At 39.1% G+C, this 67334-nt stretch overlaps 1 protein-coding gene across 2 annotated transcripts; it reads right to left on the bottom strand.

Moving 5' to 3' along the window:
• Nucleotides 1-9840: 9840 nt before the first annotated feature.
• STAMBPL1 (STAM binding protein like 1) lies at nucleotides 9841-60441 on the bottom strand. Of its 2 annotated transcripts, XM_004439983.3 has the most exons (11): nucleotides 60046-60441; nucleotides 33635-33717; nucleotides 26772-26989; nucleotides 24084-24159; nucleotides 22179-22274; nucleotides 19723-20080; nucleotides 18512-18636; nucleotides 16374-16511; nucleotides 11914-12026; nucleotides 10886-10985; nucleotides 9841-10163 (listed from the first exon to the last, which is right to left on the bottom strand). In XM_004439983.3, exons 2-11 carry the CDS (start codon nucleotides 33662-33664, stop codon nucleotides 10107-10109), a joined length of 1311 nt encoding a protein of 436 aa, XP_004440040.2. In that variant the 5' UTR covers nucleotides 33665-33717; nucleotides 60046-60441; the 3' UTR covers nucleotides 9841-10106. The 2 variants fall into 2 exon arrangements, with proteins under 2 accessions (XP_004440040.2, XP_087288352.1); XM_087432226.1 differs by lacking the exon at nucleotides 60046-60441 and having other exon boundaries at nucleotides 26772-26945.
• Between the last annotated feature and the right edge of the window lie 6893 nt (nucleotides 60442-67334).

The following is a 67334-nucleotide window of genomic DNA, read 5'->3' as shown; positions in this document are numbered from 1 at the left end:
TCTATTTCTTTCCCTCCACATTTAGTATTGAACCTTATCCCTCTGGCCTTTCATTGGATCGATTATTTGCCCCCTGTTTTAGATCTCTGCATAAGCTACAACTTGAAACTCCTTGAGGAATGGCCTAAAATTATTTAACTTCAGTCTTCCTGTACAAAATGGCATCACCTATACAGGCAAAATATATTAAGCACGTGAATCATATCCTTCAAATTTATAATTAGCCCTTGTTCTTAAAAAAGGAAAAAGGTTGTGATTTCAGATGGACGTTCTGATGTGGTCTCCTCCCCTATGAATGCATAAGCCATTGAGTTTATGCAATCTTCCTCACCAAAAAAAAAGGGAAAAATTAAAAATAATATATTGCTCTGGAAAAAACTTTGATAAGTACAAAATTTTATTGCTGAAAGGAGGGCTGGCCCCGTGGCTTAGCGGTTAAGTGTGCGCGCTCCGCTGCTGGCAGCCCGGTTCCGATCCCAGGCGCGCACCGACGCACCGCTTCTCCGGCCATGCTGGGGCTGCGTCCCACATACAGCAACTAGAAGGATGTGCAGCTATGACATACAACTATCTACTGGGGCTTTGGGGGGAAAAAACAATTATTGCTGAAAGGAACCTGCTAAATCAGTTAATTCACACACCTCATTTCTGTAGTTAAGGAAACTTTGCCTGAAGTCAGGAATAGAGCAAATATCTTCTAATTGCTTGTTTTGTTTTCCTTGTTGATCAGCTTTTATACTAGGGGGAAACATAATGGAGGTTATTTTTTGAACAATCTGTAAATGCTTTTTCTCCTGGAAAAACTGCAGAGAGGAATTTTAAACATCCTCTTCAGACTTAAGAATACAGATTCACCACTCATTCCATTGGTCCCTCAAGGACCCTCCCCGACAATGACTAATTTGAATAAACAATTTTAATTTTTCACCGTCAACTCTTGTTTACTGATGCAGATGTACAGGTAATCTTCCTTGATAGAGGTAAAACAACAACAATAACAGGCAGCAATACTCTTCCTCTACCCTCCCTCCCCCAGGGTCCTTCTCTGTTTTTCTGTTCTCTCTCCCTCATCCTCTGCATCTCCCAACCCACTTGGAATTCTGGGAAGCCATAGTGACAGATCTTAAGAGTGTAACTAGTTTCCTTTCTAAACAATGTTCTCTTCCCCAGATATTCTTCATCTTTTCCATTTCTCTAGCTCTTCACCGATTATTCAAACATATACATGAATATGGATTTATTAAATTCTTTTAATTATAAAGCATTATAAAATTAAAAGCATAATTATAAAACATTATTAACATCAAAATATATTGCTTTAATTTAAAAAACCCTTTCTTTCAGGAAGTTTGTTCTTCCATAAGTTGGAATCTGATACCTAGTGTGACTTAATCAATTGGCAATTCTTTTTGAAAACTATCCTCTTAATGAGTAATTCCTTAAATCTATGTGAAGGCATTTTAACACCAGGTCAGAGGGAATATAATAACAGCTATTCACTTCTCATCTGAGTGGTACTCTTTAATATAATAACTATAGAATCTCAGGAGATGTACAGCAGAGTTTCCATATGGCACTGCAAATGGACCAAAAATTAGCTCTTTTGGCTCTTGCCTTGCTATGGACTGAATATTTGTGTCCCCTCCAAAATTCGAATGTTGCAGCCTAATCCCCAGTGTGATGGTATTTGGAGGCGGGGCCTGTGGGAGGGGATGAGGTCGTGAGAGTGGAGCCCTGATGACGGGGTTTGTTCCCTTATAAGAAGAGACACGAGACAGATGATCTCTCACTCCGCCATGTGAAGACACAGCAAGAAGGCAGCAGTCTGCAAACCAGAAAGATGGCCCTCACCCAAAACACAACCATGCAGACTCCCTGCTCTCTGACTTCCAACCTCCAGAACTGTGAGAAATAAGTGTTTGTTATTTAAGCCACCCAGTTTATGGTATTTTTGTCATAGCAGCCCCAACTGACTAAGACATACCTTTTGATAATTAAAAATAAAAAAATCTTCTTTGGCACCAGTATGATGTATCTCTAAGAACCATTAAATAATGTTTTTGTCAGCTGTCCCCAAGGGAAATATATTTTTGCCTCATGAAGAGCCAAGACACTAGAAAAGGAAACAAGTTTCTTGAAGGAACAGAGAAGAGTTCTTTGCATACTTGTTGTCTTCACAATAAATAACAAGCTAAATTCTTCTAAGAAGAAGGAGCTGAAAGTTTACTTTTCTTCCTTTATCATTGCCAAATACATGACATTTCTCAAGCATCCTCTTCACAGAAGACATTCTCTTGTTAGATAATTCTGCAAGACATGCCAGAGGAGAAACATCTGCTTTCCACATTTGGGACCACTGTAGCTGGTTTTGCAATGGAAAGCTCAATCTAAGGCCACCTGTTGTAATCACACAGTCTCCAGCACGACCCATGTGGCTGCAGCGTGGAATGAATTGGGGGGAAAAATACTGAACCAATTCTAGGATGTAGCTTTAACGCATGTTATATCTCAAAAAAAAAAAAAAAAAAGAAAAGCCAATTTTTCCACAAGCAAGATTCTACAAAAAGAAACCAGGAACAATTTCAGTAGCTGAGCATAATCCACAGACGTCCTGGTTTGCTCTTCCGTAATTGACAAGGTCTACAGAAAAGAGAATAAATTCTGCATGATTGGTGGTTACCAGAGAGGAAGGGGGGAGGGAGGAGGGCAAAAGGGATAATTCGCACATGTGTGTGGTGATGGGTTGTAATTAGTATTTGTGTGGTGAACATGATGTAATCTATGCAGAAATAGAGGTATAATGATGTACACCTGAAATTTATACAATGTTATAAACCAATGTTACTGCAATAAACAAAAAATTAAAAAAAATTAAAAATTAAAAAAAAAAAAAAGAACTGCATTTCCATTCAGTCTATGGGAAAAAAGAAAACAACAACTTCAGTAAATATTTATCGAGAACTGTATTTGTTTGCTAGGGCTGCCATAACATAATACCACAGACTGGGTGGCTTTAACAACAGAAATTTATTTTCTCGTAGTTCTGGAGGCTGGAAGTCAGAGACCAAGGTGTTGGCAGGTTTGGGTTCTTCTGAGGCCTCTTTCCTTGTAGACGGCCATCTTCTCCCTGTGTCTTCACATGGTCTTCTCTCTATGTGTCCTAATCTCTTCTTCTTGTAAAGACACCAGTCATATTGGATTAGAGCCCAGTCTAGTGGTCTCAGTTTAACTTAACTCTTTTAAAGTTCTATCTCCAAATACAGTCGCGTTCTGAGGTACGGGGGGTTAGAACTTGAACATATGAATTTTGGGGGAACACAATTCAGCCCATAACAAGTACATATGAGGGGTCAGGCACTGAGTACAAACAGACTAGCATTAAAAACCAGAGGAGGCTCAGTCTTCATTGGTTCATTTTCCACAGAAACACTAATCTGAAAAGAAATGAACTATCTTAGGCTTAGAAGGAAGGAAGTGGCACAAGGGGCTCTGGAATTGATTCATATTCAAAAGAGGGAGCTGCCCTGCCTGCTGTGAATGAGATCTTCCAAAGGAAGCTCATTCAGCGAACACCAGTGGTCATGCACTCACCCACACATGCACACACTCACACTCACATGGGCCTCCAGGGTGGCTTGAATGGACTCTACCTCCTGGCCAGCCCATCCCTCAACGGTGTGGCTACATTTCCAATGTCCTTCTTTCAGACAGAGCCTCAGGCTCATTCTGCCAGGCAAGGGTATGTCACTGGTTTGCTGCCTCCATGAGTCCTTCAGCTCTGTGACAAGGTCTGTCTGGGAAATCTGGTTAATCGGGTTTGTACTTGGCAATAAGAAAATCACATCCCCTTCGAGAACAACTTCTCAAACCTCACCTCAGGCCTGAGATTTTGCTTCCCCTTGCAAGGAATCTCCTTTAGGGGATACAATATATCTTTTTAATGAAAAATGGGTTGTCTTCTAATTTGCTATTCAGAAGGCATATAATTGGCTTTACATACTCATAGCCGCTCTTTCTATTCTTTCCAGAAATTTAAGAAGCTAAATCTTCCAGGCTTTCAACTGAGTCCTTTCTCTTTGTAGGCACCATTCAATAGCCATAGTTTTTCATCAGATACCTCTCATTTTACATCCTGTTGGTCCACTATGGTATCTTTCATTTCTATGCTGAGAATATCACTCATTTCTCAACTATCCCTAGGCCCAACTGTTGTTTTCACTTGGATAACTTATATAATCTTTTCCTTTGATTACATATGTCAGAATATCAGTGTCCTTAAGTGCTAAGAAGTTGAGGACAGTATCACTCAGGGAAAAGTGGGTTGTCTGTGGAGCCAGCCTTGCAAAGTTAATTTGCCTTTAGCTGGTGGTGGCTGTAGAACTAAGTCCCCATGCACAGGGCAGGCCAAGCTCTACTTCTAGAGTCTGGAATCTGAACTTCCCAAGCCTACAAGTTGTCATAAGGCAGAAACAAGCCACTGAGCTGCCCACTGAGGTGCTTCATGAATGAGAACGGGAGCAGACTCTGGGTGGCATGATATCAGTATTGGAAAATAGATAAGTAGAGGAGGAAGGTTATTTCGTCTAAGCACAGAGAACAGGGAATACGCCTCCTTGGAATACAGAAATCATTGAACTAAAAAGTGGACGCTAGTACATGCAAACAAGGTCATTTTGGCAACTCAGATATAACGCCAGGAGGAAAGCAAAGTCTGGGAAAGCTGTGGTTGGCATACAAGACATTGGAAAGAGAGGTTAGATTGAGTTAGCTTGATCTTGTCAGGGAAAAAACTGGAGATTCAGGGAAAGATGGCTGGAGAAGGAAACTTAAATGTTGGAAAGAAAGGAGAGCAGAAACCTAGGCTAGAACAAGGTAAGACCCTGAAGGATGTATAGGGAGATTGAGAGATGATCAGAAGACTATCAATCAAGGAAAGGATGGCCAGCTCAGGATTTCCTGAGATCCCTGGGAACGATTTCTGCTGAGAGTAAGGATGTGCCTGGAGAAGCAGTCTTCAGTGTCCTGAAGAATATTTACATATTCTCAAAGTATCTCCCCATTAATTACCTATTAATTATAAAGGGGAATTGTCACTTTATACAAGAGAAATCTGATGACTCCGCCTTCACCAGTAATCTAGGTAAACATCACCAATATTGGGAAAAACCATTTTTGTGGCATTTCTGTCACAACTGCATAACTAGAATCTAATCATGAAGGCACATGAGCCTACCATAAATTAAGACACATTCTACAAAATAAATGCCCTGTATTCTTCAAAAATATCAAACTAAAGAAAAAAAAGAAAAGTTGACGAACCGTTCCAGATGAAAGAAGACTAAAGGGATATGACAACTAAACGGATGTGTGATTCCAGATGGATTCTGGCCAGAAAGAACAAAAGCAACAAAAGACATGATTGGGATAACTGATCATGGACTATGAATTAGATAATAGTATGTATTAATTTTAAATTCCTGATTTTGATAATTTTACTGTGATTAAGAGAGTTTTTGTTAGATGTATTAGAATGTATTAGAAAATACATTCTGAAGTATTTAGCGGTAAGGAGATTCAATATATCCAGCCAGTTTACTCAAATGGTTTAGGGGGAAAAAAAAAAAAATATATATATATATATATATACAGAGAGAGAGATTGTACAGTAAGTGGAGCAAGATGTAAACAATGTGTGATCTGGCGATCTGAGAATAGGATAAAGGATAGTTTCTCATACAATTCTTCCAACTTTTCTACACATTTGAAATTATACTGGAATAGAAGGTTACCACTCCCCGTCAAATGTTCTGAGTAGTCAAGAGAATTCTGAGTATTCCAAGAAACGGGGTAAAGTGTTCTGCATCCCAATTCCAATGGGGAATTTCCCCCCACACCACCAAGCAATACTCTTGACACCAGCTGGGTGTCCTACAATTCAACTCTATTTTGACACCATCAGCCTGGAGATAGCATCAGATCCCAAGGGTTAAGGGCTCAGTCCCACAAGACTCCAACCAATTCAGATGGGAATCGCAAGCCCAGGTTGTTACCTGTGCTTCCGACCAACTGGCTATAAATCAGAGGTTCCCACGACCCCCTCCTAGGGTTCCATCAATTTGCTAGAGTGGCTCACAAGACTCAGGAAACCAGTTTACTCACTAGATTACTGCTTTATTGCAAAGGACATTAAAGGATATGAATCAACAGCCAGATGAAGAGATACACAGGGCAACTTCCCAAACAAACGAGCGCCTGTCCTTGTGGAGTCTGAGGTCCAGCAAGGTGGCATGTGGAAGCTCTCCGAACCCCCTTCCTTTGGGTTTTTATGGAGGCTTTATTACATAGGCATGGTTGATTAAATCATTGGACATTGGTGATTGATTCAACCTCCAGTCTCTCTCCCCTCGCCGGAAATGAGAGGGTGGAACTGAAAATTCCAACCCTCTAATTACATGGCTGCTTCCCCTGGCAACCAGCTCCCTTTCTTAGATGCCTTCCAAAAGTCACTTCATTAACATAAACCCAGTTGTGGTGGAAAGGGGCTTGTTACAAACAACACGACACCCATTTCACCTTTACAGTTCTGAAGGACTTGCAGGAACTGAAGACAAGAGACCAAATATTATGACAAAAGATGTTCCCACTCAGGAAATTCCAAGAAGCAAGATGTAAACAATGGGTGATCTGGCAATCTGAGACCAATTATATGTGAGAAATATATTTTGGTCTTCTGAATGACCAAATATATTTTTCCTGTAAATCACAAAAACCAGGACGTTAGCTTGGATAAGAGCTGGAAACAAGGGTGAAGTGAGACCACGAATACCCAGGTAGGCCTGACACTTCAAGCCAGGCAAGGTGGGCCCCCATCCTGGAAATTGTGCTGCCTACTAGCTTCTTTTTTTTTTTTTTTTGTAAGGAAGATCAGCCCCGAGCTAACATCCATGCCAATCCTCCTCTTTTTGCTGAGTAAGACTGGCCCTGAGCTAACATCTATTGCCAATCCTCCTCCTTTTTTTTTTTTTCCCTCTTATTCTCCCCAAAGCCCCAGTAGATAGTTGTACGTCATAGCTGCACATCCTTCTAGTTGCTGTATGTGGGACGCGGCCTCAGCATGGCCGGACGAGTGGTGCGTCGGTGCGCGGCCAGGATCCAAACCCCGGGCCGCCAGCAGTGGAGCGCGCGCACTTAACCGCTAAGCCATGGTGCCAGCCCCCCTACTAGCTTTTTATATTCTGGTTTCCACACTGTCATAAAGCATTGTCTTGTATGTGGCGGAGCTGGAACTTGGACCCAGGTGCTCTGACTGCAGAAGATAAGACTGCTGTCCTGCTTCTATGCATGTCGGCACCATCTTCCTGATCTAGAGAGTAATACACCTCCCTATTAATAAAATAGAAACATATGCTACAAATTGTTCCCAGAGAAGCTATGTTAATTCTGATAAAGTTAATTCATGTCGGGCCGCAGAAAATGGAGGCTGCCCCAGTGGCTCGGCCCACATCACAAATCAAACCTAAGTCAGCCTGCACTTACGGAAAACACCTGTCAAGGAAAACTAACATGCACCAATCACAATCCTCCAACTCAGTTTTAGCTCACCTTACACTACAAACAGGACTAGTGAGCCTTATAAGGAAATCCCCCATCTCCTAGCCAATCACGCCATTTCCACGTTGCCTCTTCTAATGCTCTATAAAATTCCCTCTTGCCCAAGCATCCCTGAGGAAGAGTGCTCACTGCTTCTGAGGCCCTGTAATGCCCCAGTCCACGAATTGTTTTCCCTTGAAAAACAGGACATCAAACTTGTTACTAAATTGTTTTATTTTTGTCATTTGACAATTCCTAGTCAATCTTTTGTTGTTTGTAAGTTGCCAATTTGTCTCCATCTCTCAGAATTGTTACTGGACTCAGTGCCTGCGTTCCAGCTTTTACAAAGGCTCCTTTGAAACCTGGGCAGATCAGCCAACTTGCTGGGCTACGAGGCTGGTTTCTCTATTGCCTTCCTGTGCTCACCTCACTGGGAATGTCCAGGGTGACATAGCATGCATCTGACTTCTTAGGGACTTCCTACACATCTCAGCCATTAATCCCTTTGAAAGCACCCACTATACAGTCATTGGAAATGTTCCAATGTTTCTGTCAACTCAATATCCATTTGTTTTTCCTTATTGATTAACATTTAAATTGTCTACAGAGAAATTAAACAATCAGTTAGGCAAGTCCAGGGTTCATCATGATCTGCTTCTGGCTGAACATGATGTTCAGTTGATGACGAGATAGTCTGAAGCCCCATCCCTGTTTCACGTGCCTCACTGTCAGTATTGTGTAGATGCTCAGAGAGAAGGCATCCACGTCCTTCTAGCTGCAATGGTTGGACTTTGCTCCTTCAAAAATATCACTTCCATTCTTCTCTTCTTATATTTGCAGCAAAATTTTCTCCACAATGTTTCCATCCTCAGGTTTTTCCTGCCAATTCAACCTGCCAACATAGTCCATATGTCTCCCATTTCTTCTATTTAATCTGTACCTTTTGATCCAAGTAAATGCTTTTATTTTCTAGGTACTAGTTACAAACCCCTTTCCAAGCCTTAATAATACCATAACGTTATATTTATGTTATTCTATTCAGTTTAAACATATTTTTCTTCCTATTACCTGCGCATTGATTTATATATAGATACTTTTAATTATGACTGCTCTTTCCAAATTCTTTCTCCCCACCCACCCCCACAGGGTACTGTTTATTCATTGTAGCTCAAAAGCCTTGGGCCAATGTTAAAGAGTCTTTTAAGAGCCGCCCCGTGGCTTAGCTGTTAATTGCGTGCAGTCCGATTGATGCTGGCGGCCCAGGTTCGGATCCCGGGCACGCACCGACGCACCGCTTGTCAGGCCATGCTGTGGCGGCGTCCCATATCAACTGGAGGAAGATCGGCACAGGTGTTAGCTCAGGGCCAGTCTTCCCCAGTAAAAAGGGGAGGATTGGCATGGATGTTAGCTCAGGGCTGATCTTCCTCACAAAAAAAAAAAAAAAAGAGTCTCTTAAGGTAGCAATTTAAGTAGTAATAGCGACAGGCATCTCCCTGGCCCTTCCACCTCAAATCGTGCCTGTCACCACGTGTTCCTGCATCCTCGGAGACTTCCTAATCCTCCCCTGGTGTGTCTCAACACCTCCAAATGGCCACAACCAACACCCTTTCGACAAGTCATGGAGTGTAAGGAAAGGCAGCACCTACTGGAAAAGAAATGATCTCTGCGCAGGGAGCAACTCAGCAAATGCATGACCTTTCTTCCCCCTGCTTGGCCTGGACTGGCCTCAGAAAGTCTCAGGCCCCAATTGCTTCCAAATTATTTTCTTATTTATTCTTTTTGGCTGAAAATTATCAGTGTTTCCCATGCCTCATTTCTTCTCCCTATCACCCCTTTACACTTTTATCTGAGTCTTTTTTTACTCCTCTCTCGAGGGTCTCTGCTTTTAGTCCTCTAAATCAAGTTAATGAATCGTCTGCTGCCCCAAGCCCTCTGACACCTGATCCCAGAGTAGAAGCTCACTGTTCTGGTATCCTGCACTCTGAGACATCTCTGAGCCTGGGATTTGATGACACTGAAAACACAGGATGGGCTCTCCCATCTGCAGCCATATTTCTTCTCACACGTGGAAACTGTTCACCTTCTTCTACCACCCACAGGGAAAGTTGCAGAAACAGGTGGCCTGTCTTGGAGACCACCTGATACTCAGAATTTCTTATTTGGAATTATGTTTTACAGGAATGAAAAAAAATACAGTGAAACATCTAAAGCTCTGAAAATGTACGCAGAGGACTCGATAAATACCAGATGTGTTGTTTGCAGCACAATTTATTATCTCATCATAGTATTTGGGCACAACAATAAGCATTGATTTAACACCATTGTGACCTCTCTTGAGACAGAGCAACTCAAAAAGAAAACTTCAAAATGTGCAAGAGCAATAAATATCAAACTTTCTGATCTAAAATGTATAAATATAAAATATCAGTCATTTCTGGGAACATCTTAAGGAAATCTGGCAACCACATATCCACGGGTAGGTGTCTGGTGTTGACGGTTCTAATCTTCGGAACATATCACCTCAGATCCAGCACTGTTATTTTTATGTCTTTTACCAACACATGTTTGCATATCTAGAAAAGAAAATATTGGCTGTACATCATAATGTTTAACGTGATTCTCTTTAGGAAGAAGGTATGAATTTCCTAATTTAAAAAGGTTCCTTATTTAACAAATATTTCCAATCGGAACAAATACAATCATGTTTATTCATTTTCAACAAGAAAATATTTACAGAGGTTGCCAAGTAATTTTCATTTTAAATAAATTCTAACTTCAAAATACTGTTTCTCTGATGTTACAGCCAGAGAACTACCAAGCAAGCGGTAAGTGAGAAAAGATGTAGCCAAATGTTTCTTTCGGGCTATACAAAGCCAGTCAAGAAGTACGATTACAGTTTTCATTGAACTGTTCTTAAAAAATTAGTTTAACCACATCAAGCATACATAATTCATGAGACATTTAATATCATTTTCTTTAATAACTGTCTGCTTACTTGGAGTCTGAAGAAAACTATTTAAGTATCACACAGATACTTAAATGGAAAGGTAACTTTATGCATAATCAACTCTGCTACAGAAATACCGGCATTCCCTTGTAAATGAAATAATAGCGAGAAGAAATCAGAAGACAATAGAAAGACCGATTAATGTTCTGGATAAGAAAACTCCAAACTAAGCAGCACAGTGTTTTAGCGTTTATCCCATATTATACTGTTATTATCTCTCCCCTTAAAAAATAAAAGAGGAAGTGAAAAATAAATATCTGCAAAAAATAACCAACACTGTCTACTCACACTGAACAGCCTGGGGTCCTTGGTGTGTGGATGAAAGCCCTTCTTTTTACAAGTGGAAACCTCTAGCATGCCAGCACTGGTGAGCCTGAAGATGCCAGTGCTAAATTTCAGGGTGAAAAAAAGGTACAAAAATTTAAGGATCATTTGGACTTTCCAGACACTTTATTAGAATAGTGCAAGCATACATGTTCCTCAAATGGGATCGAGAAAGAAACCACAAACTAGGAACTCCACAGTGATTTTTTAGCCAATCTTTCAATGACTAGCCTAGAAGAGAGAAACCCAGAGGAGCCAATGCTACCTCCAAGTACCTGCAGGATGCTAATGGGGAAAAGGCAGCTGAGGAAAAGCCACAGAGGAGTTGTGTGTGAGACGGCAGGAAAAGTTGAGACCCCGTGGGAGGAAATGACAGGTTTTTTCTAATCATGCTAACACTGTTTATAGCAATAGCAAATATCTATCGAGTGCTGGCCAGTGGTGCCAGGCACTATGCTAAGCCCTTTACACAGATTCTCATCCAGTTTCACCCTCACATCAATCCGTGATGGGCAGGTATCAGGGATGAAGAGGCTGATGCTCATAGTGGTCAGGTATCCTGCTAAACACACCACTGGAGGGTGGAGCTGGGATTCCAAGGTCAGTTCGTCTGACTCTTTTGCTTGTAATCATGCTACAATAATCACTGTCTTCCAAACCTGGAAAGGTTTTGGAGGTAATTAAGCTAAGGTGGAAATTTTCTCACAACAGGAAATAACACGGTAGAACTAAGATCTCAAACGGCAAACTGGAATAATATCCAGTTTACCCACTTCAAGGTCATGCTAACTAAAGAAAAAGAACCCATAATTCTACCAAAAAGCAAAAGACAGCAGAGCTACAGGTATATGGGAGTCGGCTGTCACCAATCTCTTTTTCCCAAGGGCATGGTGTGTCTGCCTATCTACGTGCCACAACCTGGTGTGTGGACACACTTGAACCCAGCAGCCCCAGACAAAGCCTTACCTGGGCCCCTCCATAGTCTCACTTACTCTTTATGCTTTGGTGAACAAACAATGGCAATGGCCTCTGGCAACATGAGCTGATAGGAACAGTGAGTGTGAAGATCAACACTGGATAAGAATGCAGTTTGGGTCGGATGCGTCTAAAGAAAAGAGGACAGTCTTACTGGGGTAGCTGAGTTTTACCCAAGGCCACAGCCCATTGTAAGAGAAAACTCTAGTTATTTGCTTTTTATTTCTCACCACCATTAATTAAATACAGATTTTTAAAAATGTCTTGCTGACATAATCCTTCTCTTTGCACATCTTTGGAATAACTATGACTTTGAGAAGAGGCTTTCGGGAGTGTTCATGTACTTTCTGCTTTTAGGGAAAGACTGAACTGGAAATTTGCCAGGGGCTTTAAACAGATTTGCATTTAATCATCACAACTCATCAAGGAGATACTTACATTATTATTTCAATTTTATATACAAGGATTCTGAGGCTCCTTTAAGTAACTTGCCCATGGTCACACAGCTAGTAAGGAGCAGAGCTGTGATTGGAAACCCAGAGAAACTTTACACAAAACCATGGACACAAAAGCAAAGTTTTCACTAAATTTACCACATGTTGCTATATATCCTTTCATGGATTGCCATTCCCTAGATATGGGAGACTAGAACTCTCTAAGTTGTTGAAGGTGTTTGGGACTCATCTTGCACAGCAAGTAAATGCCCACATGATGAGAAGTAAGGGGAGATTATAAATTAAAAGAAGTATCTTCCAGGTTTTTGGCTGTATACAAACTTGTGTTAATGAGCGACAAATCAGTGGTTCATACTTGAATACTAAAAATATATGCACCCATAATGATTTTAAAATTCACAGTAAACCCCAGTTACCCTTGGAAAAGGAATGCGACCATTTTAATCATGAAACCAAGGTCCTTGGTATGCACTATTTGGGTCCTGGCTCCATCTCTCACTAGCTGTATGATACTTCAAAGATTCCTTAACCTCCTCATGCCCATTTCATCAACTGTAATATAGGGATAATCATTTTCTTCATGGGATTGTTATGAAAATTAAATGAGACAATCCATGTGCAATTCTTACAGCAGTGCCTAGCACATAGAAGGGAATCAGAATCATTAGCTGTTATTATTACTGCTGCTATTGTTATTTTAATGTTGTCATTGTTAACTAAAGAGCATAGGCCCACAGAAATAGCTTCATGCCTTTACACTTAACTATGGGGCTGTTGAAGAAATGCAAGATTTTAAAACTCCTTTCTACTTTATTTAACAGAATGAAGGTAAAATCCAATGATTTCTATTTACAGAAAGATACATGTTCTGCAATAAAAAATAACTCTTGGTCTGCAAAGACTTAGATCAACTGAGGAATCATTTTTTAGGATCAAAATTAGGATCAACGGTACCCCAATTTTTAAAACCCAAATCTTTAGCAAGGGTATGAGGGGGAGGTCTGACTCCCTGTTTTCTGATTCAGGGAAAACCTTCCATTAGTACATACAGCCTTCTTTGCCTTGGTGAGAAGGCAGGAAGTGTTTAATGGAACTCGAGCGCTGTGGAGACAGCGGGCAGTTGTCAAACAGGCAAACCTCTCTGCCTGTTAATTTATTTCCAGACTGAATACACACCACAAGACATTCTGAGTCCTTCATTTCTGCCAAGGGGAATCACTTCTAGTCTGATAAAGACAGCTTTCCCCTGGGAGAATGGTGCTCCCATGCCACCCCTCACTCTGTGAAACTAAAAATGATGATGATGACGATGATGATGATGGAACAATAGCAGTAGATGCCATTTATTGCAACTGAATAATGTGTCAGGCACTGAACTAATCACTTTCCATGAGTTATCTCATTTAAATCTTAAAACAACAAGGTAAGTGCTATTTTTTATCCCCATTTTACAGATGAGGTAACTGAGCTAAGCAGAAGAGTAAATAACGTGCTGAAGGTCATAGAGCTAGTTAAGCTGGGAAGTCTAAATTCAAATCCAGATCTGTCTGATTCTGATTCAGCCCTTCTTTCTTATGACTAATTTACATCTGAAAAAAGTTAGCTTTGGAATTTGTTGCTATTATTTGCCAATAAAAATCATCACAAAAGTCATTACAACCATTGAGGTTTAGAAATATAACATTTTAGTGTTTTCATTGAATCACAACAATTTGATATGATGAAATAAATTAAACAAAAAGGTAAGTCCTAGAATTCTAGAATTATGCCAAATTCATTATTTGAACAACTTAACTTCATTATTGCATACATTATATAAACGGGTCATAAGGGAAAAACTTATTTCTAATTTGGGAAATGTTTTTAAGATAAACTAACATTGCCTTTTCAACGTAAGTAATTTAATGGACTGTGATTCTTTCTTGGTTCCTGTTAGAATTTCTTTGCTACAATTTGTTTTACTTTAATGCATTCTCATTATAGAAAATCACAGTGAACTAAACAATGTCTTTAAAATTCAGCTATTTCTAAGTAAACAGTAAGGCATATTACTCACTGTTAAGTAAAACAAGTAGACATAAGGAAAGATTTGAAAACTTTTCATTACAAGTAATTTCTGGCATTTGAGAGGTGGTTTATACTTTTCAAAGGGCTTTTACACCTGGTATCGTGTTTAAGGCTCACATAAATCCAATGAGGGAGAGAAGGCATTCATTAGCCCCACTTGGTCAATGAGGAAACCTAAAAACAAGAAGGTTAGGAGTCCTAACTACGGGCACACAGCAACTTACAGGTGGAGCTGGGACTAAAGTTTCTGCTACCCTTCTAAATTACATAATACTGTGGAAGATCAAAATTGACCACCCTGAAATATATCTCTTTACTTTGATTAAATTCTCTGATGGACATTTGACCTCCCCCACTAACTGCCTAAAGGAATTTAACTCTGGGTATGGACAGACTGGCAGAGTCTTCGCTAAACCCATTCTTTTCAAAGTTCTGTTTACCAAATATTTACATTTGTAAAGGTATCTCCCTCTGTGTAGTGGGAAGGAGAGGGGATGACCTTATCTGTGAAAACTCTTATCAGGACGGAAGAAGAAGACTTAAATCTACATACTCTTGATTACTATAATTCCTGCCTCTCCAGGCCACATTCTCTATAGGTGGCCCTGCAAAGCATTGTCTGACAAACATTTACATTTCCCTCTTCATGTAAATTGTCTTCTTCCCCTCTGAAATCCCAAAACACCACCCACCCCCAACATCCTCCTTTGTCTTTAGCTGAAGATATTATTTAAGATGAGAATCTCTGCCATTGTGTTGAGAAACTCAGTGTCCCTGGTTTCTCCCATGTATACATGTTATTAAACTTGGTATTATTTTCTTCTGCTAACCTGTCTTGTTAATTGTTTGGCCAGCCATAAGAACCTTAAGGGAAAGGGCAGAGGGGGATTCTCCCCCTTCCCCCACAACACCAAGTGCCTGGTGATTTTGTGTGGGCGGTATAGATGTGTCCTATCCCTACTCAATACTTCTCTATAAAGCAAGTAAAATAAAAATGGTCACTTATCACTCTTCAGGGGCTCTTGGAGGTCCCCAGGATGTGCCCTGGAAATCTGGACCAGCATCCCATGTCAGTGGGATGACTTGTCCCTACTCCAGGCCCAGATGTGTGAGACTGAATGGAAAAATGTCCCCGAGATAGATTAAACCATGGATAGGAAAAGCAGAGTAACATCACCAATAAAAATAGCTACAATTTTCTGAGTCCCTAGAAAAACATGCTAAGAAATTCACCGAGATTATCTCACTTAAAACTCACCATCACATGAAGTCCATTATTACGATCCCTATTTTATGGATGATAAAGCTGATGCCCAGACTGCTTAAATAACTTGCCAACATTCCTAGAGTGAATTCTTAGTACAGGTGAGATTTAAACTCATGTCTTTTGATTGGAAGCCCTTTCCTGCCCTATGATAGCCTGCCTGATGATGGAACCCAAGGTTTTTGGCCCCATCCTTTTGGCCCTACTCCATGGCTGTCTATACAATGATACATACATCGTTGGCCTGTAGGGGAGTTGTAGTGGAGTGTATGGTCCCTATTTGATATGTACAAACACCTGTTTAAAGGAAACTTTTTCAGATATTTTCTTAAAATAATATACTTTAGATCCACAGCAAAGGGAAAGAAAACATTAACTGTCTAGTCAAACAAGCTAAAAATCTAACGAGGCCTCCATTAAACTATGTACCTAACAAGTCACCTAATTTCCAAATGTTTCTCTCTCTTTTAACTTCAGATGGCAGAGAAAAGCATAATACAGCTCTCTCCAAATCCAGATTTGACAGATTTAGACATGGCCTAACAGTGAAGAAAATGTTTTAATAGGATGACATTTATTGCACTTAAAAAAATTTAAAAATAAGAAATGATTTAAATTAAGTCAAATTTCCTCAAGGAGGAAAACAGCGCACAACAAAAAAATAAACCAAGACCCAAAAGGTCAAACGTACATGGATCCATCCCAGAGTGAGGAGATCGTGTTGATCCTGAACACTGAATAATTCTTCTACATTCTCTACGTCGCAATAGTCTGGTCCCGCAGACTGCTTTGGCACGATTACGTGAGTAACAGCAAATTCATTATGCGTCTAAAAAACAATTAGCAAAAAAGAATAACCAGCATCTGACAGAAAAAAAACGAAAAACATAAACACCCTGAACAGGCAGTGCAACGTTTTGCTACAAGACTAGAGAATGCCGCACCACTTGCATCATCGTCCTCCCACCTGGTCACAATTCAAAAACAAAGTCCCAAACTTGAAAATGGATTATTTGCCAAAAATTTGAGCCAGTTGTCTGGAGCTTGAGACCCATTTTCACAACAGCAAATGTACCATAATTAGGAATTAGCATCTCAGGCTGCTCCATGGAATTTTAGTTAATAAATAATGTCTTGATACATTATATCTGTAATGGAAAAATCAGAACAAAACAATAGCAACTTTATTTGGAGGGGAAGACACTAGTTAAATAATTTTTTAGTTTTACTGAAGAACATTTCTAAGGTTTGTTGATGGTCTTGGTTTTATTTTATTAATTATATTTAATTTCCCTTCAAGATTTAGGACTTTCTTCTATTGGGGGGACTCACTGGGATTTTCCATAATTAAGGTAATGTTTTGGATTTGCAAGTAGATAAAGAGAAAGGAAAAACAAATTAGGCCCCTCAGCTAAAACATAAGCGTGGAAAGGAAGAGGGTTGGGAAGTATTGGTGGAATCCTCAGGTATGAGATGTTTGTGCTGTGAGTGGCTGTCCATCCTTCCACAGCATCATCTTCTCCAGACTTAGGGCTTTCCGGCAAACTGGGCACTCTTCCTTCAGCCTTGATTACAACTCTTTCCTCCATCCCACTTCCTCCATTCATGGCTGACTTTATGTATCCTTCAGGCCTAGTGTAATCATCACTTTTCAGGGAAGCCCTTCTTGACCCTCCCAGAAAAGGTTTCCCAGTTACACCTTCCCATGATACCCTGCATTCCATTGAGAGCACCCGGCCTTATTTAAAATTAATCATCTGTCTGGTTCTTCACAAGCATCGTGCAAGCATCACGTGGCAGGGACTGTGGCTGTTACAGGCTACTGAATGCCAACATCTAGCACAGTGCCTGGCACATACAGGTACTCAGTAAATGTTTGTCTGATGAATGAATGAATCACTCAATCAATCAATCAAACTAAGTATTACACATGGTCTTGGGGATGAAGCATCCATAGCACACTGCCCCCTGAAGGGCAACTAATGTGACTGTGGGGAGGAGATGGCAGGTCATTCTCCTGTGCTTGTCATCTGTGCTTCCTCTCTCCTGGAGGAAAAGTGCTGATGCCACACTGGAATATAATAGGAGAATGGGTGTTGAATGAAATACATTATTCAATTAAACTACAGTTTCCAAGGTAAATGTTCGGGACTGAAAATGTGCCTAGACCCAGATATATAAACTGATACCCAGAAGAGACTATGAAAGGGCCCTTCCAAAGAAACTTTATTCCTCTTTCTTGCAAGGAGGATTAAATGTATTTTCTCTCTTTTATCTCTTCCTATTTTGACATTGTCTTTCATCACATATTTCTGATAAAATCTTCCATACTTAAACATGACCTGTGTTATAAGATTTCAGTTTCTTGAAACTACTACCTTAAACTAAAGAAAACAACAAAACCTTAGTTTTATTTCACATGTATCTGAAAAAGGGTGGCAAGATGATACCTGTCACTGATAAAAACAGGCAGAATTAATTATATGAATATATATGAAACTAACAATTGCAATGGAAATTTGATTTAGAAAATGAGATGGTTTTGGAAATCTGAAGACCTGTAATCCACCATTTTCTAAACAAAGATTTAATATATGGTTTGATTAATTCTTTACAATAAGCTTCTATAGTATCCTTGAAATTTTATAATCCATTTTCTAGAAAGATAATTCCATTAATAATGGCAGTAGTTTTGTAAGTTAATCTATGTGAAGATAACTTCATAATATTTACAACTTTTAGGATGCTTTTATTCTGCTCTGCTTATTTCAAGAAAGCCATTACTATTGAAGGTATCCTGTGCAGAGAGATATGAAACAAGGATCATACCAGTTTTCCACAAAGTATTCCACAAGTTTCTATTCCTCTTACTGTATTAGATTCTGCCAGCTGCAGAAATCTGTGGCAAAGATCTCTTGATAAAACCACACATCGAAGTCCTTCAACCACTAAATCTAAGAAACAGAAAAGAGAGCAAAAGCTATAAAACAAACCTTACATCCCATCCTTCAAAGCTGTTTTTTGGCAAGCAACTGCAGGTCAATATAAATATGAAAAATAAAATTATCAGGTGCTCCACTTTCCATATTTTCTTTTAAAACTCCTGAAAGTAAACATTAACTAGAAGGAAGGTAAAATTACACTCTGCATATAAATTATTTTATAAACAAGAGGGAAGGTGCAAGCACTTTTACGTTTTTGTGCCCTAGATCAACTATTTCATGTATTTCTTCTGGCACAAAGCAAATACCCTCCTAAGTGCATAGGCTGCAAAGACTACGTCTCACGGCTTCTAAGACAGAGGATAAATATTCTTTATTGTGTTTCCCATTTGGTACTTATATCTTTATGAAAGTTGGTGATCATTAAGTAAAAGCACTATGTTCTCAGAAATAATTAGCAGTAGACTAATTTATGAAATGGCTGCCTATCATAATTATCAAAAAATAAATGCAAACACAAACTCCATCTGACAGTGTCTGCCGGGAAGAATTTCCCATTGGTTTTGGAAGCTCGCCAGCACTGATGTAGCAGCACGAAGCAGCGCTGATTGTTGGCAGAAACACATAATCCACTTGGAGGTTAACTACTAGTGTGTACGAGATCCTCCTGGGCAGGGATATGCTAAACATTTACATTTAAATTTTTGAGCAAAGGTCTGGACAAACAATTTTCTCAACATCTTCTTTCCTCTCCAGTATAAGTGTTTACGTTTAAGAGTCATGTGTTTCTTGGTTAAAAGACACGAAAGAAAAAAATGTTTGGGATTCTTCTCTTTTAAAATCTCTGTACCATGACTAAATACAGCCTCTTTTATTACAGTCTGTGCTCTTCCAGGGGCAAATCATGTTTCCTGAATTTTAAGGTTACATAGAGTAAAGCCAGACGGTACTGAAAGACTAGCTCTGTCATTCACACCACATCATGTAGGGGTCTTACCACAATTGATAATGAAGTGAGGAGGACCCTCCCAGATGTTACAGAAATGTGGTTCCATTAGAAGAGATTTAATGTCTTGCAGGGAGCATTTCATCACTTACTCTGAACAGCACTTAGAGTAGCAGCTGGCTTTAAAGCCCTGTTTACAGGAGGAGAGTGGCTAGCGTAATTGGTTGCATCACTTTTATTAGGTTGATCTGCAAACACATTCAGCAGGGAATTGTTCTGGTGTGTGGAAAAGCAGGACAAAGCACTCCCATCAATCTGCTCCGACAGCGCTGGGGTTTCCTGGCTGCGCATCTGACCTCGGGCTAATTCTTGTTTCTTGAGCTGATCTTCAAAAAACAGAAACTGCTCTGATTCTAGCTGCTGCTGGCGCATCTGAGCGATTCGCTTCCTTTCCGCCTCTATCCATCTCTGGTGCTCCAGTTTTTTGAGAATTTCAGCTCTGTATTTGTTCTAAAAAAATGCGGTTGCCAGAATAAAAGGTTAGCTTCCAAGGCAAAAACATCAAACTGGGATTAGATGCTTTCAATCTTCTAGCACACAAAGAGACACGGCTAGATACTGCGATATGCCCACAGGGACACTCATGCGACAGTAAGGAAAATACACAACACCATGGCAAAAGCCCCTTAATCTGATTAAGGCAGCAGTGCTACATCCCCTCATATTTTGCCAGACAGGCCATGACAATCAAGTTCCCTCCATTCCTCTGTGCTTTTAATATTGGAAAATCAAGGTCCATATGGAACAAAATATCTCAGAAATGGTTATGTCACCCTAGACCGCCCTGTCCAGTAGCCCCACATGGCTATTTAAATTTAAATCAATTAAAATTAAATAAAATTAGGAATTCAGTTCCTCAGTCATTCTAGACACATTTTAAGGACCCACTGGCCACATGTGGCTGTGGCTCCTATACCAAAGAGCATCAAATAGAACATTTCCATCATCATAGGAAGTTCTCTTAGACAGTGCTGCCCTAGAACCTTTTGCATTTGACTCTAGAACTCATACTACTGGAACTTCATGGAGAAGGGGGAATCACTAAGAAACGGTTCTCAAAATACGGTCCTATCATTTCTATCAGAACAAACCAGGAGTTTTGTTAAAAATGAAGATTCTCAAGCTCTGCAGTCTTAATGAAAATATCCGGGCATTATTAGATCAGAGAATAAAAATTTTTAATAAGCTCCCCAAATGATTTTGATAAAAACTAGACTTCGGGAGCTACTCTAGGGTAGAGGTGGGGCTGAGGACACAGCTTACAGCGGCACTTCGATATGTACACGAATCGCCTTGAGTCTTGTTATAGGGCAGACTTGGATTCAGCAGGTCTGGGGTGGGGCCTGAGATTCTGCATTCTAATAAGCTCCCAGATAATCCTGGTGCTGCCTGTAGCCAAGGGCTTACCGGTGTGTCTGTTCATCTCTTCTAGGCATCAAGCTGCCACTCTATTCCCCCAGGGATTTCTACATGTCACAAACATGGGATATTATCGTGGACTGCGAAGTAACTGGTATCACCCAAGGCAAACCATGCAACAGCTGCTGAGGCCGTTCCTCTCAGGGAGATCCAGAGGGGACGACCATACACACTGCTAAGTGTGGAAAGGAGACTTAACTGGGCTTTTTTCTCCCTTACTGTTGCTTTGTCTGAGCCTCCAAGATCATTTTTATCTTCCATAGTTCAAATCAAATCTTCAATATCCACACTTGAGGGAAACTTCTGATTTCAACATTCCCTCTGTCACTTACGTCAAAATTTCTCACTCACATCTGACTTCTAGCTATGCCCATGGAAAGCAGAGAGGTTCTCTGACCATGTTCAGAGTTAATGAGATTAAACTGAAGCGAGAGTCAGTAAAGATGACAACTTCCAAAGCACGTAAACACACAATCAAACAAAAAAAGCAAAACAACCTTTACAATAATGCTATAAATGTTGAGAATTCAAATTTTGAACTTGAGGTCCTATAGACTGAATTGGTCGATTTCTTCTTTCAATGTCTTTCGGTCTCTTAGACATCATTATCATTTTCACTCTTTATTTAATAACAGTCCAGAAACCACCACCCATTGGTGATACGATTACATTTCACTCATATGGGTAGCTATTATTCCATCTTGAAGTAATAACTATCACAATATTTAAGAATTTAATTCACATTTCCAAAGGCTACATAATTAGATACATCAGAAACCATATACTGCTCTCCCTACCTCCTACTGTCTTCATTCATCAGCAAAGAGCAGTCATCTGGCTCAAGGTTACACTGGCAAGAGTTGGTCAAAAAGCTCTATTTAAATCACTGTAGGAAATCTATTTTCTAATTCGTCACTTTATTAGACATTGTAGGGAAATAAAAATACCACATCTTTGGTGGAAGTGCTTAACCTGGACAGTAACATGAATTTTTAATTGGTTTTACCTCACTGCATCTTTAATTTTTAATTTAAATGCATAAGACATTTGAAAAATTCATATGAAAATGAAATTTAAAAAATATGTGCACAAAAAACAGACATGAAATAAATGTACCAGTTGAACTTACTTTGCTTTGCAAATATTCTTGGTATTCTACGTTATATTTCTTTAAAAGCTCCTTTTTCAATTCATCTGTCCTTGGGAATGCAATCTCCTTCAGTTTCTTTTAAAAATATATATACATATTGATTAGTGGGATTTTCAGTATAGTCTTTCAAATCATCAGCTGAGAAAGAAAAACAGCTGGTATGTGTATTAGAAATCAAGACACAAGTAACCAAAGATGATGGTGGAAAAATAAATCTCTCTTTTCTAGGGCTCTGAAATATAACTTCTTATTTAGAGAAGGGAAAAAATTATCCCCTTTGTAAGACCTTTATTGACTCCACTGGTGAGATAAGCATTTTGTTTAGGCAGGTACCCCATTTTTAGGTAGTGGGTTTGTAACTGCACATTCCACAGTATGTAAGTGATAAGGCATCATAGCTAGAAGGAACATCGGAGAACATGCCAGGCAGGGACTCCTAGACCTGACAGACTGTAAAAAGCACTGAGGCACTTTTTATAAAAATATAGATTCCAAGGGCTAATCCCAGATCTACTGAATCAACATATTTAGGGAAGGGGTTGGGGAATCTGGATCTCAAACAACTTCCCAGTGATTCTTCATGGCTGGAAAATCTGAGATAGTCCAAACACCATACCCCTTTTTAGAGATGAGGAAACAAAGCCCTAAAAAGATTAAAAGGCTTGTCCTGTATTGTATAACTAGCTAGTGACCCAATTAGGACTAGAACCCAAGTCTCCTGACTCTAGCCAGGCTCTTCCACTAAAATTTCTGTTTTCTTAATCTTTTGTCATTCATTCATTCACCCTTGCATGCATGCATGCATGCATCCATCCATCCATCTATCCATCCATTTATTCAACAGGCATAAACAAAGAAAATGTATATGCCTTTGGAGAATCTTTTCCTACAAGTAAAAATAAGAATAACCCTAAATTAGAGTAAAAGAGTCACCTTGGCAGCCGGGGACCTTTGGTTTCTGTACAGAACTCACTGAGGTTGAATGAACAAGAGAATTGAGGGGAAATGATACACAAAGACATGATAATAAAGGACACTTCTGATTAAGTGTGTAGAGAAATAAAAAAATGTAGATGATCATTTCACAAAATGAGTTCTGCTTATAGGCAGCCTCAGGCCTGATGTAACTGGTAAGACAGCCTTTACTTCATTATATGGTTAAATATCTTTTGAAAGTTGTTTAAAATTTCATGCTGTGATTGGCTTTGTATATACTGTTTTATCTTCCTTCATATAAGATTAACCCAAACTATTTAAGACAAATAAATGGGAAATATTTTTAAAATTTTATTTAAAAGGATATATTCTCAGCTAAAGATATTTTATAACTATGTATGTTGCAAATGTTGATAATGTATCAATACATTTGAACAATCTTCCTTTTCCTTGAGAATATTTCAGGCCACCCCCTAAACACTTTATTATCTATTAGGTTGGTATCATAAGAAGAAAAATAACTAGAGCTTTGAGGCTGTCTTAATAATCAACATTGATTTTCAAATAGTTTTTGGGTTTAGGACTATATGGAATAATCCAAACAGCCAAAATGACTGTCTCACATATAAGTATGGGGAAATAGATAACCATTCCCTCAATATCTGGGAGGATTCGTGAAATAATTCCTTCTTCATGCCATAAGGTGATTAAGCACATTCTTGACCTTTCTCCCCCCCCCCCCCCCCCCCAGTTTCAATTAGACGTCGCACATTGGCTTAGTAAGGATGATTAAAGGTTTGGAGAAGAGATTGAAACATCATGGCTAATGGAATGAATTTTTTGTGCTTAAACTCTCAAGAGGATGAAACAGAGGAGTATAGGAAGGAGGGTGAATCAATAATGGATACTTGTGGAGCATCTGATCCCACAGAATCGATCCTACAGTACCTTCATAATATCCTGCTTTTCGGGTACCGCACATTGCTGGTATTCTCGATGGCTGGGAAGCTTTTCTACGAACAAACTAGAGAAAGGGAAAACACGTTCTTAGCATTATATCACAGAAAAAATTCAATGATGGGTTGTAATATAAGAATGAGCCTCCTTTTCAAAAGGGTGTGTTTAATAATTTATTTAACCTATATTCTTTCATCTGCCTTTCCATCACAGGCTGGTACGAGCATAATTTTGGCATTACAGGGTAGTGAAGCTCAGCAAACTAAGCACGGAGGTTAAAAGGTTAAGGTCAGGATGCTCCCTAAATAGATCACGTCGCTTTGGTCTTTCCAGGTCCTGGGAGCTTAACCCCACCAGAGCACCATCTTACTTGCTTCCTGCCTGCAACACAGAGGATCATGTAAAAATGTAAGAGTTTGGAAAGATTGATGTAACCCCTTCTTATCATTGAAAAAGATGCAAAAGACCACTGATGAATCAGTAGTGCCCTGGTATACATATCAAAAACTCTTTACTGAAAATTCATAACTAAGAGAGGAGAAATGACAGCCAGAATCCCTAGTGGATTAGGAAGTATTAATTAGGAGATAATTATTTTTCATCACCTTTTTGAGGAACAAGGGACAGCAGAAGTGAAGGGAAATGCCTACAGCAAACCAGATGCATCGCTTCCAAGTAAAGTGAAGATATTGCTTCCACGAGAGCTGGGAATTCTAGGATTTTTTTCCTTATTGATGTACCCTGAGCCTGTGCAATATTGTCCACCTCATAATAAGTGCTCAATAGATATTTGTTAAATGAGTGAATAGCCCTTCCCTGATAGATCATGATGGGCTGTAAATACTATTTTTTTTTTTTTTTTTTTTTTGCTGGGAAAGATTCGCCCTGAGCTAATATCTGTTGCCAGTCTTCCTTTCTTTTTTTTTTTCCCCCTCCCCAAAGCTCCAGTACATAGTTGTATATTCTAGTTGTAAATCTTTCTAGTTCTTCTATATGAGCTGCCACCACAGCATGGCTACTGACAGACAAGTGGTTTGGTTCCGTGCCCGGGAACCGAACCAGGCCACGGAAGCGGAGTGTGCCAAATTTTAACCACTAGTCCATCAGGGCTGGCTCCGTAAATACTATTTTTTGATCAACTAATATGCGATACCTTATAATTATTGATGTTCTGATGTTTACAAATCACATATACATTCATCATCTCACCTACAGGGTACATTGGAATGGTATCCTAACTCTCATTTCTCAAACTAGAAAATTAAGGCTTAAAGAGGCTACGTAAGTTGTTAGTTACCTAAGGTTTTATAAATAGAATAAAGTCACAGACACTTAGAGTTGAGGAGACATCAGAGATTTTCACCCATAAGTCTTTCATTTGTAGATGAGGAACTGAGGTCCGTGGAGAAAAAGTCAATTACAAACAATCATACTGATAATGACAGAAGAGAATTCAAACATTCTGATTACTCAGTAACTCAGCGAGTATGGTGGCCTTTCCCTTCTACACTTACGATTCCATGGGAGTGAGAGCAAAACACAAGCAGAAGGTGAAAAAGAAATATTATCAATTGGTAACTTATAGTTCAGAAACTAAAATAGAAAATGTGTCCTATCAATGACAATTGATATTCTCCAATTTCATACTTATTGCTTAATTTTCTAGAAACAAGTGATTTTCCCAGGTAGGATGAATGTTGCCAAGCAATCTCTTAATTTCCAAGAAGTTAATTTACGTGAAAAAAATGCAGAGCAATTTGTATACCATGCAAACTGCTTTTAATTTTGCCCTTGGTAGAATCATGGGATGCAGGTTTTAAGTTTACTTTTTCAACTTCTCAAAGGTCTTTGGGTTAAGTCCCCAACTGAACTAGTGAAGTTAATCAACACACGACTTTCAATTAAAACAAAAATAAGGGGTTTACCTCAGATTAAATAATTATCGGTAACAGGAGATCCTCCCAAACAGTAAGATGGCAAATTGGCAAGGAAAATTCAAATCCCATTTCTGTTAACTCTTAAACTAGGATATGTTATTAATAAATATCTCTCTAATGTGGAGTATATTTTCACATGGCTGTTTTGATGTAGCCCCTTTCACTCACTATTTTGAAAGCTCTTTCATATATAGCATTTCTACACAGCTAAACAAGTTCTTTTTTAAAAAAAATGCTAACTACAATGTGAAACTGACTGCTATACGCTATCCCTGAATCAGATCCTTCAACGATTCCCAACTTGTACCCCAGTCTCAGCCCATCAAATCAAATTTAAAAAATGCTCATGGCATGTTCCACGTGCTGTAGATGAGAGCAGGAGCCTCATAAAGCTTACATTCCTGTCATGGGAGAATGGCATGAAGCAAGAAATTTTATTTGTGAAGACTGTTAAAAGGACATTTCGGTTACTGTACTGGCCTGTTGAGAGGTTATCTGATATCCCTGATCCTCACCCCATCCCTGACCTTCTTCCCACCACTCCTAAGCCTCAGAGATGGTGTGGGGATGCCTCTGAGTACATACTTGGTAATTTAAAAACCTAGACACTTGATCCTTTTGGACATTGTAAAATCGGTCTGAATATGAAAACATTCCTGGCATCCAAACCGTTTTACTAAAATATCATGTAAATATTTTCCCAATTTTCTCATTTCGAAGACCTCCAAAACAAAAGACTTACGTTATGAATTTATTATAAAGAACAAAGGCGTTTTCCAAGTTCCCTTCTTGCAAATACACAGAGGCCATCCTCTCCATCTCCACTCCGGATCTAAAGTAGCGGCGCGGAGTGATATCTTCACTGACGGCGATGTTACAGCCCAGCTTGCTCAGCGCCCGGACTCGCTCTTCCGGGCTGAGGGAAACATCGGTATGGTCAGGCATAGCCGCTAACTTTTTCTGCGAAGTAAAATGTGAATCTCTGTTTATAATAAGAAATGAATATGACTGAAATTATGAATGTATTTTCTGTACTAAATACCTGATACCAATACCTAAGGACAGCTTTTCACAAAAATTAATGATATGGAAAAAGTGAAGTCTTTTTTGCTTAAACATGTGATCTGTACGCCGAAGAGACGCAAATCTCTCAGGGTAAACATACATTTTGATTGGAGTAAGATCTCTTTTGGGTTTCACGATACAATTACGTGGCAGTTCCCGCGTATGCAAATACTGTAGGTCACTTTAGGTAAAACATCATTGACCCTTATGTCCTCGCGGATGTTTCCATCCTGAGCGATGTGAAGCTGACCAAGAGAAGGATTACTGCTAGGGAAGGGCTCATGTCGTTCTACTCTGCACGGTCTCCAAGAGATAGCTTGGATTCAACGTTACTATAAGGATTCAGTTCTATTCCAGATCATATCTAGTTTAATAAGAAGCTTTCAAGGCCTCCCTGCATTTTCAGCAAGTGAATAAAACTCTACCAATTAGTCCTGGAGAAGCCTTTTCAAGTATACGGACACCTTCCCCCCACCTCCCCTTTTTTTTGTAACATAAAACACTCTTAGACCTCCACATAATAAAAACTACACTGTTAATTAGTCCTTGACTGAAAAAATGATAATAATTACTAAGAAAAAGTCAGTGATATTAATTAATACGTTTCTATTTTATTAATAAAAACAGCGTCTGTACACATTTGGAAAAACACAGAACATATACATTCAGGATAATTATTCAATTATTCAATAAAAAGTCAGTGCTTCAAAAAGGCAAAAAGGGCAACAGATTTTTTTTTCTGTTGAAGGCCATACAGCAAATATTTTAGGCTTTGTGGGCCATACAGTCTTGGTTGCAGCTATTCACCTCTGCTGGCGTGAAAGCATCCATAAACAATATGTAAACAAATGATCCTCCCTGTGTTCCAAAAATTTTTATTTACAAAATCAAGCAGTTGAATTTGGCCCTCAGACCATAGTTTGCTGACTCTTGGTTTAGACCAGTGCTTCTCAAAGTGTGGTCCCTGGACCAGTGGCATCAGCATCAACTGAGGATCTCTTAAAAATACAAATTCCTAACAGTCCCCACCTCAGATCTACAGACCAGAATCTCTGTGGGTGGGCTTGGAGTTTTAACTAGTTTCTCAGAGGCACTTATGCATGTTATAGTTTGAGGAGCACTGCTTGTTTTTTGTTTGTTTTTTCTTTTTTGGCGAGGAAGATCAGCCCTGAGCTAACATCTGATGCCAGTCCTCCTCTTTTTTGCTGAGGAAAATTGGCCCTGGGCTAACATCCATGCCCATCATCCTCTACTTTATATGGGACGCGGCCACAGCATGGCTTGACAAGTGGTGCGTCAGTGCGTGCCCAGGATCTGAACCTGCGAACCCCGGGCTGCCGAAGCAGAGCATGAGCACTTAACTGCTGTGCCACTGGGCCAGCCCTGAGGAGCACTGCTTTAGACCACTCTACCATCCTCTCATGCTCCAAGAATGGTGCTAGCCCAGAGCAAATTTAGCCTCCCAAGTCACCCTCAGTCAGTGAGGGTAGACTGCAAGGCTGACTACAATGTGGGTGGAGCATTTGATTAAGGTCTGTAGAAAGTTAAAAAAGAAATCAAGGTAGACACAGTTTTAGTCTGGCCATGAATTACTGAACCAACCTTCAGGGGCAGAGTGCAGTGAATTAGATATCTGCAGTTTTTCCAATGCCATCTGGTCTACTTTGGTAGCAATTTTATAGTAGATAGAACCGTAGAGACCTGGCATAATTCTTGCTTCTTAAGATTTAATATATAACCAGAGAGCCATAAACATGTTTCTCAAGGCCCCACTGAGTCAGAAGCAGGCCACGCCTCTTGCACCTTCTACTACCCTTTTGACCTGGCCTACAGCAATTGGGTGAGTCCTCCTCCCTCTTTCTTTCTCCCCAGGGAAGCTCTAAGCTCCAGGATTCTTCACCTTGAAGGTCTCCAGCTATCCCTCCTGTGACTGGGTGGGTAAGCCAATTCAATTTGGAGCAGAAGGGATAAGAAGATTTATCAATCTCGCACGTTCTCCAGGTCCAAGTTATGAGGTATAAAGGGTATACTTCATTTTGTTTTATTGAGGTAACATTGGTTTATAACATTATATGAATTTCTGGTGTACATCATTACATGTCAATTTCTGTGTAGATTACATCATGTTTACCACCCAAAGACTAATTACAATCCATCACCATACACATGTGCCCAGTCACCCCTTTCATCCTCCTCGCTCCCACCTTCCCCTCTGCTAATCACCAATCTAATCTCCGTATCTAAGTGTTTGTTTGTTGTTATTGCTGTTGTTGTTATCTTCTATTTATGAGTGAGATCATATGGTATTTGACTTTCTCCCTCTGACTTGTTTCTCTTAGCATGATACCCTCAAGTCCATCCATGTTGTCACAAATGGCAAGATTGCATCTTTTTTTATGGCTGAGTAGTATTCCATTGTGTGTATGTACCACATCTTCTTTACCCATTTGTCCTTTGATGGGCACTTAGGTTGTTTCCAAGTCTTTGCTATTGTGAATAATGCCACAATGAACATAAGGGTGCATACGTTTTTACATAGTCGTGTTTTCATGTTTTTTGGATAAATACCCAGCAGTGGAATAGCTGGATCGTATGGTAGTTTTATTCTTTATTTTTTAAGAAATCTCCATACTGTTTTCCATAGTGGCTGCACAAGTTTGCATTCCCACCAGTGGTGTATGAGAGTTCCCTTCTCTCCACATCCTCTCCAACACTTGTTGTTTCTTGTCTTGTTAATTATAGCCATTCTGATGGGCATGAGTTGATATCTCATTGTAGTTTTGATTTGCATTTCCCTGATAGTTAATGACGTTGAATATCTTTTCATGTGCCTGTTGGCCATCTGTATATCTTCTTTGGAAAAATGTCTGTTCACATCTTTTGCCCATTTTTTAATTGGGTTGTTTGCTTTTTGTTGTTCAGATGTATGAGTTCTTCATATATTTTGGATATTAACCCCTTATCAGATATATGGTTTGCAAATATCTTTTCCCAATTGTTAGGTTGCCTTTTCATTTTGTTGATGGTTTCCTTTGCTGTGCAGAAGATTTTAGTTTGATGTAGCCCCATTTGTTTATTTTTTCTATTGTTTCCTTTGCCTGGGCAGACATGGTATTTGAAAATACGCTGCTAAGACAGATGTAGAAGAGTGTACTGCCTGTGTTTTCTTCTAGAAGTTTTATGATTTCATGTCTTACATTCAAATCTTTAATCAATTTTGAGATAGTTTTTGTGTATGGTGTAAGATAATGGTCTACTTTCATTCTTTTGCATGTGGCTGTCCAGTTTTCCCAACACCATTTATTGAAGAGACTTTCCTCTCTCCATTGTGTGTTCTTAGCTGTTCATAGATGTGTGGGTTTATTTCTGGGCTCTTGATTCTGTCCCATTGACCTATGTGTCTGTTTTTGAGGACACACTTGATTTTGATCCTCACCTGGCATCTTAAATCTATTTTCACTTGGTCCAGAATTCTGACATCAGAGAGATGTAACTGGCAGCAACTCTAACATTCAGATCCTTCCTAAGCGACGTCATGTTAAATGAAAGCACTCTTCCTTCTATTCAAACCCTGTTGTGCTGCTCTTCTAATTCTCTGAAAGACTTTCTAATTTCAGAGAAGCTGTTGGAGACTTTCCCACATCAGAAGCAGGAATTGGAGCTTGTGAACTCTGAGCCTCCGGCCTGAGGACACACCGTCTTTTCCAACTGAGAAGTCTCAGACACCACACAATACATCCACTTTTCCCCAATCACACTCACCTGTAGATCTCAACAGCTCTAAGCGAAAATATTGTTATTCGCCCACAGATACATACTTCAATGACATCAGAAAATGATTGGGAAAAAAAATCTATGGAAATTAGGACATTTTCTGAAGGGGGCTTCCAGCCTCCTGTATGCACAAAAGTAATCTGTCCATTTTTTTGGATTAAAGACTTGAATATAAGACCTGAAACCATGAAACTTCTACAAGAAAACATAGGAAGTATGCTCTTCGATATCAGTCTTAGCAATATATTTTCAAGCACCATGTCTGACCGGGCAAGAGAAACAATAGAAAAAATAAACAAATGGGGCTACATCAAACTAAAATCTTCTGCACAGCAAAGGAAACCATCAACAAAATGAAAAGACAACCTAACAATTGGGAGAAGATATTTGCAAACCATGTATCTAATAAGGGGTTATTCTCCAAAATATACAAAGAACACATACAGCCCAACAACAAAAAAACTAACAACCCAATTGAAAAATAGGCAAAAGACCTGAACAGACATTTCTCCAAAGAAGATATACAGATGGCCAACAGGCACGTGAAAAGATGTTCAACGTCATTAACTATCAGGGAAATGCAAATCAAAACTACAATGAGATATCAACTCATGCCCATCAGAATGGCTATAATTAACAAGACAAGAAACAACAAGTGTTGGAGAGGATGTGGAGAGAAGGGAACTCTCATACACTGCTAGTGGGAGTGCAAACTGGTGCAGCCACTATGGAGAACAGTATGGAGATTCCTCAAAAAATTAAGGATAGAACTACAATACAATCCAGCTATTCCACTGCTGGGTATTTATCCAAAGAACATGAAAACATGAATACGGAAAGATACATGCACCCCTATGTTCGTTGCAGCATTATTCACAATAGTCAAGACTTGGAAGCAACCTAAGTGCCCATCAAGGGACGAATGGATGAAGAAGATGTTGCATATATACACAACGGAATACTACTCAGCCATAAGAAACGATGAAATCCAGTCATTTGTGACAACGTGGATAGACATTGAGGGTATTATGCTAAGCGAAATAAGTCAGAGGGAGAAGTTCAAATACCGTATGATCTCACTCATAAGTAGAAGATAAAAACAACAACAAACAAACACATAGAGACAGAGATTGGATTGGTGGTTACCAGAGGGGAAGGGGGGCAGGGAGGAGGGCAAAAGGGATGATTAGGCACGTGTGTGGTGATGGATTGTAATTAGTATTTGGGTGGTAATATGATGATGTAATCTATGCAGAAATAGAAGTATAATGACGTACACATGAAATTTATGCAATGTTATAAACCAATGTTACCTCAATAAAAAAAATTAATTTGTCCATTTTTTATTGCGATACAGTCCACCCTGAATTATAGTTATTTGTATACAAGTGTTTTCAATTCCTTATTAACTCCTGAGAGAAAAGAATCACCTTCCATTCATCCCTGTTCCCTAGGATGTAGTATATTCCCTGCAACACAGATGATAGTCAATAAATGTACCAAATAAAGGAGAAAAGGGAGCAATAAGATTACAATTCTTCATCAGTCTATAATGTTTCATTTGCATGTGAGGTTCTTAGATGAAAATACAAAATTTCCAGATGAAAAAGTCTTAGTGTTGCTTTTTACATTGACATGTCCATTAAAATTTTAATTATTCTTAAATAATGTTCTAGGAAAACACAGAGGACACTCCATAAGAATGATTCTTTCCTCTACAGAGGTGGAAATGGGGCAGCCTTTATTATCCCACAGTTATTATCCCAACAACATGGGCTCAGAAAGTGAAAAAGTTCCTACAATTCTCTGCTCTTCAAACACACTCTCATAGCAATTGAGCTTCTGTGAAGAACTTTCTTGGTAGAGAGAGAACATTGAGTCATAACCTATTTCAGAGCGAGAACCAGGCCCTCTATTTCTTTATGTTCTGGTGCTGAGCTCTCTGTGTAGAGGGTATTCAGTACACTGTTGCTCTTAGGGTTACCCACAGGGTTGCAGTGAGTGGGTTGGGGAGGGCTGTCAGGAGGAGGGTAATGGCAATGACAGCTTCCATTTCTCAAGCCCCCATGACAGGCTGTGAATGTTAAAAATATTGTTTCCAATTGTCATAAGGAACATAGTACACAAACAGGGCCAAGGGGATTATAAATGTGGCTATATTCACACTCAGAGACTGATCTGGGACACAGAATAAGCCCATGTGATCCCAAGGCATCTGTTATTTCCTCTCCAGCACATTTCTTTTTCTGAGATGACACTAGAGAAAGTGTGCCCCATATTGGGCTGAAAGGGAGAAAGTGAGAAGAACAAGAGTTTCAAGTATGCAGACATTTCCACAGGATCCCAAAGCGACATTTGGTGTTAAATATAAAATGTTTTCCTTGGTCATCATCACACAAGGTAAGCCTCCAATTTTTATCTATATAGACGCTGAGGCATAAAGAAGTTGAAGCACCTGCCACAATGTCAACTCTGAAATTCTTCTCTCTGGTGTTCTGCTAAAGGATTACACTCCTGGAATCTAGCCAGATAAATTAAAGTTTGACTCTTTGTGTAAAAAAAATTACAAAAAAAAAATTATTTTTAATTCTAGCAAACAGGGCTTTATTAGTCACTTCCTCAAAGGAGAGGACCACACAGATGGATGAAAAAACGACAAGTGCTAAACTTCTTGAAGTAAATGTGACTCATTTCACATTTGGTATGTTTCTGTTCTTCTTTTTGGGTTTTCTGGCCATATGTAAAATATCAGTTGGTGCTACCTACCAGAGAATTCAGAGTAAACGGCTGATCCATGTTGTCCTGTCTACAAAATGAAGATGTTCACTGCTTCTTCTCAATCACTTCATCTGTTTCAAAGATAAAAAGCAGAACTAATGTTATTTTTTGAGAACTCGAGTCTCAAAACCCAAACCCCAGTGTTATTTCTACCTTAGAAGAATATGAACAAATTGAAATAACTTATGTAATCTGAGTTTTTAGAGACACTGTTGGAAGTCTCTTCCTGAAAATACAAAACTGCAGGTGGTTATGGCTTCTTGAAGCAGACCTTTCAAGTGGAAGTGTGAAAAGAATTAATTATAGCCTAGCACTCAGGATGAGTCTGCTGGGTGTTATCTTACTTAGAACTCTATGCCAGGTTATAAAGTGGGTTTACTTTTATCGAAGGGAGAAAGATCATAGAGGTTAGGAGCATGGACTTAGAGACCTGGAATCAGTCTGAGCTTACACTAAGGCCTACTAGCTGTGGTAGGCAGAATTCTAAAATGGCTCTGTGATTCCTGTCCCTTGGTTTCCACGGGTTTGTGAAATCCCCTCCCCTTGAGTGTGGAGGAGACATGTAACTGGCTTCTAATCAACAGAACATAGCAAAGGTGATGGCATATTACTCTCATGTTTATGTTATGTCATATGGCAAGAATGAAGAGATTTTGGAGACATATTAAGACTTGTAATCAGTTGACATTAAATTTAAAAAATGGAGATTATCCCACGTGAGCCTGACCTAAGCAGGTGAGACCTTTCAAAGAGGGAGACACTCTCCTGCTGGCCTTCAAGACTCAGTCACTGTGAGGTCCACAGCTACAGGGAATTGAATTCTGCCAATAATCACGTGTGCTCGGAAGAGGACCCTGTGCCTCAGATGAGACTCTTACCCTGGTCAACACCTCCGTTGCTGCCTCGTGAGACCCTGAGCAGAGGACCTAGTTATGCTGCACCCAGAGCCCTGATCTGCAAAACTGTGAGAAAATAAATGTACATTGTCTTAAGCCATGAAGCTTGTGGTGATTTGTAATGCAGCAACAGAAAACTAACATGCTAGCTGTGTGACTGCTGGTAAGTTATATAGTCTTTCTGTGCATCTGAAAAATGGGGGAAATAATAGTACCTATGTCATGTAGTTGTGGTAAGGATTAAATGAGTTAGCATATAAAGTGCTTAGAATAGTTCCTAGCACATAGTCGATATCATATAAATGTTAGCTATTATTAGAATCTTTACTTTGCAGTTGAGGAAACTGAGGCTTAGAGATGTTAAGTGAATGTACTCAAGTCCAAATAGTCACTCAATAAATGTTAGCCTCTTTCCTTTTTATGCTAGTTGAGGTCAAGCTCTGCATCACTACTTCCCACTTCTTCTAAATTTATTTCGGCCTTTATACTCTACTAATCACTTATGTGATGTTGGACACCTATCTTCTTAGTTTCTTATTTATGAAATGAGAGAGTTAAGCTACATTCTTTCAAGTTATAACATTCTGTGATTCCAGAAATCTCAGCAGTAGATCTTTCAACCCTTCTGTGCTGTTTTCTGGCCTGAATCCATGGCTGAGATCCCCTTCAAGGAAAGTCACTTGGCGTGTTCTAGTATTTTCCTTTCATCCTCTCCGGTGATCCCTGGAGTAAACACTGACATCTAAGCTTGCAGGTTGCAGAAATGCCCAAGAAAGCAATGACTTTGAGAGAGCCACAGTCACAGTGTAGTTCAAAACCTAAATTAATTCTGGAGCTGCTGAAGGTAGGCAATCCCATTTGGGGAATTACCACTTCTCAGTGAGAAGAAATAAACCAGAAAATAAAAAGACATTAAAAGAGTCAAAGAGACAGAACAAAGAGGGTTATGGGGAATTTGAGGCAGGAGGGAGAGAAGGGGAACAAGGAAATACTAGTTAGTCATTGATTAGGGTATCTTAGAGGCCTAGAATTATTTTTTTAGGGGTTACTCAGATCCTTAAAAAGAGAACAAATAACTTAAAAAGTTGGAAATATTAGAACATTGGTTCTTAAATTTTAGTGTACCTGATAATCACAGAAACCTGACACTTGTTTAAAATGCAGATTCCTAGAACTCATTCACAAGGATTCTGAATCCATCAGTTTTAAGCCCACCAATAGGTATTAATTGTTAGGATGTGGCCCAGGTGATTTTGATACATGAGAGACACTGCATTTGAGAATGTCTGAGGCAGGATTCGTAGTTGCAAGCAAAGGCACCAACTCTTGAATTCATAGGATAATGGAAACACCACATATTTCTGGGTAGGCCAGAGAAATTGGATTTGGATGCTACATAGCCGGGATCATCACTCCAATCACACAGCAGCACTATTCTGACAGGCAGAGGAGCCTGCATCTTCCACCACTAACCAGCTGCTGCCCTGGAAACCATGTGGAGCTACCACATATTTCTTCATGTCACTAGTTTCTGTTTCAAAGTATAAGCTGGTGGTGTCTGACTGGCAGAGCCTAGGTCACATGCCTGCAGCCTGGCCCCAAAGGTGGCTGAAAAATGCAAGTAAATATCTAGCACTTTACAACTCCATAGGAGGCAGTGGGATGTGTCAAGTGAGAAAAGGTAGATTCAGGGCTGGGTGGCCAAAAACAATGACAAGTGCACAAAAATCAAACAAACTTCTCTGTAATGAGCTTATAAATGTATAAAATGTTTAATTCAACATATCTTAAACTCCAGAATTTATTAAACTGCTATAGATGAAAAACAATCACTATTAACTCCTGCAAGTAAATTTATTTATAATCCAGAAGGAAAAACCAACTCCCCTCAAATATAAGATGAAAGAAGCTTATAGATTGGTTGATCAACTTATTTTTTGGACCATTAACTACTCAGCAGCAGTGGTCCTGAGATAAAGATAATTCCTTTATTTGTTAATCCCCAGTCCTAGCACTTATCAGCTGTGATACAAACAATTACTGAAGTCAAAATAAACAGGTTATGTTTTCTAGATCAGTGGCTGTCAAAGTGTGGTCCAGGGTCCCCAAGATCCTTTTAAGGGGTCTGCGAGGTCAATATTATTTTCATAATATTATTAAAATATTATTTGCTTTTTTACCATCCATCTTTCAAAACTGTAGAGTGGGGATTTCCAGAGGGTGCAAGTTAATGGAATGCTTACTTGCATATTTTTGTAAATGTCTGTTTTAATTTTTAATATGGTAAATTTAAATAAATATAACCCACATAAACAAAGCTTTTTATGTCCTTAGTAATTTTTAAGAGTGCTAAGGGGTCCTCAGACCAAAAAATTTGAAAAGCACAGCTCTAGATCAACTCTGCAAACAAGCAAAACAACACAGAAACTCACTCAAACTAACCAGAAATATCATGGGCCATGTCAAGCATTACCTTCCATTTGTGCTACTAGAGTCTTGCTAAAATAATTAGTAAACTGAAGAAACAGTGAGAGGTACCCTACCTCACAGAACCTGAGCCCCACAAGAGCAAATGCAGCAGAATGCAATATTTATGCAATACTCATTCTCTTTTTCTGATATAAAAATAGAATTTTCATTTGCAGACGACATGACTTTATATACAGAAAACCCTAAAGAATCCATTGGAAAACTGTTAGAAATAATCAACAACTACAGCAAAGTAGCAGGGTACGAAATCAATCTACAAAAATCAGTTGCATTTCTGTATGCCAATAATGAACTAACAGAAAGAGAGCTCAAAATGATAACACCATTTACAATTGCATCAAAAAGAATAAAATATCTAGGAATAAATCTTACCAAGGAAGTGAAAGACCTATACAATGAAAACTACAAGACATTATTGAAAGAAATCGATGACAACATAAAGAAATGGAAAGACATCCCATGCACATGGATTGGAAGAATAAACATAGTTCAAATGTCTATACTACCTAAAGCAATCTACAGATTCAACACAATCCCAATCAGAATCCCAATGACATTCTTCACAGAAAGAGAAAAAGAATACTAAAATTCATATGGGGCAAGACCCCGAATAGCTGAAGCAACCCTAAGAAAAAAGAACAAAGCAGGAGGCATCACAATCCGTGACTTCAAAACATACTACAAAGCAATAGTAATCAAAACAGCATGGTACTGGTACAAAAACAGATACACAGATCAATGGAACAGAATTGAAAGCCCAGAAATAAAACCACACATATACGGACAGCTAATTTTCGACAAAGGAGCTAAGGACATACAATGGAGAAAGGAAAGTCTCTTCAATAAATGGTGTTGGGAAGACTAGACAGCCACATGCAAAAGAATGAAAGTGGACCATCTGCTATCGCCATTCACAAAAATTAACTCAAAATGGATCAAAGACCTGAAGGTGAGACCTGAAACTATAAAACTCATAGAAGAAAATATAGGCAACACACTATTTGACATTGGTCATAAAGGAATATTTTCGGATGCCATGCCTAGTCAGACTAAGGAAACTAAAGAAAAAATAAACAAGTGGGACTTCATCAGATTAAAGAGCTTCTACAAGACAAACGAAACCAGGATCAAAATGAATAGACAACCCACCAGCTGGGAGAAAATATTTGCAAAACATATATCTGACAAGGGGTTAATCTCCATAATATATAAAGAACTCACACAACCGAACAACAAAAAAACTAACAACCCGATCAAAAAATGGGCAGAGGAAATGAACAGACACTTGTCCAAAGAAGATATACAGATGGCCAATAGGCATATGAAAAGATGTTCAACATCAGTAATCATCAGGGAAATGCAAATCAAAACAATACTAAGATATCACTTCATGCCCGTTAGAATGGCTATAATCACCAAGGCAAAAAACAACAAATGTTGGAGAGGATGTGGAGAAACGGGAACCCTCATACACAGCTGGTGGGAATGCAAACTGGTGCAGCCTCTATGGAGAACGGTATGGAGATTCCTCAAAAAGTTAAAAATAGAAATACCCTATGATCCAGCTGTCCCACTACTGGGAATCTATCCAACAAACCTGAAATCAACAATCCAAAGAGGCTTGTGCACTCCTATGTTCACTGCAGCATTATTCACTGTAGCCAAGAAGTGGAAGCAACCCAAGTGTCCCTCGACTGATGACTGGATCAAGAAAATGTGGTATATATATATATATATATATATATATATACATACACACACAATGGAATACTACTCAGCCATAAAAAAAGACAAAATTGTCCCATTTGCAACAACACGGATGGACCTGGAGGGTATTATGTTAAGCGAAATAAGCCAGAAAGAGAAAGACAAACACCGAATGATTTCACTCACATGTGGAATATAAACCAACACACGCTCAGAGAGAACTGTATTGTGGTTACCAGGGGCAAAGGGGGTGGGTGGTGGGCACAAGGGGTGAAGGGAGACATGTATATGGTGATTGACAAACAAAAATGTGCAACCAAAATTTCACAAAGTTATAAACTATTAAGATATCAATAAAAAAAAATAGAATTTTCAGCTGATACATGGTCACCCAGGAAAAATCTACATTTTCCAGCCTTTCTTGGAGTTAGATGTGGCCATGCCACCAAGCTCTGGCCCATGGGGCGAGAATAGAAGTACTGTGATCAAAGTCTGGATCCTGCCCTTTGAAGGAAGGGACATGGCCTTCTCTGCCCACACCTTCCCTTCCTGCCGGCTGGAATGCTGACGTGCAGGTGAGCCATCCTCCGTCACAAGGATGAGTCATGCATGGCAAAGCAGGAAGAGAAAAGGAGTGCTCTAGTTTGCTTACACTCAGACCACTATGACAGAAACAAATTTCTGTCTTGTCTAATACTTTGTCTTTATTTAGGCAGCTGGACCTGTATCCTAACAAGTGCAATACGTTTAACCTAGAAAGGATGATTCATTGTAGACCAGGAGAGACTATTGTCAGTACTGATAAGAAAATTCACATCTTCCATCACCTCCATTCACCCTCAGCATTCTGCCTACCCTGCCTCCACACCTTTGCCCTGGTACAAGGAGCAACAGAAATATCCTCTTTCCTCCTTTCCTCCCCACAGCTCACCTAGATCCTGCCCAGCCTGTGAGATCCCACTTATCCATCTAGAAGTTTCAGACTTCTCCAGAATCAATAACACATAATCCCTCAAATTAGCAGATATTATAAGTGACAGCTCCAAAGGCAACATTTGGTTGTTATAAATGTTTAATTTGGTTGTTACAGTAAATTTAAAATTTGAAGTTAGTTATAAACATTTAAAAATTGGGAGATTTCATATAAAAATTCAGAATTCAGTTTCTCAAATAAAAAAAAAAATAACTCAGAGGATCTGGCACCACTGGGCCCAGTACCTGGAACATTTATTTCTTATTATGTATCTTCTATCCTGAGTTTATAACAGTGCCTGCGACATAATAAGGACTCAATATATATTTGTTGAATGAATGAATGAAGAAGTAATTCCCTTAAAGTCTACAGTATACTCCCCACGACAATCCCAGGCACATAACAGAAGTTTAGTAAATATTTGGCTCTAGATTGGTGCTAAAATATGTCCCCCAAATGTACTGGCCTTCAAGAACTTACAGGTAGGTCATTTAATTCTCTTAGTACAGGTCTATCCATTAATTCAGTCATATATTCATTCAAAAAACATTAATTGAACACCCAGGATGTGCCAGGCATTGTTCTAGGTATGTGGGACATGAACAAAATTGGCAAAGATTCTTGCCCTTGTGGAATTTACATTCTAGTCGAGAAAGACAGATAAACAATAAGCCTTTTAAATAAATAAATTGTATACTAAGTTAGAAGGTAATATGCGCTCTTGAAAATAGAAAAAGAGGGAAGTAAAGGAACCAGGACCCCTGTGGAGGTTTTTTGATTTTTGAGTTTTTTCCCTCTAAATCTCAAACTCACATTCTTTTGCCTTTTTCTTCAAAACTAAAAATTGGTCAATTAATGTGGTAGGTCTTACTTTGAAACCTAAAATGAAGCAAGGGCTTGAAGGAGGTGAGGGATTAGGAAAGAGCTGGCAAAGAAGCCCTAAGGTGGAAGTATCTCTGCTGTTTCAGAAAAAGCAAGAAGAGCAGCATGGCTGGAGCAGGGTGAGTGGAGAGGAGAGAGGACGGAGGCCTTAGGAGGCCTTACAGACCACCATATGGACTTTCTCTTTTATTTGGAGTGAAATGGGGAGCTATTTAGGGTGCTGAGCAAAGAAGTGACATAAATGGCACTATAATTTAAAATTAGATCTTTGGGTGTGCTATTGAGGATGCACCATGGCAGGCAAGGGAAGAGGCAGGAGATCAGTGAGGAGGTTACTGCGGGAATCCAGGGGAGACGTGATGGTGTCTTGGGTGGTACAGGGAGGTGGTGACCATGGATCAAGCAAATAGAAATGCTTTGTCCCTGTTGAGGAAATTGAAGCCATTTTCACTAAGTTCTCCATTTCCAGCAGGGGGAAAGGAAAATGACTTAAGTGCCATGAAGATGAGCTAACGGTGCTTCAGGGAAGGAAGTAATCCATGTAACATTAACAGCACAGGAGAGCTGATGACCTGGCAGGCTGTCTTCTCTAGTTCCTCACACTTCAGCAATTATCCTGGGAAGACAGGTTGAAGATGACTTCAAGTGCTAAAGATAAGATAAACATTGCAATTTGGAGGATCAGAAATATACTGAAACAAGACACCAGAGAATGCCAAAGGCAGATGGAAAGTGCTCAACATCATGCATGGATAAAATATAAATTCCCTTTTCAAAGTGGAGGCTGTATGTGCTCTGGGGAAGACAGTGCAAAGGCAGCCTTTGGAGTCGGCCTGGGTGTGAGTCCTGCTCCATTATCTACTTGCTAGTCATCCTTACTGGACCGTCCCAGGCTCTCTTTCTTCATTCACAGTCGGGCTCATCAAGGCCTCACTTCATTGCTCCAGAGTGGCATATAACTAATTGAAAACATTTATCAAGAAAGCCTGACAATCTCAACCTGTTCCCTGCCCTCCACCCCCAGTAGAGCCCGAATTCCTGTGGCTTGATAACATCTCAGCTATAGCCTGGTGACTCATTTAACCTGTAACATACCTCTTGAGAGTTCTTGTTGCTTTAGAGCTCCTGTCTTCTTGCCTTTATTTCTAGTCCCTTTTCCTCACTGCAGCCTCCAAAAACACAATCATTTTCCTCTTTAAATGACCTTTTAAAGAGGTGTCAGGAAGTGTGTGCTTTCTCCTAATCTAGGCACACAAGGGTTTGGGGAACCGGGCACAGAAGAAGTATCAAAGCCATATATTCACAACGAGCACACGGAGGCCAACCTTTGTCCTAGAGGCTCAGCAAACAAGTAACTCCTGGAACCAACTGAGCAGTTCCCGACTGTGCCCAGAGGGGATGTGACAAAAATGGATTCTCATCCACGAGTGGCCTGGGAGGGGACAGGAACCCTCTCCAAACGGACATTTCACGGCTCTGAGTTTATAAAAGTTTACTATTCCTATGCCTTCCCAGTTTTACAGCCCAATGGCAGAATCCTTTTTGTTTTGGGGTCCCAATTCGATGTCTCCAAGTCTCAACTCCCCCCAAGGAAATGTAGAAGCAGCTCTATGATTCTGTCTTTTAAAACCAGCAGTAAATAATGCCTCGAATGAATAGAGGGAAATATCTGACCTAACAGCATTTATTTGTGAACTTTTTAGCCTTAATTCCCTTAACTTTCCTTTTCTTTCTTTCTTTTTTTTGTTTTAATACTTTTTATGTGGCTAAGCTCAGAATCCTGGCCCACTTTCATCTACAAAGCCATTTTTTCCATAATACAGAGAGGAGGTTACCAGGCAGGGAAGAGTCTCCTTAGAGACTACGCACACAGAGAAGAGCCAGTGAGACCATCATCCAAACGTGTCATTTTCTCCCTGGCACGCCTTTCAGCCCGCATGCTGTAGTGAACTGGACAAGCAGGTACAGATTGCAGGCAGGTCAGAGAGACTGGAACACCGTATGCCACCTCCTGGAGTCTCATTTCTAATTGGCCAAACCAGCAGCCTTTCTTTTCCCCACTGGGTTAGTTCTTGTTTTCTGGGAAGAACATGGTGCAATTTACTTAGTTGGAGGTAAATAAAGGAAATTGTTGAAACCTAGGCTGTGGGCTGCAGTGACCTAATCTGATTTAGGTCAAGGGAGGTGAAGGGTCATTCCCACGCCTTAAATGACAGAGGCCGAAAGAAGGATCTCCTGAGTCACACACTCTTACAGTTTGGGACCTGCTTTAGGAAAAAAATGACCTAGGGCCACCCTTGCTGTTCTTTGGAAAGATTTAAAAATTCAGACACTAAAACCAAAGATTATTTTTTTATACTTATCTGTGATATCTGCAAATCAGAACTATGCTGTGATCCAGATGATACCTTATTTATACTAAAATATTGATAAGATAAATATGACATTTGTCAGAACATTACAAATAGCTTTTATTGCATTTTTTCCCTATACTTGTAAGTATTACAGGTGAGTACCCACTAGATGTCAGGTGCTTCTCTCTTACCCCTAGAGGGATATTCCAGGTTAAACATACCATGGCAGTGTGGTTTAGATTAGATCAATCAACAAGAATGCAGTTGCTACAGGAAAGATTATTAAATAAATCACTATGCCCAATGTGTTTTCTCTTCTTTTCTTTTTTGAGAAAGATTGGCCCTGAGCGAACATCTATTGCCAGTCGTCTTCTTTTTTTCCTTTTTCTCCCCAAATCCCCAGTGCATTGTTGTGTATCGTAGTTGTAGAGTTGTAGCTCTTCTATATGGGACGCCGCCTTAGCCTGGCTTGCTAAGCAGTGAGTAGGTCCATGCCGAGGATCCGAACCTGGGAGTCCTGGGCCGCCGAAGCAGAACGAGCGAACTTAACCGCTGAGCCACCAGGCTGGCTCCCCAATGTATGTTTTAAATTACTCTGAGGTAAGTCTACCCCACACTGAGGGCAATCAAGTCATACTTTTGGCCGTAAATAATTATTTCTCCTAGTGCAATACAACTTTTCTCCTGACACCAGGAGGAAGTGGATGGGCAGCCTTAGCACCAACAGCTGCGGCTTAGGGGCCATATACACCTGTAGGAGCTCCCACCCCCTTAGGGGTTGGGAGTGCTACAGCATCCTATTTAACCTTTTTCTGTACTTTATCTTCATCTATTAGATGGGGGGGAAATAACACCTTTCCAGAAGAACTCAATTGAAACTTAAATGAGGTAAGAGATAAACCTATTCTATTATAGTTCCTGGAATGCAGGAGGAAACTGAAAGAAAACTGGTCCCTCCTCACCTCAAATGGTTAGAGAAGTGAGGTTGTGTAGACTTCTACTGTAGGTATCAGAGATGACTGATGTTTAACTACTTGCTTCATTGCAGTTAGTTTTTGACAGAGACTGTCAGTGGTCTCTCCAACAGCCGCCTACTCCTCCCACCACCACTTCTTCCTTGTCAGCAGGGCCCAATCTCACTAGAGATATTCCCTTTCCCAGGCTCCCTTACACTCAGAACTTGGCTATTTGGCGAATGAGTAAATCTTGGACAATGGGACCAGAAGGGGGAAATCCTTTAGGAGGATTCTGTGACATATTTTCGTCTCTAAGACAAAGAGATATTCTAGAGAATACGTGCCTTTTCACCAGCTGGACATGTGTTTTCATGTAAGACTTGAAATGCAGCAGCCGTCTTGCAACCCGGAAGGGTCAAGCCTCATAAGCAGCTGGTGCTCGGAGGATGGCGGAGGCGAAGGGTGGAATGAGCCTGGCTCCTTGCTGACGCTGCTGAGCTGAGCTTATCCCGTAACCATTCTCCTCTGTGCTATCACGTAAGATATAAATGCCATTGTTTAAAGCACTCTTAGAATTCTGTAACACGCTGCCTAATTGATATAGCGTTCCCCTAGCAATATAAGGAAATTTTAGCTATGTGAATCTGATGACAAAAGTGGTGATTTTGAATAGCTAAAATAATAATAATTAAGAAGAATAATATAATTTTGTGAGATTTAACAATTTTTGAAGTGTTTCTAAGATAATATTACATACTTCTTTGATTAAAATATAAATATTATTTAACTCTTTCTTGATGATTCAGTCTTATTTCAATGTACCTGCCAATAGCAATTCTTCCCTCCATTTCTAATTTGCTTTCGTTTAGAAAATTATTAAAAAGCAACTTCTTTACTAAAGTTCTCTGGCATCAATCTTTCCTTCCTTTTAGTTTATCTTAAATATCTGATAAAATAATTTAAATTTATTTGTAGAATTAAAATGCAGACTGGACACGAATCTGAAGGGATCTCCTATGAGTAGACCACGCCAATTACAGTGAATGTGCTACACGATTTCTAATTTGGCTGGTCAAAAAGCATTTTTCTTACCTTTTTTTTTTTCTCTACTGTCTTCTAGATAAGAGCAAGCTGAGTTCTGGACAGGTGGGGTATTATTATAGGAATATGTATCACCTTTAATCCAGCAAAAGAGCTATCATCATAATAATAGGTACCATGAACAGAAAGCTTTCCTTCCCTGGTTAACTGAAATAATGCATTAGCACACATGATCTCAACCCTCAAAACAGCCTTATCAAATAGGAGGCAGTTGAGCCTAGAGATAATACATGCAACCTCCAGGGTCAGACCACCTGGGTTCAAATTCTGACTCCAACCACTAACTGCAGAATCACATCTTCTCAAACAGCAAAGTGGGGTTGATAACAGTGACTAAAGAAAGAGCTGTTGAGAAGGCGAAGTGAGATAATGCCTGTAAAAGATAGAGCACAGTGCTGGTGTCAGTAAGCATTCCACAAATGATGGCTACCGTTATCTCCACTTTACAGATGAGGAAGCTAGAGCCTATTAATACACAGGCAAGAAATTTGAGCAAATGATGGAGCAGGAACTCAAAACTAGGTGCCGAGGATTCTAGGGTCCATACTCTCTGTCACAGTGACACTGGCATTTAACATTTAATAGCTAATGGTAAAATCAGAGGAAGGTCAAATCCTTGGGCCTTGGACAAGAACGATAGGATTCACTGCAGAAATAAAATTTCAGTTCAGCATTACAAATATCTGATTCATAATGTTCTCCCTGCCAAAGAAATAGAAGGGCATTCATTCCCTTTACTTGTTTCTTAGCAAGAATGATTCGATGTCTGTGGACTGAGCACCTGGAATATGTAGTTAAGAAATTAAAATACACAATTATTCTACCAAGACACAGTTCAATTCAAAATATTTGCTGGGTTTTAATAAATTCTAAATTGTGTATTCAAAAGGCATGTCATATGCTCATAAATGTGCTAATTTAGGATTCTGTTGTACTTACAATGAGATGATTCAACTAATATGCATCATAAACCATTTGGAAAATAAATTTGAGGTGTCGGAGAAATTCATATTTGTATATAATTATTTAGTCATCATAAATCCATATGAGCATGTTAATTTTGTTATCTTACTGTTGAAATACTAAAATTTCCTGGAAATTACGCATACTAAAAATAAGCCACCTCTAAGTCACAAAATTCTAATGTACTCTTTAACATACTTCCCTTTTTATTGCAATTTGCTTTTAAAAAAATATTATCCAGAAGTTATCTAATTCAATGAAGCATAATGAGTCAGAAATAAATTTTAAAAATAACATCATTTTCTTGCCTGCCAGTTGCCAGAAGCTCAGAGATGAGGTCAGTCCTTGGGCATTATTAATCAATTTTATTTAATTTTCATAAATTTCCTAAGGACAGTACTTCAACGAAAATGAATTTAGTCCAGCATAACTATTCAAAAGCAAAGGCAATCCTAGAATACTTCTCATCAACTGCATCTCCAGTGTTCTGCAACCACAGGAATCTTAACTGTTCAACATGTTCCAGTAGACAGCTACAGTCACATTTTTGGTTATGCACTAGGCAATCTCTTCAAAGCAGTGGGCAAAAGGAAAATAGGCTGTGTCCTTCCATAACTTTCCCTGGCAGTCCATTTTAAAATGCTAAAAGAGCCCCTTCTACTGCCAATGTTGTTAGTCTGTGGTCACTTGCTATTCCTCTTTGCCCACCACTCACTCCCTTCCTATTTTCCTTCCCTGTAGCTGACATCCCTCTACTTTTTTTTTTTGGATTGGTTTCAATTACTTTGCGTTTTTTTTTTAAATTTTTTGTTTATTGCAGTCACATTGGTTTATAACATTGTATAAGTTTCAGATGTACATCATTATACTTCTATTTCTGCACAGATTACATCATGTTCACCACCCAAATACTAATTACAACCCATCACCACACACATGTGCCGAATTATCCCTTTTGCCCTCCTCCCTCCCCCCTTCCCCTCTGGTAACCACCAATCCAATCTCTGTCTCTATGTGTGTGTTTGTTGTTGTTATTATCTACTACTTAATGAGGGAAATCATACAGTATTTGACCTTCTCCCTCTGACTTATTTCACTTTGATGTAAAGTTTCCTCTGAGTGTGGTTCCTGGGCCACCTGCCCTATAATTACGTAGTGGAGGAGGAAGGTGTTTGTTACAAGAAACAGATTTCTAGGCCCCATCGAGTCAGAATTTCTGGGAAGGGTGCCCCACGGATCTCTAGTTTTATCAAGCAGCCCAGGAGATCTTTATACACGTTAAACCTTGAGACTTGCTGCATCAGAAAAAAACTGCTCTAAGACAGCTACAAATAACCCCCTAAATGCCTGGCCTTGATCAGCTGAATATTCCCTACTTGAGAACAAACTCCTGCCGTGGCCTCTATAAAGTGAAGTTTCTTTCTTTCTCCTGCTTCCCTCACTTTGCATCTCAACTATTAATTTTCCTTCTTTTCTCTTAACATACCTTTATTCTATAGGACACATTTCTTTCACGGCTTCAACTAAAGCTTAATCTGAGCTTTAGCACCGTGTCTTCAAATGTCCTCCATCCATTTCCACCAAGACATCCAACTGTGATTTCTCACTCAATATGTTCCAAGGCTAAATACATCTTTCTCACAAATATTGCTAGCTCCAAGTAAATTCACTCATCCATTTATTTATTCAACATTATTTATTAAGCTCCTACTTTGTGCTAGGAGCTAGTGATGCAATGATGAGCAAAGAGACAGACAATATTGATCTTATGAAACTTACATTCTGCTAGAGGCAGGAGGTTGAGCAGAGGGGTGTAAAGATACTAAACAATTATCTGCAAGATTACATCATCAAAACTGTGGTAACTGCTACAAAGATGAACTACAAGAAATAGAGAGAGTTATGCATTTTTGGCAAAAATACCTCAGAAGTGATGGTGTGTCCTACTCAGTGCATCGGTGATGTTTTCTTTGAACACTTGTTTAAGTGATGTCTGCCAGTTTTCTCCCCTCTAAAGATACTATGTTTTCCTTTGTAATTACAAAGTATCTTGTAGGGAGTTACTTTGAGAATATGCAAACATACTTTCACCCACTAATTTTAGCATCCAAAGATGCTTCTTGCCTGAAACGATTATTACTGTGGCGTTTGAAAACGGTGAATTTTCTATTTCCATCCTTCCTTCTACATTTATTAGTTTAGTTGAAGTTTTTGGTTGAAGGTTGTTTAATTTTTATACAATGTTAAAATTTTAGGCTGCCAAATGGATATATCTTTTATGGTGTCTGGGTTTTTCATAATTCTTTAAAAGGTCTTCAAACTCAATGATGATAAAATTTTTAAGTATGTCCACCAGTCCTTTCTTACAGTAACTTTATGGTTAGATATTTTGGGATAAATATCTTTGATCTGTGTGGAATTTATTTGTATGTAAGGAGTGAGACAATGATACAGTTTCTTTTTACCTCTAGGCAAATGGCCCTGAGTCTCCTCAATTATGCTTAGCTTCTTATTTAATTCTCAACTCTATTTAATAAGGTGATCTGCCCAATGAGGCACTCAGTACATATTTATTCAATTGAAATAATCTCTGTCAATTATACCTCAATAAAGCTGAAAAAAAGAAGTTTCACTGTGATGGATAAAGTTACAGAGAGAAAGAGAAGAGAAATTGGCAACCCAGAGACAAGGCAAGTATGCAAGTCCAGGTCTGGACTGAGAGCAGTAAAAAGAATGGAGAAGGAAAAATAGTTGTTGGGGAGATTCTGAGGAACAAACATAGAATTTGGAAGTTAAGTGGACATATTGGGATATAGGAGCATAAGTAGGCAAATATATGGTAAATGTTGGTATCTAAGTGAATTGGACATGGTAAATGCTTCTGATGTCAAAAGAGAAAACTTGTCCTCCATTTCAATGAATGGTACCAACATCCAATCAACTACACAAAACCTGGCAAATCTTGGAAACAGCCACCCTGCATCTACTCCCCCTCAACTCCACATCCAATCTATCACTTACATTTGTGGATTCACCCTCCAAAATATCTCTCAAACCTGCATTTTCTCACCATCTTTCCTAACAGCACTCTACTCTATGCCACTCTTTTCTCTGTCTGCAGTGCTAGAATAGCCTTCTAATTGGTCTATTTGTTTCCATCATGCTCCCCTTTGATTAATTCTATATACAACAGGTATGTCATTCAGATATTGTCATTCCTTCACTTAAAACCCTTTAATAGCTTTCCATCACTATTAATATCACATATCCTTAATGGGTCTCACAGAGCTGGGTCTGACCCAGCTGCCAACTCACGAGCCTTCTTTCGCACCCTCTCCTCCACACACTGGCATCTTTCAGTTGCTGAGATGCACTATGCAAGGTCTATGCAAATGTACCCCACCCTCATTTCACAATTCTACTCTCTCTGCATCATTCCAGTGTTAGTTTAAGCTTCTCTTCCTCAGGCAAGATATTTTTGACCACTTCCAGACTAAGTCACACTCTTAACTATACACTCATGAAGAAACATCAGACAAACCCAAACTGAGGGATTTTCTTCAAAAAACTGGCCAGTGCTCTTAAAAAAAAGTCACAATAATGAAAGACAGAGGAAGACTGAGGAATTGTTTCAGATTAAAAGAGACTAAGGAGACATGACAACTAGATGCAATGTGAGATCCAGGATGAGATCCTGGACCAGAAGAAGGATGCCAGTAAAATGTGATTAAAATCTGTAGATTAAACAATAGTACTATAACAATGTTAATTTCTTGATTTTGATTACTACTATGATTATGTGAGGTGTTAATATTTGGGGAAAATGGGTAAAGGATATATTAGAAATTTTGCATACTGTTTTTGCAATTTTTTGGAAGTCTGAAATTATTTTAAAATAAGATATTTTTTTAAATTTTCAATAAGTACCTTAAAAATCCCTTGAACAAGTAAAAGGACAACAAAAGGACAAAAACAGTTTGCATCACTTGCGACAGCTATAATATGTATTATCTCTACACTGTAGGGAGCATGTGCAGAACAGAAAGAGATAAAGAGTTGAATAAAAATGGGCAAATGGAATGAACAAGTCAGAAGAGAAATATAAATGGCTAGTACGATGTGAAAAATGTTTACTCTCATTAGTAATTAAGAAACTATAAATTTAAACAGGGTATTTTCATTTGTTGGATTGATAAAATTTACATGATTGATCACACTCAGTATTGATGAGAATAGAAAGAAAAATTGGCAATTTTTTAAATAATATGCATTCCTGTTGACCAAGCAATTCCAAGAGTTCCCCACAGTCTTTCCTGCCCAAATAATACACACACACACTCACTGCAGTATGGTTTAAAAGTATTAAAATTTTAGAAATAAAAATAAATAGCCATCAAGAGGGAGTTATTTAAAATAATCTCCTATACATAGAAAACCTGGAAGAATCCACCAGAAAACTATTTGAAATAATCAACAACTACAGTAAAGTTGCAGGGTACAAAATCAACGTACAAAAATCAGTTGTCAAAAATTTCTATACACTAATAACAAACTAGCAGAAAGAGAAGTCAAGAATACAATCCCATTTACAACCACAACAAAAAGAATAAAATATCTAGGGATAAATTTAATCAAGGATGTGAAAGACCTATACACTGAAAACTAAAAGACATTACTGAAAGAAATCGAAGAAGACATAAAGAAATGGAAAGATATTCCAAGCACATGGATTGGAAGAAAAAACATAGTTAAAATGTCCATATTACCTAAAGCAATCTACAGATTCAATGCAATCCCAATCAGAATCCCAATGACATTCTTCACAGAAACAGAACAAAGAATCCCAAAATTTATATGGAATAACACAAGATGCCAAATAGCCAAAGCACTCCTGAGAAAAAAGAACAAAGCTGGAGGTATCACACTCCCTGAATTCAAAATATACTACAGAGCTATAATAATCAAAACAGCTTGGTACTGGCAGAAAAACAGACACACAGATCAATGGAACAGAATTGGAAGCCCAGAAATAAAACCACAAATCTATGGACGGCTAATCTTTGATAAAGGAGCCAAGAACATACAATGGAGAAGGGAAAGTCTCTTCAATAAATGGTGTTGGGAAAACTGGACAGCCATATGCAAAAGAGCGAAAGTAGACCATTATCTTACACCATACACAAAAATTAACTCAAAATGGATTAAAGACTTCAATGTAAGACCTGAAACCATAAAACTCCTAGAAGAAAATATAGGCAGTACACTCTTTCACATGGGTCTTAGCAGTATTTTTTTGAATACCATGTCACTCAGGCAAGGGAAACAAAAGAAAAAATAAACAAATGAGACTACATCAGACTAAAAAGCTGCTACAAGGCAAAAGAAACCATCAACAAAACGAAAAGACAACCCACCAACTGGGGGAAAATATTTGGAAATCATATATCCGACAAGGGGTTAATTTCCAAAATATATAAAAAACTCACACAACTCAACAGCAAAAAAACAAAGAACCTGATCAAAAAAAGGGCAGAGGATATGAATAGACGTTTTTCCAAAGAAGATATACAGATGGCCAACAGGCACATGAAAAGATGTTCAACATCACTAATCATTAAGAAAATGCAAATCAAAACTACAAGGAGATATCACCTTACACCCATGAGAATGCCTATAAATAACAAGACAAGAAATAACAAGTGTTGGAGAGGACATGGAGAAAAGAGAACTCCCATACACTGCTGGGGAAATACAAACTGGTGCAGACACTATGGGAAACAGTCTGGAGATTTCTCAAAAAATTAAAAATAGAAATACCATACATCCAGCAATCCACAATGGAATACTACTCAGCCATAATAAAAGACAAAATTGTGCCATTTGCGACAAGCTGGATGGACCTTCAGGGTATTATGTTAAGCAAAATAAGCCAGACAGAGAAAGACAAACACTGTACGATTTCACTCATACGTAGAAGATAAACAAACACATGGATAAGGAGAACAGATGAGTGGTTACCAGAGGGAACGGGGGTGGAGGAGGCCGAAAGGGGTAAAGAGGCACATATGTATGTTGACGGATAAAAACTAGACTATTGGTGGTGAACACGATGCAGTCTATACAGAAACTGATATATAAGAATGTACACCTAAAGTTTACACAATGTTATAAGCCAATATGACCTCAATAAAAGAATTTTTTAAAAAATAAATAAATAAATTGCAAAAAATATAAATAAAAATAAAATAAAACAATGAATCTCTATAGTGGATGAAGCCATTAGAAAGGACTTAACATTTATATGTACTGAACCAGGAAGTTGTTCAAGCTACAGTATTAAGTGAAAAAAAAAAAAGTTGTAGAATAATGTATGAAGTATGACTCCACCCTTGTAATACTAATACATATGTATTTAATGCATATTGGCATTTGCAAGAAAATCGTCTGAAAAACATACACTGAATTTTTCCCAGCTGTTCTCTCAAAGATGGAATCATGAAGGATTTCACATTCAATTCATTCATTTCTGTACAATTCGTTATAAGTATGTATCACTTCATAATCATATAAATTATGCTTTTTTTAAGCCTGTAAGTTTCGAGTAGGTAGCTCCAGATTTGAATCTTAGCCCTGATAGTTTCCAGATGTGAGAATTTTGATAAATTACTCTGAGTGTGTTTCTCTGGCCTAAAGTGAGAATAATTGCGCTCTCCTTGCCTCACAATATTATTAAGGTAGTAGTAGTTGTCGTAGTTATTCAAGGGCCTTCTAAACCCAGAGGGGCTGGTCTGGCCTGATGGCTGAGCTGGGTGGCCTTAGTGTTACTATCATAACATGCAGTTTCTGGAAACAGCAATTTTCTGGCTATAGACCTTCAAGACCTACCAAATTCAAGGCCCCAAGTGCTCACTCTTGCTCCCTTCTGCCTTTATGGTGACAAACCAGTTGGCTTTGCCCACCTGTTCCTTATTCCTCTGTTCTGGACCAGGTACTGTGTGTCCCTAGCTCAGGTGTAACACTTCTCTGCATCAGGCTAGTCCCCTGCTCAAAAATGCACACTGGTAACCTAGCACCTACCAGAAGAGGTCTAAACACCCCCACCAGCCCTTCAGTGCTAGAGATCTGACCACTTTTCCCTCCTCCTGCATTATGAGACTTTGTTTCCCACTGCTCCCCAATATGTTTTCCTCTACCTCCCTTTGATTAAACCCTCTCTGCCCTATCCCAACATCTGCCATTCAGAAAGATGTGCAACGTTCTCTCTAAAAATTCCCACCAACCTGTGGTTTTCCGATTCTATCAGAAAACAAGTATCGATAAGAAAATGAAACACAGTACAGAATGCCATTATAAAAACTCCAAGGCAGCCTTAATGTATATGTTATTACACGAAAATGTCTATGGAAATCAGGAGGAAAAAATGCATAAAACTTAAAAATAGAAGCAAAAATCTGAATATAAAATTAGATTTAGCTCTTAAATAGGTTTTTCTCAGTGTGGTTTATTGACCACCTGCATCGGAATCCCCCGAGAAAGTTATTAAAATGAAGGCTCGAAGGCCCCACCCAAACCTGCTAAATAATAACAGATGGGGGTGGGATGGAGGACATTTTGGCTTTTTGAGACTAGTCTGAGAAGCATTGCCCTCATTACTTTTCTAAGTCTTTCAATAATATTATAATTGACAAAAGAAAAATAACCTTTATGCCATAAGAATATGATGGTCATTGACATTTCTTTTAAAGTCTATATTTTAATTTCTTGAATTTTTCATTAATTGGAAAAACAAAGTTCCATACCCACTAATAATTCCAAGTGATTTAGGTTGGCCTTTTGTTTTTTGTGGGTTTTTTTGCTTAAAGTACTATATTGATTTAATAAGCAGTTTCTCTGCCCCATTGAACAAAAACACGAAGCATATGAAGGGCTTATTCCAGGCCTCTCTTTCTAATCTCATTCCATCACCATGTCCATTTGTTCCTCCAGTTAAAGAAAACTTATCTTGTGGAACAGTTTATAAACCAACTTTCAAGGACAAAACAAGTTAGAAAAAGAACTAGCGTCATCCACCAGAAGACTGAAGCATGAACCCACAGGCATAAAGGCCTGTCTATACATCTTCTCAGTGGTTGAAATGCACATTTCCAGTGTTAAAAGACATGGCTCTAGCAACAAGATAAATAAAATCACAGAGTCCTTAGATGAGCTGAATTTCTGATTATAGTTTTCTTTCCACCTTTAATTAAAAGGTGCACAGTTGATTATTGCCCCAGCCATTCAAGTTTGAAACGTAACACTCTCAAAAGGGACCACACTGGAGTTTCTCTCTGAGCACTGGCGAGGGCAAAACAGCCAGGCAGTGTCCATCCAGAGTCAGAAAGTGTTACAAATGAGTCACCACTGGCCTCTTCTTTCCAAATTAACCCAGACAGTCATCAAGTCAAACAATCAAAATGAGTAACTCGTGATGGGTCCCTGAACCGTTCTCTCTTGTATGAGCTTGTGCTGAATCTTTGGTTCAATTACTGAGGTACCACTGAAATATAAGTATAGCAAAAGTTTAAAACACAAAACGAAACAGCAAATTCACCAAAACTCAAATTCTTTCATTCTTAATCAAATTTTAACTCACAAAATTTAAAAACAGTTCCTTTAAAAGGAAATGAACTCTAGTTAAACAACAATGTGTAATTTACATGAAAGGGTAAATCAAAGGATGCAGACTATATTTTTAAAGATGAGATTTTAAAAATTTTCCTCAACTAAATAGTATCCATGAACTTTACACAAGACAGCTCTTGCCTCCTTAGAAAAAATAACACTGGTTACAGATTTCTGAAAGTTATTTACGAGAACCATGACTTATAAGGACTAGTGTAATATGAAAATATTGAAATCAGTGATGACATATTCCATCCTAAAGAAGTTCTGGAAGAATTAAGAATTTTTGATTTTTTCATGCTATAGCAGTCTTCCTACCTATAATTAAAATCTGACCTCTTATAATTAGACATAATTACTTCAACAAATCAAAAAACAGCTAAAATTTACTCTTCCATTACTCTATAAAATATTCTGAATAAAAATGGTTAGGAAATGTCCTCATAACTCCACCATGGCTCATGAATAGGAGATATATGAGACTCTGGTTGTGTGGAGAGAGATGAATGACACAGAAGATTTTCAGAATACTGATATCTACCCAATAATACAATGAGTACACATACTCATTTGTGACATCTCTCCTTATACCCAGTGATTCTTTATATATAATGTAAATATGTCCCTAATATAATATATTATATAGTGTATATTATATATAATGTATTCATTACATAATGTGTACATTATATTAAATAATATAATATACATATACATTATAATGTATATAATGTATACAGATGTATATAATGTACACATTATATGATGTATATACTATGTACATTGTATAAAATGTATATAATATATATTATATAATTATATAATATTATATTACATATTACATGTGTAATATATAACATATATACTATACATTTATTAGGGAGACATATCCTCTCCACCTCCAGTAAAGAATCATTGGGTATGAGGAGAGATGTCACAAATGAATATGTATTACATATGTCAACTGCTAGACAAAAACAAAAAAATAACCAATTTTTAAAGCATATGTGAAAACACAAATTGGAACACTTCTTAATAAAGAACTTAATGAAAAACACCATTTATAAAATACAAAACATCAAGGAAATATAGCAAAAATTCTATACAACAATCTGGGTACTAATTCTATATTGGAGATGGCAAACTCTACAATAGAAATGACGGGAGCCCTGGATCTCCATGAGGACAAGCCCCCACTCTTCTTGCTCCAATCAGTATCCCTGGCACCTGGCACACAGTGTAGGAGACAGTGATACGTACAAGTTAGGAAAGCAGGAGTCTGGGTTTGACCCACAGCTCTATCACTTACCAGCCTATGATGCTGAGCAATTTACCTAGCCTCTTTGTACCTCAATTTTTAAATCTGCAAAATGGTACCTATTGCATAAGGTTGTCTTATAAATTAATAATAACAATAACAACAACACATATAGCACTTAACTTTGTGCCAGACACTTCTAAGCACTTTTCATTTACACTTATTTATTTATTTGATCCTCCCTAAAACCTTATGAGATAGAAACTAACATCCCAATTGAAAGATGAGGAAACTGAGGCTCAGAGAAGTTAGTAACCTGTCCAAGGACACACAACTAGTAAATGACAAAAAGAATTCATGTTCCTAACCACTCCATCATCCTTGAGATAACACGTGATAAGGTTTAGTACAGTGCCTGGCATATAGCATGTGTTCAATAACTAATATTTATTAATAAGTATTTGTCAAATGTTTGCAAGATTCTGAGGTTACACAGGGCTCTGCAGGAAAGAATTCTGTGATCAACTGGTGATGTGTCCCATGGACGTGGAATGTGTGAGTGATCCCATTTGTGCCATGGGTTTATTATCCCTCTTAGACATAAAACAAAGACTCTTGACGTCTGACTGCCTGAAGTTTTCCCTCCTCCATCTCAGTGTGCCAGGATCTTATGTCAGGCTGTCATTAGCTGACACCAGGTTACCATCTTCATTCCTTCCTTCTACTAATCCACTCCCCACCCAACTCCCAAAAGATTCCTCCAAAAAGATGCTTTCATCACTTCCTCCTTTCAAGGACCCCATCTTGAATGGGCTACCATATGGAATCAAAATTCCACCCCCCGCTTTCAAGGGCCTTAATAAGATATGGAAGGAACATGCCTTTAACTCTAGTTCAAGTGCATAAGTGCCTACTTATCAAATAAATACTTGATAAGAATGGCCATGGTTTATTATGCAGAAAATAGCAGTGTTTGTGTTACTTCAAAGCAGTAATAAGTAATTTTTTATTTTATATATTTATTTTGGACATAGCCCAACAGAAAAAAATTTTTAAATCTTTAAGGATCTCATTTGATTTTTATTCAGAATGAAACAAGCTTGATTGGAGGATATAAAGAATGTCAAAGACAAAATGTACATTATTAATATGCATTATAATGTTAGTATCCAGAAAAATTTCAGGCAGCTTTCTAACCTTTCGCCCTGAAATTAGATCATGAATCAGAGACTAAACTTCTAATGACTGGGGATGAAAAGTCAGAACTACTTAAAAAAAAAAAAGGAAGGCATAACACCCTTCATATTCAAGATCATACAATGCACCCATTTCCAACGGTACCTTGAAAAGCTAACTACAGCAAATCAAAACATATAAATTACTGGTGCTTATATCAAGAGAATGCTTTTAATAAACACAGTTACTAAGTAACCACCAGCCTGAATTAATGTCTCTAAGCCAACCACATCAATGGACAAACATAAATGGATTTAATTTAAAATTTAGAAAGAAAATCACACAACATCTGCTTTGAAGACTTAGCAATTTGCCAAATGTTTAATTGGCTTTTCCCCTCAGCATGAGGAGATGCAGGATTGTACTAGAAGTTCACCTGATTTGCTTAGAAATGCAAATAATTTCTGACAAAAGGTACATCCAGATGTAGCTACATCCAGATTATTCCTTAGTTGAACATTCTGATGTCAACTCAGGATTTCTGAATGTACATTCACACATCCAACCGGACAATTCTCATGTTCAGAGAGCTGGATTAAGCAAGTCAACAGGTACGAATTCAGTGTTTTTTGTTAGTTTTTGTTTTGTTTTGGAGGGATTGCTATTGTTCCTTCAGTTGAAGAAGCTGGTCTTCTTAGTTGAATATATCAACTAGGCTTCAATTTGATGAAACGTTTGGTGGTTCATATAAAATTATGGCTCAAAATAATCAATAGTAGAAGAGGTAATGTAGTTAGGTTGGGAAGATTAAGATATTCTAGAATTGTTATTCATTTAACAAATATTTATTGAGCAGCTGTGATCCATTAGCCCTAAGGGACAGGAAGCTTACTCTAATATTTCCAGGGCAGAACATGAGTCATTTCTCATTATTTCAACTGAAGTTACTTACAAATCTTTCACAGGGTCAAGAAAAAGTGCCAGCCTTAGACAGAATCACAAATCCAGTGGTTTGAATGTGTCTAATTGGTAAATGTAGCCTCCAGGAAGGCACCTGGCATTTCCTGGGCAGTGTTTACATATTTCTTTTACGTCTCATTTTTTGAGCAAGAATTATCAGCCTTTTCTTCTCTGTAAAACACAACCTCACTCCCTCGATTGTAACTGTACGTAGGCTTGGAAAGAGTCCTTGAAGGAGGTGTATGATCAAACCACATTTAGTAACTAGTCCTATGTGCTGAAAGTAAAAAAGAGATAACTATTATTAATAATTCTTTATTTTTATCAGGACTTCTCAGGCGCCAACCCCAGAGACATTTCTCTCTCCAGGAGCAAATCTCTGTGCTGAGGACACCCTCGGGACAACGGTCCTCTCATTTCTCCCTCCAAGCTTCTCACTGGCAATGAGTCCTACGAAACAGGGCAAAAGTAGGCAAGCAATGCTCTGAAGACCATAGTCAAGGCCTCCTTTAAATGGTGCTTATTTTACAAAAGGGTATAAAAAAAACAAGTTTCTTCTTAAAACTCCCAAGAACCAGCTGATGCATAAATTACAGCTGAAGTATATTCAAAAGCAAATTCTCAAGTGGCAAACAATTTGCTGTATATATGCTTGAACAGAAAACAAGCAGCCAGTTCATCTTCCAGGGAGATTCCAACAACATTTCATGCCTTTGATGAAGATGCTGTAATGGAGCAAATGGTAAACAAGAGGAGCCTATTTCTCAGAGACATTAACTTGTATTAAAAAGAAACATAAATATTTATAGCGTAGCTACAAAATGCCTACATTACAGTCGCAGAGCATATTTTTGAAGTTCAATTTAGCATCCATCTCACAAACATAAGATTGCCAGTTGAAACAAGGTCTGGAAAAAAACAGAACATAGTGGCTTAATCTCTGTGTAAACCAACCACAGAAAATTACTCCCCAAAACTTGAAACAGGAAATCAAACATTCAGGTGTAATTTATCTACTGGAACAAATCTGCCATATTGACCTTGACAGGGCCTTGAGTCATGAGATCATAAATCAGCATCCTGGTGATATCCACTATAATTTTGGAAATGCCTTAAAACCTAGCACTTCATTTTATTCTCAGTGATTAGCAGGATGTTTGGAAAGCAGGGTGCTCACTGGAGCTTACTTTGAAAGACATCTGTTTTACTTACTACCAAACACTTATTTCCAGAAAGCCATCCCCACCACCGGGCCACCCAAACACTTAAGATTTTTTCCAATCCTCTAGATCAGGTTCTGTTTCCTGAATTACTTATTACACATGTAATTTTTTTTTTTTTTAATTTCAGTAATTATAGCACTTTAGGCTCTTGGCTATGAGAAGTGTGGGTTGTTTTAGAAAGTTCTGGAAAATTATGTTTTGGTGACATTCCACTTTGTGAATTTCATTAAAGGCTTTTGGTTAAGGCTTAAATTAGTCAAGCGAAGGAAAATGTCTTAGAGTCGCTCAAAAACGGCATAAAAGTAAACATCCCCTAGAAAGGCGTGCCACACACCCTGCAGGTGTAAAGCTCTGTTTTTCCAATCCTCGCCCCTTCCTTCCCAACACGACGCACTGTCAAAGACAGTGTAGTGGTCTCTCTCCACGCCAACACCATCTCCAAGCCTGCATCCCAAGTCTGAACCAGAAATACAAACGTATAGGTCACTGCGAGAGTCTCTCCAGGCCACTAGGAGTCACAGCTTCCTGCCTTCCCCATCGATGTGAAACTAACCCTGGGGGCTGCTGGAGCGCACAGAGAAGGAGCGCAGGCCACGGGGGCCATGGCGGGACTTGCAGGAAGGAAGTGGGCAGCCGGCAAAGCGCACTTTCTAACCGCGGAGCAAGCCCGGCACCGGACGTCGCCAGCGGAAGAGGGGTCGGCGGGCGCCAGGCCAGGGGGCACACGCTCCCGGCGTGCAGACTCGACTGTGCCGGTGCGCGCTCACACTCACGCACACACACGCGCGCGCCTACTCACCAGCAACCTCTGATGTCCGGAGCGGGCGTGGGACGGCGACTGCAGCGGCTGTCCCCGCGCCTGCCGTGTGGCCTTGGCATCCGTCTGGCCGCTGCAGCCTGGGCCGCGGTGGCTTTTACTAGAAGGCACTGCAGCCGGGTGATATGGCACCCAACCACGAGGCGCCCGCTCGCTTGCCTCGGCCGTGCCTCCTCTGCTTGCCCTCTGCAGACCGACGGTGCTTTGCTAGTTCCACTCGCTCGGGCTCCGTGCGTTGTTCTCCTCCTCCTCCTCCCCTTCGCTGCCCTGGCTCCCCGGCGCCGGGGGCGAACAGGTCCCTCGAAAACCCACGCGCAGGCCGGCTGATCCCAAGCCTGCAGCAGCCGTCCCCGTGCCGCCGCCGCAGAAAAAGCAATTGTCGCTGCGATGGTCCCGGCCTCCCCTGCCCCGGCCCCTGGGTGCCGCCTCCGCCTCTGCCTCCGCCCCTCCTGCGCGGCGGCGGCCTCCTGCGTTCTGCAGAAAAAGCTCACAGGTGGAAACAGGTCACCGCGGCTGGCCTAGAGCGACAGTAAAACGATTGAGTGCGACTTTCTCATCTGAAACCTTGCACGTCGCCTCCTCAGCCCGGAACCACCTGGACTCCCATTTTCCTCCATCACGAATTTCACCGAGGTGGACTGGACACTTGTACACATGCCACGATGCAGCTGGATTTGACCGTGAAACTCTCATTGGAGTTGAGGAAGGACAAGGTTTTGGTGAAAATCCCGCTTTATACCTCATATTAGGAATTCCACCCTGAGATCTATCCATAACCTGCCCCCCACCATGAAACACTTCAGTCCTCTTCTCCACCCACCCTGACTTCGTGTACTCGGGTAATGCAAACTGTTATGAATATCTTCTGGATACTATATTATTACCATGTGCAGTGGTTGCAGTATGGTCCTGGCACTGTGCCAGGCACTCAATGTATGAAGTCTTATTTCGTCCTCTCCACAGCCTTACAAAAGGTACCTTATTTTCCCCATGACTGAGACACAGAGAAGTAATTTGTCCCAGCTTACCTACCTAGAAAGTAGTAAAAGTTAAGATTTAAATTCTGATCTAGGGGCCTGCCGGGTGGTGTAGTAGTTAAGTTCCCAGGTGCCACTTTGGCAGTGGCCCAGCATCAGGATCTTGGGCTGGGCGCAGACCTACTCACCCCTCATCAGGCCGTGCTGAGGCAGAGTCCCACACAGAAGAGCTACAACTCTACAACTATGATATACAACTATGTACTGGGGCTTTGGGGAGAAAAAAAAAGAAAAAGAGGAAGATTGGCGACAGATGTTAGCACAGGGCCAATCTTCCTCAAAAAAAAAAAAAGATTAACACGTTTAAATTCTGATCTAACACCAAAAGCTATTTCTATTGGCTAGGCAGATTGGATTAATTAATAAACATTTTACGAACACTGCTACTGCTGGATGAAACACAGGCACTTTTCCACTTTTCCTGAGTTTGGTTGGGAGGTTTCTTCCAAGCGGGAGAAATGACTGCAGAGGGGGTAGTGGAACATTGGCTTCTCCTGATCTGCTTTTCCTCAGGAGACCAGATTTATTGCCTGGGCTCTGCCACCAACTGAGCTGTTTGGCCTCAGGCATTTCACCTTCTTAGGCCTTATCTTTTTGCACTGGTTTTTAAGATGAAGAGCTTTGACTGTTGGAGGCAGCCTGCAGCCTTGATTTTTAAGAAGCAATGGTGTCATTGTTTTTCCAAATTTGAATTTGGTTCCAAATTCTAAAATCAGGAAATTTCACAAAAATTCAAACTTTTGGCATGTTCTGAAAAGTTGGAAGAACTGACAACCTTCGGTCCATGGTGGTTTCTAGCAACCATCAGTTGGAGCCAAGTGGTGGGTGTCCCCTTTAGACTGGGAAGATGCTCCTCAGTTTTCCACAGTCCCCACCACTCCTATACGCCCCACCCCACTGACATTTGAGGATATGGTAGACATTTGAGTTTGCAGTTCTGGACTAGATAATCTCATGACTTACTAAACAATCTAGAATTCAGTGATAATTAAAAAGACTAACCAGATTCCTAAAAACTATTATGAAACAAAGAATTCTACATAAATATTTATAGTGGTCATTGATCATGGTCTTGCTGTCTAGAATCCAAACTCTCAGAGAAGCCAAAAAGGGTCAATACTCACTATCTACAACCCCTAGCAGCTGGGGCACCATCATGTGACCTAAGTTCAGCCCATCAGAAGTCCTATCCAGGTCTTTGAATCTGCAGTCTGTGATTCAAAGGAGAAGAGACATTTTAGAAATAATTCTGTTATCTATGAAGTGGTTTTGTGCCTATAGACAACTGTGCCAGAGGTGAGAGGTGGGAGTGTCCAGTGGCAGTACCAGTGGTATCCTAAGTGGGCTGTTTGGGTGGTGTGACCTGTTCTGATTCCAGCTACCAAGCTACCCTGCCTGTTTGATGAGCCTGATTCTCCAGCCCTCCTGTCTCTTTGGTATGCCACCTGATGGCCTTCCAAAACATTTCTCTTCTGATGAAGTTAACACAGAATTCAGTGTTTGCGGCCAAGACTTTTGGGGTACTGCAAGCTCTGCCTCCCTTTCATTAATGGAATTCGTGAAAAGTGGGCAGAAGTGTATTTGTACAACTTTTATCTTAGAGAATTTTAAAGTGTTATCTAATTTTACTTGTGCTTTCAAAGATTCTCTTGCAATATTAATTCAAAAATGCAAATTTTTTAAAAAATAGGATTTTTTGCCCTTACCAATCAAATTAGCAAAGATCGCATATCAACAAACATTGTCCTCAATATTGGTGAGGATGCAGTGAAATGAATCCCTTCATCTGGTGGTGCAATTTTGATACACTGCTGGAAAGGAATTTGTCAGTATGTTAGCAGAAGCTGTAAAATGTAGACAGCCTTTTCCTCCACATAATTCTACTTCCAGGAAGCAATTTATCCTAAGGAAATCTGAAATGAGGAATAAGATTTCTCCTCTGAGATGGAGAAATCCATCTCCAACTTTGGGCGTTTATCACCAACTTTGGGCGTTGAAGTTAGGTTTATGATGAATTTTAAATAACATTGAACCTGCTTATAATACAATGTTAAACAAATAAGGATACAAAATTGCACATATATATGTGTGTGTATATATATATATGTATATGTATATATATATATATATAATCTGAAGTAGGTAAAAACACAGGGAAAAAATCTAGGAGAATTTATTAAAATTACCCCCTAGAGATTAGTTATGGGTGATTATAATTGCCTTCTTTATACTTTACTATAATTTTAATTTTCTTTTTTTTTGTGAGGAAGATCAGCCCTGAGCTAACATCCATGCTAATCCTCCTCTTTTTGCTGAGGAAGACTGGCTCTGAGCTAATATCTATTGCCAATCCTCCTCCTTTTTTTTCCCCCAAAGCCCCAGTAGATAGTTGTATGTCATAGTTGCACATCCTTCTAGTTGCTGTATGTGGGACGCGGCCTCAGCATGGCCGGAGAAACGGTGCCTCAGCGGGCGCCGGGGATCCAAATCCGGGCCGCCAATAGCGGAGTGCATGCACTTAACCGCTAAGCCACGCGGCCGGCCCCTAGTTGCATCTTATTTGTTGGAACTGACAGTACAAAGATAACGTATGTGGGATTCAATTTACATTAATTAGGAAAACAAAATTATATTCAAATACTTGTAATTGTTTGGTATTTGCACATAAACTGGTGGTCTCTGGGGTAATAACCACCCTTGCTGGGGCTCCTTGCTGAGACCAAATGGGCTGGAGTCCTTGTTCTTTGTTTCACTGACCTAAAATTTCCTGGCTTGGGGCTGGCCCAGTGGTGCAGCAGTGAAGTTCCCGCAGTCTACTTCACTGGTTCGGATCTTGGGCGCAGACCTACTCACCACTCATTGAGCCATGCTGAGGCGGCGACCCACATAGAAGAACTAGGAGGACCTACAACTAGGATATACAACTATGTCCTGGGGGCTTTGGGGAGAAAAAAGAAAAAAAAAATTCCTGGCTCTGGATTATCTTTAAAGTCAAGGGAAAGACAAGAACTAAAATACCCAATTGATTCTATTGGAAGACAAATTCATCTCAGAGATTATGTACTGAAAAACATGTACCTCAGAAATTATTATATTCTTAAAAATATATGTTCTTAAAATTCTGGAGTTTCCTATTGTTTATACCAATGGTTCTCAAAGTATGTCAGTGATCCTTGAAATCTTTTCAGGCAGTCTGCAAGGTCAAAACTATTTTCATATAAACACAGATCCGTTATTTGTCTTTCTCATCCTCATTCTCTTATGAGTTTGCAGTGGAATTTTCCAGAGCTATGTGTATGATATCATCATAGTCAGAATGCAGATGGAGATATGAGAGTCCAGTCATCTGTGAAGCCTGTCATGAAAGAGATTTGTAAAAATATAAAACAATGCAATTCTCTCATTAATTTTTGTTTCATTTGGGAAAATATAGTTACATTGTAATGAAAATGAGACATTTAGTTTAACATGTAATCGGTTTATTATTTTTTAATAAATTGATAAACTATTTTAAATGTTTCTATTTATTTTCTAATGTAGTAAAAATGGATAGATATAACTTACATAAACAAAAGGTCTCTGGATTCCTCGGTAGTTTTTAAGATCCTTTTAAGAGTGTAAAGAAGTTCTGAGGCTAATAAATTTGGAAACCACTGGTCTATGCTATTAAGGAGCTAATAAGGTCTGAATGACCTACTTTTCATTTGAGGAATTATAACTATGGAAACTAGCCTGTGTCGCTAAGTGCAGGAAGCAACTGCTTCAAAAATGGAAACTGCAGGCACATTTGACTTTTTCCACTCATGAGATTTATTTTGGTGCTCTCTTCCTGTTAGTTACTTTAGGCTTGAAGAATTTATGTCCATTATGTTCCCGTATTCAGTATACTTAACAAAGTTTCAGAATTCCTGGAACTCTGTCCTCTCCTACCATTTACAAACTGCCCTGGGCCTCATCCCCTGAGCCTAGTTTTTCTATTGGAAACATGGGAATGATGGCTCTAGATAGTTATAAGATAGTTATGAAGTTAACGAATATGAAAGCATTTGAAAACTATAATGTGCTTTGCAGATATAAAGCTTACTACTATTAGACATTTCAATATACAAGTGGACACGATGAAATGTAAATTATCTCTTCAGCTGATATTATTTGATCCCTTGGATGTAGGTACAAATGACGTTGGTAAATGTGGAACAAATATTGACAATGTTTGGAGTGATATATTTTTTCTAAAGACCTTTTTTTGTAGGTTGATTTACAGATACAAAGGATGCATGTGGAAAGACAGAAAGGTGGAGGGAGGTGATAGAGGAGGAAGGTGATAGAACAGCATCTGACCCTCACTATCAAAACGTGTCCTGTAACAGTCGCATCTCCCATGGGGCTGCTTCAATGCAATAGAAACTCTTCCGTGTTAGGCCTTGACTATTATTTAACAGCTATACAGTAGGTTTGAGCAGCTTCCTTTTAAAAGAGAAAGTGCAAAACACACAAGATGGCATTATATTTGTTATCTAAATTTAAAATTTCTTTGGCCAGCAGAAAAAGAATATCTTCTGTTTATAGAAAAAGTGTGTCCACTGAAGTTTTTTGCTGGAGTGAATAATGCTATCTTAAAATACAACTCTTAAATTTATCTATGGCTGTATATGCAAAGACATGACATTTTTCAAGGACAAGTAGTAAAAATAGCAGATCTCTAAACAAATATTTAGGCATGTGCCGTTGGGCTTAATGCTCAGGCTCATAATGTAGATAACACTTATATCTTAGTCTGCTCCAGCTGCCATAACAAAATACCACTGACTGGATGGCTTAAACAACAAAAACTTCTTTCTCACAGTTCTGGAGGCTGGAAAGTCCATATCCAGGTGCTGGCCAATTCGGTTCCTGGTGAGAGCTCTCTTCTTGGCTTGCAGACGCCCACCTTCTCACTATGTCCTTACATGGGAGCACCAGGGAGAAAGAGATATCTCTCTCTTCCTCTTTTTATAATGCCACCAATCCTATAGAATTAGGATCCCATCCTTATGACTTCGTTTAACTTTAATTACCTCCTAAAAGTCCTGTCTCTAAATATGGTCACACTGGGGGTTAGACATCAACATATGAATTTTGGGGGTACCCAATTCAGCCCCTAGCAACTTGTCATTTGAAAGTAAGTACAAAAGAGATCTTGAAAGAAACTACATAGTTTCATACAAGTCCCTTAGAAACTCCAGGATTCTTTGTACTCTAAGGCACAAAATAAATCATGAATCTGCATTGTATGCACTGTTTATTCAGTTTCTCTGATTAAATGTCAAACGTTGCCATTGCAGGTCACTCTGTCATAATACATTACTTAGGTTTTCAGAGATTCAAATAAACACAAACACCTCTCCCTCCAAAAGGAGAAGGGATAAATTCTAAGTTGTTGATACTGTCTTTCTTTGACTTAATTTTTTTAATCAGAGGAATCTTTATCATTCTTTAAGGTGGAAAATAGAGTACACTCTGAACAAGCAGAATCTTCAAGTTTTAGAATCAGAAGATACCACAGATATTATCTAGTTCAACTTCCTTACTTCACAAAAGAGGAAACTGAGATCTTGAAAGGGGCAGTGACTTGTCAAGGTGACTGAAGACTGCATTATAGTCTAGTCTTGTGTCTGTTTCATTGTGGTCAGGAAACTTAATTAGCTCACCACTAGCTAGTGTTATTTGATTTTATCTTTACTTTCCCAGGCCTCATGTCAATTGATTCTTTTAACCCTGTGAAATAGGAAGGCCATATGTTAGGCCAAAGGATGAAGGATTGTTTTTAGAAGTAACACAGAAAGGAATGGAGGAGAGAAGACTGCAAATCTGCAAAACATGTGACAATAAGGACCAGAATTAAAGTGGAACTCAAACGCCACATAGAAACAAATGGGCATATGTTACTTATTATAAAGGATAAGTGAATTTATAAAAGTTGGATATTAATTGGCAGGGTAAAAACTGGGTACTTTTAGTTGGGAAGATTGTACTTCAAAGGCAAGTTGATTCATTCCTCTAAGCCTCAGCTTCTTGATGAGTAAATACAATAACTCACATGAAGATTAAATGAAATCACATCTGTAAAGCATCTAGCACTATGTGCATGACAGGAAGGGGTACAAGGAGGTTTTTGAGCCTAGGCTACAAAAAAGAGTGGTGTTATCACTGCTAGAAATGAAAAAGAAAAATCAAGCAATTATATAGGCTATC

The sequence above is a fragment of the Ceratotherium simum genome, chromosome 6, assembly GCF_057802395.1.
Source record: "Ceratotherium simum simum isolate JZ-2026a chromosome 6, ASM5780239v1, whole genome shotgun sequence".
Lineage (NCBI taxonomy): Eukaryota > Metazoa > Chordata > Mammalia > Perissodactyla > Rhinocerotidae > Ceratotherium > Ceratotherium simum.
Note: the sequence above shows the minus strand (reverse complement) of the source record. Positions and strands in the feature narration are given on the sequence as shown.

What these genes read in the sequence shown, in the direction of transcription:
- STAMBPL1 (XM_004439983.3), bottom strand. Translation starts at nt 33,664, where the DNA reads ATGGATCAGCCGTTTACTCTGAATTCTCTG. An exon ending in CGTTTACTCTGAATTCTCTG is followed by an intron (nt 26,990 to 33,634) that starts GTAGGTAGCACC and finishes TTTACTTCGCAG; the next exon opens with AAAAAGTTAGCGGCTATGCC. An exon ending in TACTCTAAGTGCTGTTCAGA is followed by an intron (nt 18,637 to 19,722) that starts GTAAGTGATGAA and finishes TCTGTTTCTTAG; the next exon opens with ATTTAGTGGTTGAAGGACTT.